At 38.2% G+C, this 61470-nt stretch overlaps 2 protein-coding genes across 2 annotated transcripts in view; both read right to left on the bottom strand.

The window, feature by feature from the left end:
* The window catches only part of LOC135213652 (uncharacterized), an 81837-nt gene extending 74036 nt beyond the window's left edge, over nt 1-7801 (bottom strand). The window contains exon 1 of the mRNA XM_064247693.1: nt 5604-7801. Within this exon, the coding sequence (XP_064103763.1) occupies nt 5604-6728 (1125 nt within the window). The 5' untranslated portion in view covers nt 6729-7801. The remainder of the gene's footprint in view (nt 1-5603) is intronic.
* A 9590-nt stretch (nt 7802-17391) lies between these two features.
* LOC135213653 (aquaporin AQPAe.a-like) lies at nt 17392-55978 on the bottom strand. Its single transcript, XM_064247695.1, has 7 exons — nt 55920-55978; nt 55292-55614; nt 30046-30189; nt 26155-26364; nt 25475-25555; nt 21327-21462; nt 17392-19474 (listed from the first exon to the last, which is right to left on the bottom strand). The coding sequence occupies exons 2-6, from the start codon at nt 55505-55507 to the stop codon at nt 21328-21330; spliced, it is 786 nt and encodes a 261-aa protein (XP_064103765.1). The 5' UTR covers nt 55508-55614; nt 55920-55978; the 3' UTR covers nt 17392-19474; nt 21327.
* Nucleotides 55979-61470: the final 5492 nt, after the last annotated feature.

Raw genomic sequence — 61470 nt, forward strand, 5'->3', positions numbered from 1 at the left:
TCGGGAAAACAGGACCGGTTCAGGAGGAGAATTCCAAAGCTTTCAATAGAGAAAAAGTCACTGACCTGTCTAATCAGTTGATTCAGAAATATGAGAGGGATTCGTTCGCATAAAAGCATAAGAAATAACCACAGATACTGAAATGTTTAAGATCAAATTAAACAAAGAATAAGTATAGAGAAATATCTACAACAGCATTGACTCTCACTGTGCAAAATTTCATGCGCGTATTTTCCTGCCGTCCAACGTCAAAGCAACTATTTAAATTTGCCTAAAAAATGATCGAAATAATGCTGGTAAAATTCCAGCTTTCAAGGCAAACAAGATGAAGGGGGAGCTATAAACACCACCCATTGAAAAGCCTTTCAAATAATTTCATTACAAATTATTTCATATACTTTAAAGAAACAATTGCTCAAACGAAATTTTGTCCCCAGAGAGGGACGAGTGCTACGCGATAACATACAAAAAGTAACAATACTCTCGGTTATCGCCTCCCACATGCAGATATATCTTGAAACAATGAATACAGATACCACCTTTCCACTTGCAGTGATGTACAAAGCTTTACTTTAAACTTAGGTTACGTCATAATATTTCCACACACATACGAACACAAGTATACACACAGAAACACACACCCGCAACGCACTCACACACATTATATATTATTAATTAAGTATATATATATATATATATATATATACCTATATATATATATATATATTATACTATTATAATATATATGTATATATATTATATTATATTGATACTATATATATAACTATATTAATATATATATATAATAGATACTATACATAAGAGATAAGAAGGTATTAACTGCAGTACAGTAATGTTCCCCTTATTTCTGATTTAGCAGACCACACCTACAATTGGTATACCATCTTCCCACTGATACAGACCTCGGTGTTTTCCACTCCTCTACTTGAACTCTTTTCATAAGAATAGGGTTTGGTTTTCCTGATTCTCTTCTTCTATATCCCTTTTTTTAATGTAAGAGAAATCAGCTGTCCTTCCCGTAAAAAGTATCAAATGTTCGTCTCGCGCTCTTTTCTAAGAAACTGTCAGCAGGAAATATATTTCTCTTCGGTCCATTGGACCTTACGACAGACTGCAACCATTCATTACACTTCTCGATCGAATTATCACGTCCCGTAATTCGGAATGGCTCTATCAATCGCAATGAGTTTAAGACTCCAGGCAATTATCATTTCAGCAAAGAATTAATGCAGAGATAGAAAGGAACGGAATAAGAAAAAGACAGACGGGCAACCGAACTGAGAATATGTGCAAAACGGGTTCGAATTGTTCCTGGAAAAACGGAGTCAAGCATAACTTGACGAACACCCGGTCGGTGTTCCTGGCCCAGGCTCTGAATTCGGCCCAAAAGGCGACAGGCTTTTCTGACTTGAGAAATAGTGATTTGGCAGCCTTATTCGCTCAAACGATTTGCCTAGCAAATAGAGCGCGCAACACATATTCTGGGTGTGAAAGGAAATAAACGCGTTCTCAATTTTAACAATAGACGGCGTTTTCTGACGTCAAGCACAGTGGATGGTGATCAGTTGGGGGAGGAACGTTTGACAAAATGTGTCAGAGTTCTTATGAGTAGTTGTATACATTTAGCGAACATATATATATACATACATATATATATATATATATATATATATATATATATATACATATATAAATATATATATATATATATATATATATATATATATATATATATATATATATATATATCTATATATATATATATATATATATAACGAGAGAGAGAGAGAGCTAACCCACTAATATATATTTACCATACCTTTGGAAAACTTGCGCCTAAAGGTTATTACATTTGATATTTGGTGGGAGCACTTATCCCATGTAGTAATTCCTCTTTGGTGTAAGTTATTCCAAAGTTACAGCGAATTCCATTTAAATGCGGTTATACTTATGACTATATTATGAAGATATATATATATATATATATATATATATATATATATATTATATATATATATATATATGTGTGTGTGTGTGTGTGTGTGTGTGTGTGTGTGTGTGTATGAATAGACATATATTTATATATATATATATATATATATATATATATATATATATATATATATATATATATATATATATATATATATATATATATATATATATATTTATATATATATCCCTATAAGTATGCAAGTATTTCTGTGTATGCATTTAACTTTAAAAGAAAAATATACTACACGGCCAGAGGTAATATCTATACATATATCAGTGCTAATAAAATCCGAGTGAATAGTGTTTGTCTTCCCAGGGTGACTGTGGGGGAAGACGTGACACAGCCACCCACCCCTGCAAACCGGTTTGTCCACCCCATGTTTGTCCGGCCCGGGTGGGGCAAGAACCTCCGCACGAGCCACTTGACCCCGTAGCTAAACTTTTATGAAGAAAGGTGGAATAATCCCTCTTCAGTGATGCTTCTCTTTTTTTCACATACTATGTGAAACGTGAGGATATACATCTTCCTCTCTCTCTTTTTGTCTTAGACGACTTCCAAGGATGACTATTTTTTTGCGCGGGAAACCTTAAGCACAATAATTATGCTTCGGCAAGTCATCTTTAGCTAAACCTGTTACAAAATGAGCCCTATATCAGGAACTGTATTTACTAAAAACCTTGACATTTTATGGTTTTATCAAAGAGATTAATATATATATATATATATATATATATATATATATATATATATATATATGTATATATATATATATATATATATATATATATATATACATATACATATTATATATATATATATTATATATATATACATACACATATATATATGTATATAATATATATATTATAATATAGGATATAATTATATATACATATATTATATATATATATATATTAATTATATATATATATATATATATATATAGATATATATTACATACATATTATATATATATAATATATATATAATATATCTATTATATATATATATATATTTATACATGCATATATATACATATATGTTTACACATACATATATATATATACATATATATATAAACGTATGCATTAAGTTACAAAATGTCCATTAATATCCAATTCACTCTACCTTGGAGTTAATATATTTTCATATATGTTAACCGAAGAGGAATTTTTAGTTGATAATAATTTCGTCCTCTCGTGGATTCGAACCAGCGCACGGAGAAGAAATGAGGACTACAGCGACCTTGTCACTGAAGTCCTGATTTCTCCTCTGTGCGCTGGTTCGAATCCACGAGAGGACGAAATTATTATCAACTAAAAAATCCTCCTCAGTTAACATATGTGAAAATATATTAATTCCGAGGTAGCGAACTGGATATTAAAGGACATTTGTTGCTTGATGCATGTATTATGAATCACGGTGATGTGATCAAAACTCAAAGGTATATACGTATATATATATATATAGATATATATAATATATATATATTATATATATATATATATATATATATATATATATATATAGTACATATACATTAAATATCTACGTAACCAAAATCCTTTCTTTGGATTTTTCTCACTTAAACTGTGGGTACACTCTGTCCCAAGCGAAGCCAAGCAGGGATTTCCCCTGGGATTTCCATGGCAATATTCGACAACGTGTGGATGATACAGAGATAACCTCACATGTAATTATTGAGGAGTGGTATTTTATAAAACGATATAAAAGTCGCACAAACGCTCAGATATAGGAAGATCCGTTCAGCCGCCCAACCTGTTCTTAAGCAACCCTTCATCAGATGACCCTAAATAAACCGTTAACCGTCAGCCAACGTTACTCGCACCTAGTACTAGGATCTTGAACAAGTATCAGAGGATCTAGTGCCCGGCCTCTTCTCTTGAGCCTTCTGTCCTCTGAGACCTCTTGATGACTTCTTTTCCTGAATACGAACCCGAGGAGCAAAGCCTGCCCTTGCCTATAGAACTTCAGCACCCACCAGGAGGTGAATAAATGTTCGGTTTTCACGGGCTGATGGTCAGTCACACTTCCTTCCTGCGCTCTGAAGGGAGCTAGAAAGTCAGCCCACCCCCCCATCCCTCTCTCTCTCTCTCTTTTCTAAAAATGCTGGTGCTTAAGTCTCTTCTGAAAATGCTGGTACTTAAGTTAGCAAATGGTTTTACTCTATTACAGTCTTGGAAGGGATTAAAATCTGTCTCGTTTTGGGAAATCCAGCATTCACGCGAGCAGGATTTTGGATCTTTCTTTTAAACTAAACTACGAGATTCTGCACTTCCAGGAAGAACTGCTTCCAGATGATCGTGAGATTATGAAAACGGTCTGTTTAATCTTATCAGGATATAAGTAAACAGAAATTGCCTGCTGGCGACAATTAAATGGAGATCATGTAACTCCCCAGTCTCCTTTTCTATATTATTATGTATATAGAAATATAAAAACATTTTGTGTCGCCGTGTATGGTCAGAAATCATCGTCAACTTTCAACTAGCAGTTTCATCAGTGGGTGTTTTGTATTTCGAAGAGCGAACAACAAGGTCTCATTTAAAGTTTGTAAAACCTCACCTTCTTTGCAGTTCCCTGCTCATGATGTGATGTGTGTGAGAAGGAAAGCATCGAGTATGCTCTCTCGACAGCACTATTTGTACAGGATGCCTGCGCTCATGAGTCGTGACATTATTTTGTTCAAGGATATCTGAACTTGGTCACGTCAGACAATACAGAGATCATTAGCTAATGTCACTAGTTAATGTTGTTATAACTCAAAATTATTAAACCTTTTCCAACAGCCAATTCTTTTATATGTCGCCCAGCAAAAACGAAAGAAAGAAGTGCTTGGTTTAATTCAGGCGAGCGTAATCGTATCTGGAAGGGGCGTGGGTGGGAGATCTGACAGAAATTCCTTGAGACATTCCTCAGAAATACTACCTTTAATGACGATGTCTAATGTTTTCCAAAGGTGGTGACAAATCACTTGAATAACCTCGAAATATAAGTTTTTACCACACACAACACACACACACACACACACACACAGAGAGAGAGAGAGAGAGAGAAGAGAGAGAGAGAGAGAGAGAGAGAGAGAGAGAGAGTTCTTTCAATGACCAACTGAGGCTCGTGTTATGAAAATTTTCTGAGTATGCACTATATTTATACACTCGTATGCCTTAGTTTATTATTATTATTGTATGGGTGACAGGCCTGACTGAAGTGTCCAAAGAATAGAATACCCATAGCAAAAAAGAAAAAAGAATGGTTAAAATGAATGCAAATAAAAACATTTTGCTCAACTCTATGCCTAAGACAAAATCAATAAACAGCAGATCGATCAGTTGCAGTTCCCCAAACACTTGAAAGAAGCTTTATACCCTTCACTTGTCATTAAAATCTCAGACAGCCTACATATACATATACTATGTATATGTACTATATACTATGTGCGAGCCGTTGCGTATTGTGGGTATGTAGGTGAACGATTTTTGTGAAAACAAGGTGTATCATTTATGCAAGACTTCACGAACTACTGCACAACTGAAGTGTCTTCTACAGTCTTGAAACAACTTACTTTCAAGATGCGCTGGTCTGATGTGAAAGTGGCAATGCCCGCGCGCACGCGGTTCTTGACTCCTCTGACAGTTCCTTTGTAGCTCTTGATCGTCGACTCCTGCTGGGGAGAAAAGATGTCCCGAAGGCCTGCGAAACCATGTCCGGCTTCGTCGTCGCGACACTCAAAGAGCGACCGAGCATCGTCCATGCGCACTGGAGCCATTTGGGGAGGGGGGGGTTGCTGCTGTCGCCAGCTCTCAAAGGACACGGGCGAGGATCGAGCGGCGGAATCGACTTCCTCCTCGAATAGTGAGAGAGAAGAGGGGAAGTTGGTGGAGGAGGAGCGCGACAAGGTGGGACTCGCAGGACACGACCGACGGTGGGGATGGCGGCTGGATGACCACTGAGCTTGGCTGCCCGCCCTGCCTAACACAGCATCCCCCGGACGACCTTGCTGGGCCCTTCTCTGTTGCAGTTCCGTCCATTTCTCTCGAATCTCGCTCAGCAGAGCTTCGGGCAAGTTTCCTTTGCCGCCGGAGGAAGGGCGCGAGGACGATGACCTCAGAGCGCTCCGCGACAATAAGTGGTTGCTGGGTTTCTTCGGGTGGAAGGCGTCTGGTAAGGAGTCGTTGGACAGATTGCTCTCGCTGTCTGAATCGGATGAATTACGATGGCGCAAAGGTTGGCATCGAACTGCATTTTTGGAAATGGGAGGGGGCGTGTCGTGCTCAGAACTCACGCCGGAATCGCCAACCTCTGAAGGTGAAGAATGCCTGCTGTGCTGACGAAGGTGTTCGGGAGAGGAGCTTCGTTGCCACGGGTTCTCAGCCTCCCTACTACGGGGGGGAGTCGCTGCCGACATCGACGATCGCGAGCGATGCCTCATCAAGTGGCGGTTAGAGGACTCGGTCCCCTCCTCCAGTAGAGTTTGATGCCCCCCACTGGGCATACGATTCAGCTGCTCTCTGACGACCGCCCCCTCTGCTAAAGTGCCCATGGCTGCGTCAAGAACTCTCGTATGATTTCGTTCCTGGGGAAACTTGCCCTTCGATTCGTGAAAGGGGGCGGGAACAGAGAGGGTCCTCGCTGTCAATCCAACCAAAGGTCCACCTGCTTGGTACTGTTGTACTCGACGGGAAGGCATGACTGAGGAGCTATGCCCCACTTTGCTGTAGCCAAGAGACTTGAATTGTTCCACTCATTAACTTGACGATTGAAAGGTTTATGACAAACAAAAAATGACTTTCGCGTTACGGTTCTGACAAGAATTTTTCCCTGCAACGGGAGAGTAAAAGACCCTATTCACGGTTGTCAACATTCACTTAGACAAATATTTTTTTTCTAATGAAATTCTCCACGCACGTTTCGACTTTCACACAGTGCCAATATCTTTTGATTTCCCGAAACAGCAATCAGAATCACATTGATTGTTTCAAAGAGCACTGGAAATACGTAATTCCCCAAGCTATATGGTCACACGATTGAATATGTAAGGCACACAGGGAAACATCGTTAAAACTTGATGAAGTCTTTCACATTTCCGAACGGCATCAGATCCCGACGAGCTCTCGGAGACTCCCTTAGCACTTAACTAACAGTAACTTGGCCGAGGCACTTTCCAAGTTTCCACAGTCATCCATCCACCCGACAGCCATAAAGTAACGTCTACGTCACTCCCTTTCCAGTTCATTGTCGCCACATCCACAACCAATCTATATTTCCAGTTACCTGTCGTATGCCATTAATATGTATGCTTCTATACATAGGCTTATGATAACATTGTGGTGTAAGAGTCGATGTGGCCGCAGTAGAAAAGCAAGAAATGAAATTTAGTCAACTGTCATCGAGCGTCTGGCAACTCCGTCTAGCGCAACAGGTGCTCACAACTCAAGCAAGGCAGAGGTGAATTAGCGGTACTAAACTCTTGCGGGCTAACGATGTTCCACTCACGTTGAATTCTTTCATATAAACGTCTGAAAATTCCCATTCGATAGAATTCATTTGCCGGAACAGTCCAGTCGCTAGAAACGGCCTATTTTAGCAATTGGCAATTGCTACCTTTACTACGAAACCCTTTCAATCTCAGCGAGAGAGAAAATAACCGAGTATGTAGCCGCTTATTGCCATAACCTGAAAATCTCCTTGACTGAATTTGCAAAGCAAAGAGAGGACCTAATACTGATCTCTCGCGACGTCGGGGCTTCGTGCGTGTTAGATACCGATCAGTCGAATGAATAGTTGTCAATAATCACACATAAAGAGCCCGTTATCAGCTCAAAACCGCATCTCTTCCCAATGGGTCTGACTCATCCACATTATCGTCCTTCCGTTATGCATACATCTGTCACATTTTGTATTCCTTGAGCGCGTCATAACTCTATGGCTGCTCTTAAGGGATGACTGATTATTAACGACGAATCTCACTGAGTTGCGTCTGCGATTTTCAAAGATAATGGAGTCTCTCATCAACCGTTAGACCTAACACGACTACTCTCCTAAATATACATGTACTAGAGCTGTGCTCAGTCAGCGTGAATTACATTTTGCCACATTCTCTCTCTCTCTCTCTCTCTCTCTCTCTCTCTCTCTCTCCATAGTTTTGATTTAGTTCCATTTTTTGTCTTGTCGGCAGACGCCATTTCTTCCTCGCCGACGTTGAGTGCCGGAGGGTGATAGCGGGAAGTAATTGGTCTTCCTACAAACAGATACAACCTCGCATTTTATTATCTTTTTAATCTGGCCATCGCGCACGAGCCCCGTAACTTAAAACAAGTTTCCCACAACCGCCACGTGATCTAATTCTCATTTACGGCAATCAGAAATACATTTCTAAAAACAGTAAAGAATTCATCTCTCTCTCTCTCTCTCTCTCTCTCTCTCTCTCTCTCTCTCTCTTTAACCTGGGTAAATAGGAGTTAAACAACTTCTATATACAGGAACATTTCCTTATTATTATTATTATTATTATTATTATTATTATTATTATTATTATTATTATTATTATTATTATTATTATATTTCAGAGAACTTTCCCACTGAGAAAAACACGGCCTAAATAATCCAAATTTTGTCGAGGAACTCTCTATATACATTACTATAAGCTATCTCTTCATTCGGAGTAGCTCTCTCTCTCTCTCTCTCTCTTTTAACCTGAGTAAATAAGAAATAAAAAGAGCTTTTATATACAGGAACATTTCCTTATTATTATTATTTTATTATTATTATTATTATTATTATTATTATTATTATTATTATTATTATTATTAATGTGAACTTTCCCTCTGACTTTACCAACGAGAAAAAACACGTCTTAAATAAGCCAAATTATGTTGAGGAACTCAATGCCTTATATACATACATTATTATAAGCTATCTCTTCATTCGGAGTAGGTCTCTCTCTCTCTCTCTCTCTCTCTCTCTCTCTCTCTCTCTCTCACTGGCAAAAGAAGAGCACCTGACCACCTGTCCCAGCGCCTCTGCATGACAAACCTTCACTTCGACTCCCAAGTAGCTACTCGTCAAACGGTTTCATTATCTCCTAGCTTGATGGCGAACGAAATCCGACGAGTAACGTTAACAGATACTATATCATTCTGTCTTCTTTACGCTTGACGCCAAAGACCGCTCAGTCTCGCCGCCATTCTTGTGTGGGGCAATATTTCCCTCGATGTCGAGAAGCGCCGCTGCAGCAGATGGACGTTTGCGAGCCAGGATTTGGGTGTTGTGCCCCCCCCCCCACATGATTCGCTTTCAACAAGAAGCAGTAAAATGGCGAGCACTGTCCCACTTCATTTCACACTTTCTTATTCCCTTTTTTTCTGAAAAGAAAACCATTGAGACGGCTTGGTCTGTCCGTCCATATTTATTTTTTGTCCGGCCTCAAATCTTCAAAACTACTGAGGCTAGAGGGCTGCAAATCACAATGCTGATCATCCACCCTCCAATCATGAAAACTACCAAATTGCAGCCCTCTAGCCTCAGTAATATTCATTTTGTTTAAAGTTAAAGTTAACCATTATCGTGATTCTGGCGACGCAACGACACAGGCCACCACTTCCGAAGGAAAGATCTATTTTCGGTGGTCTTGATTAAAAGCTGTACAGAAAACTCACTTGCGCCGAAGTTTACATGTTCTGACTCTCTGGAAAGTGAGACGGGATAGTCATTATCCTGTCCAGTCTATTAAATTGTCAAGCATATAGGACCACAGAAAGGAAAGGTCGTGACGTAATGATAATGATATGAGTTCGCTTCTGTCAACCGTAGAAACAGGCTGTGTTGTCTATCGTCTTAATATTTATTAGTCGTTGGATTATTTTTGTTCTACTCGCATCACCTCTTATCATTATGCTTGCGTGTCGGCGGTCGGTTCTCTGAAAGGTTTCTAGTCAAGTGAGTGGCCTTTGATAACAATAAGATGACGATAATTCCACGTAAATTCATGTAGCCTTGATCCTTGGAGTTGTGCCGGTGTCTGAGAATTGGGTTGTTTTGACCCATCTCGAAATGAGGCCTCAAGACGTGACCTTCGGTCCATCAGACCTCCATTCGGTGGCTAAAACGACCTCCGGACTCTGGTTCGAGGTTGTGCAAAATGCTGTACAGAAGGAGGACTGTCTGCCACCCGAGTCTCCTGATCGTTGCTCTTGCTTTGTGAAAGCAGTGACACTTGTTCGATATACACGTCACCATCAGGATTTTAGTTTCTAAAGATGGAATCTGACATTTACAACAGTACAGTTTCTCTGAATCCTTATTTTTTAAGAACCCTTTCAAACGAACATTTCTGAATAATGTGATAATACGAATATATTATTAGACATTTCACAATGTTTAAAAAGTATTAGAAAAGGTGATTTCATAAGCTTATTTCGTTCTCCATACTGAAGTTTAAACAAAGCATTAAAGAACTCTTTTCATGACCAACACAAAGCCAAGGTTGAGCAGAGCCAATTTCGAGCTGTCGTCGAAGCGTTTCTTGAGGTCTCTCACTTTACACATAGCGGAGTCCCAGTTCATGAAGCAGGGTCCAGAGGTCCACACGAGGCGTCTTCTTCCTTGTCACGCCTTACATCATTTCCAGTCCGGCTCTGGAAAAGACCTAGCATAAGGTCAGCTTGATTTCAAGGAGCCATCCAAACTCGCTGAGAGAAGCAGCAGCGGTAGCCTCTCTTTATTGTTATTATTATTTTTATTATTATTATTTGCTGGAAGACCTTCATTAATACAGGTTTTATTGAAAACAATGGCTATTTCAGCAGCGTTTATTTTGTATAGAAGTTCCTCTGTTCTTATTACTGACTTTTCTTCTGTACTCAAGTTGGCATTAAAACGCCGAATGGGGGATTCGTATAAAAAACGTGGTATTTGTCAAATTGAATACCACGTTTTTGACACGAATCCCCCATTTGGCGTTTTAATAGCCAACTTCAGTATTGAGGAAAGTCAGTAATAAGAAAAATAGAGAAACTTCTATACAAAATAAACGCAGCTGAAATAGCCATTATTTTCAATAAAACCTGTATTATTATTATTATTATTATTATTATTATTATTATTATTATTATTATTATTATTATTATTATTATTATTCAGAAGATAAACCCTATTTATATGGAACAACCACACAGGGGCATTGATTTGAAATGCAAGCTTCTAAAGAATATGGTGTTCGTTAGGAAGAAGCAAAACGAGGTAAAGGGAAATACAGAAACAAGAGACCCCATTTATTAAAAATGAAAAAAAAAATTAACAAAAATCGAGGAAGCCACTTTCATTTCACTTTGTGCCTGGCTCTGCAACGCTTGAGTTTATTGCATACATTCACGCAGGAAGTACACAATCGATCTCCCTTCATTTAAGAGGCGGATCTGCGGCAGCTCTGAGAAGTTAGAACTATAGTTAGACGTGATTCTCCTTTCACCCTCACCCCAGAACCCAGACAACCCCTACCCCAACCCCGCCGGATGTATCAAGAAAAAAAAAATTCATTAGTAGTGAGACTTAAACGTGAAGACTTACAACTTGTCCCTTCGAAATTCTATTTGAAAGAAATATGGCTCTTGTATAATAGGGGCTGAGAGTTCGTCATAAAAACTGCTACAGCTTTCCAAGCGGCATTTTTTCTCTCTCTCTTTTCTTCTTCTTATGAGCAATTTCCAGATAAAAATGCCAACGTCACTCACTGTCTTTTGATCACATTTGACAATTGGAGAACTGCTACGTCATCCTCAATTGTGGCGAAGACAATTATGCTTTTAGCAGCTGGACTTGGTCCACGTGTATGTGTATATATGTGTGTGTGTTTGTATATACGTATGTATGGATTTTATTACATAACCGTCATTCACATATGTGCATTAAACTACAAATGTCCTTTTATATCAAATTCGCTCTACTTCGGAATTGATATATTTTCATATATATTTAATTACCATGCAGTTAACATATATGAAGACATTAATTCCGAGGTAGAGTGAATTGGATACTAAAGGACATTTGTAGCTTAATGCATGTATATATATATATATATATATATATATATATATATATATATATATAAATATACCATATATATATATATATATATATATATTATATATATATATATATGTATAGTACACACATATGTATAGGTATATACATATATACAAACACACACACACATATATATATATATATATATATATATATATGTGTGTGTGTGTGTGTGTGTGTGTGTGTGTGTGTGTGTGTGCGCGCGCGAGTGTTACTTCTTTTGAAATTGAGATATTTCCTTTCGGAAAACTGGAAAGTTGTCAGCTGATACGATTGAATGAGTCGTAAGTATTTTTTTTTTCTTAGCTGTGTAGCTTTCAGTAAACAAATACTAGAAGCAAAGACGCAAAGCTGATGTATACTTATGTAAGTACAGGACCATATGCCAGGATTTTAAAAAGATTAGGGTTGGGGGGTGGGAGAGCAGTTTTTCAGAAAAGTGCCATTTTTTTGTGTCGAGCCAAATTTTTCACTGAAACGAAGCGGTTTTTTTAAGAATGACTGAAAAGACCTCGGAATCACAATCGGCCAGAGCGTTTCCTCTCTCTCGACGACGAGGCTACAACGGAAAAGCAAACTTGACCAAGATCTGTCTCCATTCGTGTCTCCATGAGCGAATCGTTAATTTAGAAGCGAAGTGTTTACTAGGGAAAGTCGATCTCTATGGATCAGTGTCTTTTAACGGGAATATTTTGTTCCTTTACTGAACAGTGACGTCAAAAGTTCAAGCGTGTAGGAAAAGATTGAATCTTATGCCATTTGAGCGAGAAGAATCGTGGGGAAAATGTCTCCCTGCTAACTTTTTGATAGACTGTATTTTGAGGACATTAAAAAACTCTCTGAAATCAAGGATTTTAGCTTTCTCGATGCTACATATATGTTCTCACTTTTTACCAAAAGAACATGTTCATATTTCGTTCCTTTCATCTGTCCTAACGTTTCATGTTCAGTTGTCGTCAAACGGGTTTGGAAACATGAGGGATTAATGGCAGTTATTGCACGAATCGGTATCGGCTCTTTTCGAAAAGATTTCCCTCTATTTTCTTCCTTGACATTTAAATCTATTGATATCTAGTACTGTTCATTCTAAAAGATTGACCAATATCAAAATAAGGAGACATCGAAAGCATAGCTATACCGGACTCACGGTGGGGGGGGGGGGGGGGGCGGCATGGGGGGCGGGGGTGATGCACAGACGGATCGTTTTCATCCTCTCCTCATCCCAGCCGCCAGTCATCTGTTACCTATCAGTCATCAACTGAAAGAATAAGACCAGTTATTAACGTTTAAAGTTATTAACGTCTAAAGACTCACACATTTATACCAAGGCTTTATATCTTCAGCCTTTTCTCAAGTAGCTTAGGAAATCATCTTTCCAGCCGTTTGAAAATCACTTTAAACTTTATAGCTGTTTTCTCTTGATAAAGAGCAACGAAGCGAGAAGTGCAGAATTAGGTAGACTACGGTAAAAGATTAAAAAAAAAAAATTAAGTGGCTCTCAAATTTCACATGAGCAAAGCTCCTTTGTCAGTCGTTAACGAATTTATGATGGGGCGACACAATTTCAGTTCATTTCTCTCGTTTCTTCCCTCTGGAAGTGTCTCAGTTTGCCTTTGTTTCTCTGCTACTGTTTCATCGACTAGTCTGTTGGTCAGGAATGTGAAACGCCTGGTACTGTGGAGGTTTTCTACAGCTGAGGTCCTCTTTGATTCAGTAGTCAAAGGTTGAATGTGGTAGTGATTGTCGTCTCTTCTCTCTCTCTCTCTCTCTCTCTCTCTCTCTCTCTCTCTGGAGCTCCAGCTATTAAAGGAAAAGGCTTCTTGTTGAAAACACAGGAATAATCACCATTATTCAAGAAGGGCTTTGTGCTTTAATTGCCACTGAAATTTAATTAAAAGAAAAAACTTTCCACATCAGCAGATTACTTTCAAATCTACAGGATTAGCACTTGAACAGCGTTAATAGTCCTCCACCCAGATTGCGATTTCCTAGTATCATCAGTTTATCTTGCTACGACTTTTACTATGTCTCTTACAGCCCTTGATATATATATATATATTATATATATATATATATATATATATATATATATATATATATATATATATAATTTGAGAATCCAGGGCGTTAACAATTCGTCCGCACAAGACATAAAAGAAGTGGGAACCTTAGTGCTCCGTACCTATGGTTCCTTCCGGGCAAGCATCTTTGGCCTAATATACCGGCGAATTTTACCCAACTTCCTGACCCATCAGCGAACGGAATGCCAACATTTCAAACGACTTACCCCTTCACAGTGAGACACGATGGAAATAAACGAGAGAGTGTTTCATTGAAATGAATCTCTGGCCCATAATTTTACAGTCTGACCACTCTTCTCAGCTCCCTTCCCTTTCTTGTCTTGTGCAGGAACTGTTGGTGTCTCCCAACACTCCGGAAATGTTTTGTAGGTTGTCTACAGCATTCTGCTTTTTATCCCTTGCATCCCAAAGCGCAAAATGAATTAGCTGTCTTTCCAAAGCGCAGTCCGAACGAGGATACTGAACTTCACACCATGTGAAGAAGGCACCTGAGGCTCTCCGGCGGGACTCCAGGCTTTTTCGTGTGAGGGCCGCGTTGTATATTTTTGCACTTCTCTGAGGGCCACAGGGGAGAAACCACTGGCATCAGTTTCTTGTGTGCAATTGTTCTAAACTGAAGTTTTAGAAACTTGGAAATTTAAATAAGAAAATGATCATTGCACGGACAATACCACCACCAAGGGGATGGTGGACGACTTACTCTAACGTACTTGAGCTTTAAGTGACTGGCTGCCACTTGTAAAACTGGGAGTGATATATATATATATATATATATATATATATATATATATATATATATATATATATATATATATATATATATATATATATGGCTTTTGGATATCAGCTGTGGGCCGGATGAACTTATGTGGAGTACCGGGGGAGCCGGAGATCCTTGTCTGGCTTCAAAGCTCGACACACTCGCGTGTCAGCAAAGAAATCCTCACTTCGACCAGTCCTTCTTCTGAATAAAATCCACGTCCTTCTTTGGTCTATGCGTTAAGTAACCATTTTGAGAGCTTCAGATATAAAAAAAAAAAATTTTAATGGCGCCGATGTTCCTTTGGCATAATCGAGTATTCTGTACAGCATATAATGCTGTATGAAAATCTCCACCACGGCCCATGAAACTTTCAGCCACAGCCAGGTGGTTGCCTGTGTACAGGTGCCAGAATGAGGCTAGAATGCTGCAATTTGCTATGTCCGATGATTGGAGGGTGGATGATCAACATACCAATTTGCAGCCCTGTAGCCTCTGTGGTTTTCAAGATCTGAGGGCGGAGAGGAAAAGTGCGGACGGACAGACAAATAGTTTTCTTTAACAGAAAACTGGAAAAGGAAGAATAGACGGATATTGAGGTTCCAGCTGTTCTCCAGCGGAAATGTTGGCTGCGGCGCTCTTTCGGAAAAGAGCGCGCGTCGGCAGGAGGCCAATTGAATCTGAAAACAACCGCATCAGCAGCAGTGACTTGTGCTGAAGAGGCGAAGGAGAGAGAGACTCGTGGGTCTCCTCCAAATTGGAAAGTTAAATGTTCTTTCAATTAAGATGAGAAATCCCACAACAGGTAAACTGTCACGCCTCACAAAGGCGCTGCAGACAGAAGTGCAGTCACTCATTCATAATGGCCGTTCGATATTGTCTTCTTTTCTCGTTCATTCCGGTTTCCCTCCAACTGGAAGGTTTCCTTCACGCTTTGGGTGCCTGGCTGACGGGGAAATTAAAAACGTGTGAAAAAGTCGCAGTCTGTAGCAATCAACGGATCATTTTTGGGGCAGGTGGGTCGACAAACCATACATTCGAATCGTTGCACAAGATTGATTCAAAAGTAACAATCTAGTTGCACGTTCAGGTAACATTTGGAAATGGCTACACACTTACTGTTTCCTTATTACAGTATATTGCTTGAGATATAACTTTACCTGTTCTTAATCCTCTCACTAGTTTACCAGACAAACTTTTTCCACCCCTTAAATAAATACAAATATGCAATGAAACGTATTTTTCTATAAACTACGCTAGATAATTTACATTGCGTTCGTCGTTGTGGAATTGTCCTGTTCAGAAGTTTACTTCGACGAATTTTTATATTCATAATGTTCACTTGACTGAAGATGAACCTAGTACAAAGTTCGAAAGCTTTTATTATCCATTAAAGACCTTATACTCACATGCGATATTATTGTGGACCTGCAGAAGAGCAGTGTTGTGCAGCATCGCAAAAAATTCACCACTGATCCCACAGAACAGAGGTGAGATTCCGAAGTTCATGATATTAAAACATTTATTACAATTGAACTGTTTATTTTTACATGATACATTTCATTAGCAGGTGACATGACTGACGTAACTTAATCTAGACAGATGCAGTTTTAAAGTCTTTGCATTTTGCGTTGAAAGACTCGATGATTTTACCCTGTCTAGTGATGCCCAGGTCAGAAAATGAGACCCAAACTCTCAGAGTCGATCTGGTCACATTGACTGCCGAAGTCACAGTAGACAGGTTTCCTTAACATTTAACATCAACGTTTCTCCAATCGCGTTAACCAAGACAGCGTCCACACTCGTTCGGGACATGAAATTATTGGTGAGAATCACTAGCTGATCCAGGGGTAAGGGGCGCCACCTGGGCACGTGCCTCGCCCACGTGAAAAACAATGACAAAATCGTAATATTGAAGATTTAGATAATAATAACATTAATGAGAGCTATAAAAAAGGGATAGATTTGTATATCTCTTATAGAGATACTAAAATTTTTAGGAAAACATAATATTGATAACAATGATAATAACAATAATCTTAATGATAATTATAATGGATTCGGTATTTCCTGATAGAATAGCGATTGCTGTCCATTCCATAATTTCTACTTGAATACTATATATATATATAATATATATATATAAATTATATATATATATATATATTATAAATAATATATATATATATATAATATATAATAATAAGAAAATGAAAATTGGAAATTGGTGAACGCCGGCCATGAAATTTTTCAGGATCCGCTAGTGGTAAAAATTATAGTCTACTTGTCTGAACTGACAATTAATAACCGCAGCCATGATTGGTGGAAACTTAAATACCAAACGCCGTTGGTCACAACTGATGTCGGCTGTAGATATTCTCCGTCGGCACAAAATAAAGAAGACTACAACTGGACAGTAGATGATATGATTTTCTTTTTTTTTTTCTCTCGTCTCAAAAGTTGTTCAGAAAATCGACCAAGTCTGAGGGGGAGCGAAAAGGACTGAGAAACGTCAATCTGTTATTTACAAGATTATTCTAAAGAGAGCAACCACATCTCTCTGCTCCTTCAAAATGAAGGACAATCACACAGACATTCATACATTCAGACTAACTTATCTTTAAAACCTACTCTAATTAAATAACGATCATTAAATTAATCCTGACTATCTTCTGAGCGACTTTCTTTGCCTTTATAAGGAATCTCTTATTCTCTCTCTTTAGAGGGCAGCTTTGAGCGAGAGAGCAATACGAGAGCTGTTTTTCAGTGGCAATCCAACGTTTGGGTGCGATCTCTTCTTTCCTCCGACTCTCAACAGATGGCACTCGCAATTCTGACGCAAACGAAAGGCAGCTTTATGTGGCAGAAAGGAATTTCAGTCAAAATGGCCCGGAAAGAAATTTTCCCTTCTGCGTCGTAACCGTTCATGGAAGGATCTATCACTCGGCACAAGTGTCAGATTTATTGAAATACAGCGTTCGTGGTGCCTTAGTACCATTTTCTATAAACATTCAAAGAAAACTCTGACACAAAGGATTTTAGTTTTCTTGGTCTTACACACACACACAACACACACACACACACACACACACACATATATATATATATATATATATATATATATATATATATATATATATATATATATATATATATATACTGTGTGTATGAGTGCGCATGTTAGTGTGCGCGGATGTGTATGTGTGTGCTAGTAACTGTGTGTTTAAAACATATTCTTAAGGAATGGCAAACATTTTCCCCAGATATCGGTAATTTGAGTTTTTTCGTTTCAAACGTTTCAAAAGTAGTTTCTTGGAATACACCGAAAATATAAAAATTTCTCATGTTACAGTTTAATTCGTGCTAAACTCTCTCAGTCTAGTAATAATGAGTAAAACATAAGGTGAATCATCTGTTAATCAAAATTCTTCAGATAATTATACGTCCCTACATCTTTGCATATTCCATAAATGCCTCGTATTCCCCGCAACACTTGCCAAGCCAAGACTAATATTGTCTTACTTTACTAAAAATGAATGTGAGCGTGATATGAAGGGTGCCATTTTACTTGTTTTAAATCTCCCAGACTCTTCGGATGGTATTATTTCTTGTGTACAAGAATTAAAGCAACAGAGGGAAAACATTTCATGGAAAATGACTGTGATCTAAACGAGCTGGTTCAAGATGGGAATTCCGGACTCATTTCATAAGTGTTTTGTCTGATGAGACTAGATTTCTACCACTAAAATTTATCTACCGTTCAGGGAAGAATGAAGCGTTGACATTTCACAACATACCATCAGATTTTTCCTTGTCGATAATGACTGGTATTTCTTATGATCGTGCTTAGCCTAAATTCATATCCAATAAGAGTCGATTTTCCCAAGAACGTCATTGAGAGTCGCACCTGAATTTTGGAGCATCAGCTGGGAAATGAGGCATTGCGTCTTAGAATGTTCTGGCAGTTATGCAATATTTCCACTACTCACTTACAGTATTTTTTCCTTCTTATTAAAAAAGAATGACACTTCAGCGTTAGTTTCAGGACGAGCAAGTGACCATCTCGTAATACTATATGAAGGACACTTATAATTCTATGTTCTTATCCTAACAGAAACCTAATGATGCAAGAAAATACTACGTAATATAAGAAGAGATACATGGTTTTTTTGTACTGGTACCGTTAGTAATGACGAACATCTTGTTATAACCTTAACCTTATTTTTTACCTTTTTTTTCAACAATTGGCGTTGATATGGAACAAAACTAGATTACTACCTTGAAGGGCACAGCGTTCACAGAACACTCAATTAGGCTCAGTTATTCTTGACGTATTAACCCAACATCACATCCTTAGCAGGAGAACTCCAGCAGACTGCTGTTGGTTCGTGATTGAGAAGCCAATCGAGAAGTCCTCGTGGGATGCGCCCTTTGCTGTCCAAGGACGCCTGATCATGACGGGCTCTCCTACTACAGTCAGCAACTGGCCTAGGACTAGCCCAGGGAAAGAACCTGTCGGTTTAGAAATCAGTTTTTATTAACGGCGTGTTCATGATATTTACAGTAATGCTATTTGACATTTTTGTCGATATCCAGGATTGTGGTGAAGATTATAATGATTAGAATTATGCTTACTATTATTACAAACTTCGTCTATATCCCACATTATAGGTTCGGGTTTCAAACAGTGTTATTAGGTATAATAAGATTTTCTCAACATTCAGTTCCAAAGATTCTTGTTTTATTACTCTTATTATTGTTTTTATTACCATAATTTTTTACTCGTCATTCGTGTATACAAATTATCGCTGAATTTCATAGGTTAAAGGCCCTAATCTATAATCTTATTAATGCAAAGCTTTTCGCTGAAAGTCAGGGTAACACAATATAAGAGAGTCAAGACAGTAAATCCAGACAGTGAGAACGTCAAGTACCGTCCCAAAGCTTGACCCGAGGTGCCTTTTGTCCTAGAAAGTCCCAAAGAGAGGATCTAACACTAGTTTGATAGGAAACATAAGTTCCCAGTAGTTCTTCCACAAGGTAGCCATGTTGGTGATCGTAAGGATTCAGCTCCAGTGTGTTGAACCGAATGAAACTGTTGGTCAGTTTCTCTGGACATTGATAATCTGCCTACTCCCCTAACAAGAACTTAAAAAGGTTAGGTATTTCATGCTGAAATACTTGTTGGATTTTAATGACGTAAGCACCAGGTGAGCCTTGTGAACAGGAATTATGGAAAGGACTAAACTATGAAGGTTCATGCGGATAACAGTTTTTCTAGAGCATTAGATTTGCACCTAATATCAAGAACCTTTGAAACGAGAAATTCTCCTTTGAAGACCCGTTGCTGATCTTGAGGAGAGAGCCAAAGGGTAACACGAATAGTTAGCAGAGAAGTGAAGAAAAACGTGGTACAAAGGAGAGTCAGCCACATGATACAAAGGAAGAATAGCTTTAGGAATAGATAAAAGGATTGTTGGTTGATAAAACTCAGTGGCATTACATACAAAGTTTAGGTTATAGGAAACACGCTTCAGGTAGTGATTTTTTTGCTCAACAGCGTTGCCAAACAAAACTTGAGCGTTTCTTTTATTTTCAAGCCATTGTGGATGGAAAAGAACCCACGCACTTTTATAAACATTGAAGACTAAAATTCATTACCTTTCAAATTCTTGGCAAGAAATAAAGGAGTTGGGGATAAAATAAAGTCAATGGAATTAGAGGTAAAAAAAAAGTACAGAGACTAGAAATCCAGAGGAAGGGATTGTAACAAATAGTACCATATCTGCTGTAATCGACGCCCATTGGTCTAGCAATGAGCATATTGATGCTGCAAGCTTAATCTTGAACCCAAAGCGAGAACTGCAACCGTTCTTACGACAAACTCTTAACTTCAAAATTTCCTTCTATTTTTCACTGCAATAAGGAAACAAGTAAATATTGCGCCGAAGTTTCTTTCGCGCAATCGAGTTTTCTGTACAGCATATATTGCTGTATGAAACTTTCAGCTACGACCGGTTACGGTCAAGTGAAGGTGTGTCCTCGACGCCTACGAAATCGGACTCAAGTGGTGCAAGACGCAAAATTCATGGCTAACTTTAACCTTAAATAGAATAGAAACTACTGAGGCTAGAAGGCTGCAATTTGGTATGTTTGATGATTGGAGGGTGGATGATCAACTTATTGATTTGCAGTCCTCCAGCCTTAGCAGTTTTTAAGATCTGAGGGCGGGTAAAGAGCGGCCATCAAGGCATTCCTCTTACTCTTGCCTCGCTTCGAACTCGAGTCGAGAGCAGAAGGATTGACGCGCTTACGATGCCAGATTTAGAAATAGTTAATATGACCAGCTAAGGACGTCTCCTACCTTAAGGGTTGTTTCCTCTCTTGTTGTAGTTGTCCAACTGAACGTCGTCGTAAGGCTGAGTCTTGGGAGCTCTGAAGATGTAGGAATAGACGACGGCTGCCAGGATTCCTCCAAGGATAGGTCCAGCCCAGTACACCTGGCGGGAAAAGTTGAAAGTAAAATCACTGAAGGAAGACATCTTCAACGAACTTATTTTATCCTCTAAGTGTTCCTGATCCATGACTAGGCTAACACAGCTGTCCAAACACGTTGTTGACAAGCATTAAAACTCCGGCGTAATGAATCTACAGGTCATCATCATTAAATGTATGTAAATATGATGACCAGCTTGCAAGTTGCTCTTTACTTGTCCATCTCATAACGTGTCCAAAAGTATTAGGGAATAGAGGAATGAAGACCCTGTGCATATTGGCCACTGTATTTACTTCTGGCGGTTGGTGGTATAGTAGATAAGCAGCTTAATTTATAATTTCATTCGTTGGCATAAGCTTTAAATCACCTATTTACTAAATAAACTAGATATACACAGATATATGACAGCGGGCATGGTCAGTGGATTTATTTATGCTGACGAAGAGTTACAAAAAAAAAAAAAAAAAAAAAAAAAAAAAAAACTACGAGAGAAAGGTTAGTTCGTCCTGTCGCCATTAAGACGCTAGCTTTTGAACACGGAAGGAAAGGGTTTATTTTGGTCAAACAGATGGATGGACGGAGATCTAGTTTACTCACGTAAAAGGATGGGAAACTGAACGATGACTTACGAAAGTCAGAGGAGCATAAAAGATTCTATTTTTCGGGTTATGTAAGATACAAAAACACTTCCGAATTCTGATCATTCTTCCGCATTTAAGTCACAGTCTTTTACCTCATGTTTGACGCCAGTTTTAGTGAATAAATCAATCAATCCTTCAGGTAAGAACTACAAAATCTTCAACTTTGGTTATGGCAGTACTCGAACACTCTTCGCTTCAGAAAGAGGTGCGCGAGATAAAAAGAATAGAAATCAACAAATATACTTTGCAACGATCATAAATGCACTTTCCATATTATTGTTTCAACATAAAGGGAATGTATAAGAATTATGGTTTCTCCTAGTATACTCTCTCTCTCTCTCTCTCTCTCTCTCTCTCTCTCGTATTTACTGTGTCTCTATTTCCCACGCAACTTAGAAAGTAAAAATGTGTTCAGAAATCAATTTTTAAAGAAAATATGCGAAACCATTATACACGTGCACAATTTATATATACATAGCCTACCTATATATATACATATATATATATATATATATATATATATATATATATATATATATATATATATATGTGTGTGTGTGTGTGTGTGTGTGTGTGTGTGTGTGTGTGTGTGTGTGCAGTGTTGTGTGTCCGTGAGTGCGTGCGAGTAGTATGTGTGCAAAAGAACATTTATTGGAATGATCACTAGAACAAACGTGTACAATTACCCCGTGGAATTCATAACTTCCTGCTTCCTTCAACCATTACGTCGTTAGGCGAAGGTGCGTTCATTTCGACTCCAGTGCAGTATATGCTCTCGATAGTTGCAAGTATGCATAAAAGGAAATTAATATTTACATGTTTATGTGGCCAGATGATGATGAGGAAGTTCGATTATCGTTGGTGTGTGGTCCAAACCACCTCAAAATTATATAATTTCCAAACTCGGAAGGTTAGGCTCACATACAAAGGGAACGTATCCAAACAACTGAAGAGAGATTTAAGTTAAGAATTGCAGATGGCGAATTCAGCTACCACTGATTTATCATGAAAACAAAACAACAAAATATATTTTCTACGAAACGAATATATTACCCTTATTTTGTTCATTCCTGCACTCACGGATATTTCTCTTTGAAATATACTTTCGTTGCCAGATAATGTTCAGCTCCGTTGATCTCTACGGTGTGATTTGTATCAAGAGGAAAATATAGAACTTACTGCTTTCTCTGATTCCACGTACGTCGTCGCTTGAGGCATTCTACCCTCTTAGCGAAGTTTTCACACAACAGTTTCATAACAAACATTTGATTCAGACGTAGTCTTCTTTGTCCAAACTGAAATGCTCTTTCCTTTCTCCTTTCCTTTCTCTCTCTCTCTCGCTCTTCTTCTAATCTCTCTCTCTCGTCTCTCTCTCTCTCTCTCTCTCTCTCTCTCTTTATACACACACACACACACACACACACACACACACACACATATATATATATATATATATATATATATATATATATATATATATATGTGTGTGTGTTGGGTCCTGTGTGTGTGTGTGTATACATGAGTGTATACATATATATATATATATATATATATATATATATATATATATACATATATATATATATATATATATATATATATATATATATAATATATATATATATATGAATAACTTGATCACGAAGTATATAAAACGTGATGCTATGTATAAATAAAGGTTTTTTTTGCCACGAAGGAAAAAAATGTGTGTGTGTGTGTGTGTGTGTGAGTGTGTGTTTGAACTGTGTAACGACTCATCAAGCTACCAAGACTAAGTCCAAATTATTATAAAGACTTGCTGTGTATAATACTCCCAACACACTATTAGCTATAAATTGTTTCATGTTATATGACTTAGAATGCGACCATGCAGAATACTGGTTTCAGAACCTTTAGATCTGCAGCTCCACGACAGTACCGTAACCGTAAAAGCTCGTTTTGAAATCAGGAGGACCGAATTTTTATTCTCTTCTGTTTAAAAGCTTCTTCCACTCCATCTTAGCAGTACCTGTGCAGTCTCTCTCCTCTCCCTCCTACCTAAAGTTTTGAACTGTAGGCCTATACCTTTTTACTTATCTTGAATCCTTGTATCCTCTATTCTTTACATGTTCCCAACCAATTAATAACTCTGGTTCACCTTAGCTATCTTATTTGTTTCGTCTTAGAACCTCTGTACTTCTTACCTTTTCAACCATTTTAATTTACATATATCAAGCAGAAATATCATCATAATAGCCTGTATATCTTTATTTTCTATCATTCACATCCGCCATCGTCGTTTCACTTCAGAGCAGGCGAGCTGGCTCAGCATTCCCTTTATAAGTCTATATCTTACTCACATATCACTTTTCTTTGCTTCTCATTTTTTCTTGTTTCATTTCATTATCCGGTGTTCTTCCACCATGCATACTAACTTGCAATGCTCTACCTACCTTTCTAGTTTTTATGCACTCTCATAATCCTATTTATTCATATGGTCAACCTTCTCCTCTCATAAACAATTCAAATTCACCTATGTCTGTATTTCTACATTGCGATCACCAATCACCAACCTGTATTCACTGCAGAACACGAGTCATTCCGTACTACTTTCACATTTTATTGCCATATACTACAACTTTGCACCAACATCCCCAATTCCTCTTATTCTTTTATCGAAAAAGCCACAAAAAGGCTCACTTGATCGCCCCGCTTTGCACTTAAAAAACTATTTGCGGTAGACCTATCTATTAAAACAATCACTTGTTGTGGCAAATTATATGTCTTCAGAGGACAAAGCTAATATCTTTACAAAGTATTCATGACCATGATCACATAGTTCTGTTACAGTTAGTAAATAGCAGAGGACACTTATCAGTGTAAAATATGGCAGGAAAAAAAATGATCTAAAAACGGAGAATAACTCATTTTTATCCCCATTCCCTAACAATCAAGGAAACCAGTTTTGGCAATTCAATGTTAACATTGATAGCTCGGCGCAAGCATTTTGGACATATTTTGAAATATAAGCTATTTTTTACTTCCTCAATAAAATATGGATCAGGATAGTGAGAACAAACTAAAATTTTCTCAGCTTGTCTTTCAATACAAAGTTATTTTCTTGGATAAATTAGTGTATTGCTGCATTGAATTGATCAAACCTCATAAATACTTTAGTATACGCCACAAGAATATTTTCGTTTTTTGTAGTTCCGATGACTAATATAGGGTAGACTATTATTTTTATCCCTATTTTAGAACTTGTTTTGACGGGTCAGTTGGTGCTTTGGTAGTTATATATAGTTCATTTTATGACTATAAATAAATTAACCAATATAAATATAGGGCAGTGTGCATCTACATACAAAAAATTTACGGTGAACAGTCTTTACATACCCAGTGGTCAGCCCAGACGCCTGAAATCACAGCGGGACCAAATGTCCGAGCAGGATTCATTGAAGAACCAGTGATGGGAATCTGAAAAGACATGAAATAGTTAGGCAAACGCGAAGTCTAAAAGCTTCCTTGAACTCTGTCAAACAGACGTGCGCATTGTTATAATTCAAAATGATGATGATCAGGGCAAAATGCTCGTTGGGAGTCATATTCGGACTTTTCTGCAGTCACCTCTTTGAAATAGAGTTATTTTAATAATCAAGCTGTCTGTTAACCTTAATGGCATTATAAACATTAGTAGTTGCTGTAAAAACTACCTTTACTTACTATAATAACTTTTGGTGTGAAAACGCAAATGCTATAAACCATAACTTGGAATTGTAAACGCCTTCCTAGTGGACAGTGGCTGATACTTGAACTAAATTAGTCATTGCAGCACATTCATTTTCATGTATCTATCTACATTGGTCATGGTAACTTATGGACTCTATAGCTGAAGGCTAGCGATACAATTTGTGACCCAGTTGATTTTTGTCAAATCAGTGGTCATTCTGATTTTTTCAAAGCTGACTGAGTATTTGCCTCAAATGAATGATATCTCTAGTCAGATGTGAAAGAATAGGCAGCCATTAAGAATGGTGTTACAATGAGAGTGAATAGTCTGGGACGAAGGAACTTACAGCCATGAGATGGCAGGTTGTGATGGAAAGTCCAATGGCGAGAGGAGCTGATCCCTTAACATCATTTCGCCTCTCGTCGCAGACGCCGAAGACGGTTAAAACCAGCACGAAGGTGATGATGAGCTCTACTCCAAGGGCCTGACCAGCGCTGATCTGTGGATTCACCGTTGTCATACCGAGATTGCCTTGGATTTTTGCTGCCGTCACGCCCTGTCGGGAAGAATGCTCGTCAGTAGAAGATAAAGATTACAGAAATTAGTCATTCCAATTATTTTCACTTATGGTTTGTGTAGGACGGCTACACGCAGCTGTTGGCAGCCCCATGGCCAGTAGACTCATGTTACGAATAGGAAAAAGCAAGTGCGAGTTTGTTGGATAAGCAAGAGGACAGTGAATGAGTAGGATTAGCTGCTATTTGAAGGTTGTTCAGTGTTGATGAGTGATTGTAAAGAGAAGCTAAAAAGTGAATGCCTTACTACAATGAGGCTCATATAAAAAAGATCAAAATTAGTATCAAATACCTTTGGAAGAAGTCTGCTTCCCCAACAGACCCAGGTATATTATAACATTCAATATATATACAGGATTATCCCTGAGAAATCAGAAGAAAGTGTAACTGCCTTCCTCATTTGACCACACAGTCAAAACCAAAGAGTTTCGGTTCCTCAATCATTTCTTACCTATGGGTAAAGCGCGTATGGCCAGGACTAACACATCAAAAGACAGAATTTCACTCCCAGGCGTAACAGTGTATTTCTTTAGAAAGCTGGAAATTGTAATTTTCCACTGTTATCCTTTTTGGAAAGGAAATCCTCAGTGTCAAAGAACCTGCCCTTTCGTTTTCTTGCACACCAATAAAAAAGTAATATATATTCATTGAAGGAATGGGGAAACATGGCGAAGTCTCTTTCTGAAGAGTTAAGATTTCTTTCTGCTAATAAAATGTCATAGAGGTCAGCCCTGAATGTAGAAGACATGTTATTTAAAGAACTCAGCACCAGAAACAAGCTCAAATCCATCAGTGTTTGGAAGCACAGCGTCCACAGGGTTAGACGCATAGACTAAGAAATAATGAGAGTGTCAACACAGGTGACAAGATGGACCAGTGTTTCAAGTTGGTTCAAAGAGGACAGCAATGTCGGACGATAAGTTTGTATACAGATTGTAGAAATCAGAAACATGGAGATGTTGACGACCTGATTGAAAAGTAATTTTTAAATGATGGGGGAAAACTGTCAACTTAAGATATAGACGAGGAGTAGTTCATTTAGGTCTAGGATGACGGCGCTGTGCTGATGGCCGCTGTCAGTAGTGTTGCGGAATTATTCTGCATCCGAAGGTTATCCTTGATTCACGAGTTAAAGGATGGCTTTAGCTGTGAGTGTTGTCTCGCTTCTGGAGCTATTATGTATTAGAGGAAACGGTTCACACACATATTATATATATATATATATATATATATATATATATATATATATATATATATATATATGTATATATATATATATATATATATATGTATTATATATATATATATATATATATATATATATATATATATATATATATATATAATATATATATATATATATATATATATATATATATATATAGATATATATATATATATATATATATATATATATATATATATGTATATGTATGTATTATATATGTATATTTTATATAATATATATATATATACATATATATTACTATATATATATATATATAATATATATATATATTATATATATATATATATATATATATATATAATTATATTTAGCGTGTGTATGGTACTGATTATTTGATGCGACCCAGCTAACCCATCATAAGTTAATCTTAGGAATTTAAAAAAATCGATAAATAAATAAATAAAGGTGTCTAGCATTGTCTCCAGCTCTTATTTAAAGATCGTGTGTGAGAGGAGCCCAGGCCATAAGAGAAATATTTGGCACTGATATACATAACACTGAAGCAGCAAAATATACTTTAAGGGTTTTCTGCACACTACTAAGCTCGGTCTCTTTATCATTGTACCAAGTTTTCCTGACCTCGAGTTATTAATAGTTCCTGGCATATGATCTTCTGTGCAAGATCAACGTGAGCACCTTAGTGGCGTGATCGGTATGGTCTTGGCCTGCCACCTCGGTGGCCGCAGGTTCGATTCTCGGGCATTCCACTGAGGGGTTAGAGATGTGTATTTCTGGGGATAGAAGTTCATTCTCGACGTGGTTCGGAAGTCACGTCAAGCCGTTGGTCCCGTTGCTGAATAACTACTGGTTACATGCAACGTAAAAACACCATTCAAACAAACAAACAAAGCAAGAACAACGTGAAACCATTTATTTCGTAAGGTCCCTGTTGGGTAAACTTGGTGACTGAAGCCCTCAGACACTGACGGGTGGAAGGGAAGAGACAACAATCGAAAACACCGAAATTCAAGCGGTGGACTTTCCCGAAATTCAACTCCTTTCTTTTCCTCGGTTTCATCGTCGAGAGACAAAGCAGATTTGATCACGTACTCTTGAAAGGAGTTCACGGCTCACACCAATATTGCCAAGAATTCTCGATTTTTTTTTATTTTGTAAACATTGAACAAAGATCTAGATTTATTTATCTCTGCACCTGTTATTGGGAGGCCCTTGTTGTTCTTGTTAGACGGCACATCTTCAGAAAGTGTGTACATTGTAGTCACTGTTTTCGAACAAATCTAATTGGATTCAATTCTCAGACTGAAGTGACTTCAAATACTCAGTGTTGAGTATGCATACATACATCGATACATACATACATACAAAAAGCTTAATCGGTTCACTGAATGCTTGTATACTTTATCCGATTCAATAAAAAGATTGTATATAGAAAAACAAAAATGCTTCATGAAACCTGAATTACAAAGCTTGAAAAAGGAAATGTTCCCTCACTTGCTAAGGATAACAGATAACACCTACACCTTAAGGATTGTTGATAGGTGAGGTGTATTTGTGTGTGTGTGTGTGTGTGTGTGTGTGTGTGTGTGTGTGTGTGTGTGTGTGTGTGGAAGGCCTCATTCAGGCACAGGGGAGCTCCGTCTGGTTGCACCTGAATCTTTGACTCGCCTGGGCGGCAACATTGCCGACTCAGAAATGCAGGTTAGGTTGGGATGCCTCTCTTCTTCCCCGAATTTTAAATTTTTATCAAGTTTTGATGAATAAGGAAGAGTCAGAGAGAATGAAGGAGACTTCGCCATGGCTCTCTAAGTGGCACTTCCTCTCTCTTCTATGTTTCTCCCATGACAGACTTACAGCAAATCTGTCTCTCATTAAGTTCCCATAAATGTTGGAAAGAAGACCGAAATGGTTTGGTCATGTCATGAGGAGAGAAGGTGAGCACGTATGTAAAAGGGTTATGAACAAGGAGGTGGAGGGCAGAAGAGGGAGGCGAAGGCCAAAGTTCGGGTGGAAAGATAAATTATTGAATGACATAAAGGAAAAGGGTCTAAGAGACCAAAATGTACAGGACAGAGGAAGATGGAGAAGTCTGGCTAGAAACAGCGATCTCATATAGAAATGGAAAAAGCTGAAGGCAAAGAAGAAGAAGTTCCCATAAATGTTAATGGGATATAGACAAAGAAAAAGAGGAACGATAACTAATGAGAAATATAGCTACTTCATTTCTTTGAAGGGAAATGATTTTGTCAGAGAAGAGAGATAAGTTGTTTTAGCCTAAATATCTAACTTTTGAACCCTTTATTAGCAAATTATGGAAGAATATTAATACTGTCAAAAATCATATGAAATGAGGATTATAGTATTATTCAGAGCAAAATAGAATATTCAAGAATACAGAGACAGGTCTTGAATTCCTGTTCAGTCTCAACCTACGAGTGCAATCAATCGGCCTCACCTTAAGGATGGCCGCCCCGACCAGGGCTCCCAGGCACTGAGCGATGATGTAGAGGAGGGAGCGCAGAACGGACACATAGCGAGCCACCAGCAGGCCGCAAGTGACAGCTGGGTTGATGTGACATCCGGAGATGTGTCCAATCGCCTGTCGAAAGAGTAAAGCAGAAACTGAGTAAAATCAAACAAATTACATAAAAACAGGGTTCATTATTCCAGGTTATGCATCAATATGGTCAATTTCCGTTTCATAAGTTTCTCAATCTGGGACAAAGTTAGGCTTTGTTGTCATACGAGGGAGGTTAGGTAGGCCAGTGGCCAAAAATTTAGGATAAAGAAATAAGTGGAGTGGGTGTCCCCTAAAAAAATGTATTAAAAGAAATCCAGGTTATTGTCTCAACACATAAAACGAGAAAAAAAATAAGCCTAACGGGAAACTGAATAAGACAAGAATTTAAAATTTCGAGAATTTACCTACGGATTTTAATCTGTAAAGCTGATCTGAAATAAATAAGTTTCCTCCAGTAGTGTTCATTTCCTTTTTTTTGTTTTACATAATGCTGCTTCTTTTATTTATAGTGGCCGAAAGCTCTCAATCTAAGTTTCTTTATACTGTAAAAGTAATAACTGATTTTCATAAACAGAAGAACAATTGTTTGTTTTTCCAAGTGCCGAAAACATATATTCAAGCGCAGAATACAGCATTATCTTATCCTTATTTCCTCTTCTCTGAATGAAGGATAAAAGACGTGCATCCGCTAGTCCGTTAAAACAACGAAATAAAGACAGCGGTTCGGTTGTAGTACTAGAGAAACAGGGGGGGAGCAGGGAGGAGGGAGGGGGGTTCTCGTGCAAACAGTGTCCAGGAATCGGAGCCAAGACACAATAAGAGCTTTGAGGCAAGACGCCAAACGTTTAGCTGTAGACGATGCGCTGTGTGACACCGACGACGTTGTGATTTGTTGATCGCTCTTTCTTCACCTGTGAATGATGTGAAGGTATCGAGATGTTCTACCTATTCCAGCTGCATCTTTCTTTAGGGGGAAGCTCTGAATCAACTAACGGACATACCATAACCTCTCAATAAAAACTCCATACATTCAGTAGTGGTTGTTTGATGCAGTACTCGACTTTTATCTATCATGAGTCACCTGATTCGGCTGCTCTCGTCTTCGCTTCACTGAAAACTGATGAAAATACGAGATCTCATGACGTTCATCGCATCGCGCTCTGCGGTTCGATTATGAGCAAAATCAATTGGCGCCATATTACACATTTCACTTCTCGCTGTACCAAAAATGGTCATCATTATTCGTTAAAAGGAAAGTGTCCTTATTTTAATCGCGATGCCTCGTCATCTCGTTATACAATCTCCAAACTATTCTTAAAAGCAGCTGACGGTGGATCGTTGACCAGCACGATTTGTCATTGTCATGCTGAAATTATAATTGCACGGTTTCCTCATATCTGTATAGGAAGTTCAGCATGTATTTCCTACACAAACATTGAGTAATATTAGATTTGAATACTCCTATTCCCTAAAATAATTAGTACCCTGTCTGGTGAGTGGTAATGGGCTATTATTCCTGCGGCGACATTTTTGGTGTCAAGTCAGGTTTGAAATGACTGATAGTTTTCAGTGACTAATCTGGAATGGGTCATTCGATGTTAATCCAGATCACCAACTAATCATATAAGTGCGCGTAATGAGCTTGTATTGCTGTACATTCATCGTTGACTGCGCACGTTTTCCATTTTTGCGTAAGTAAACGTAAAAACATTGCATGTAAAACGGTGATAAAAGCAGCAGTCGTGCGTAATCTTTTTTATTCACTGAAACGTTAGTTACATGAAGAAAAGATGTTCATTTGTGGTCTATGGAATACAGTAGCTTCGCTGTAACTGATGCAAAAGTTAAGTATATCTTAGTTTTACCAGACCACTGAGCTGATTAACAGCTCTCCAAGGGCTGGCCCGAAGGATTAGATGTTTTTACGTGGCTAGGTCACCTAGCAACGGGACCTACAGTTTATTGTGGGATCCGAACCACACTATATCGAGAAATGAATTTCTATCACCAGAAATAAATTCCTCTTCGGACCACCGGATTGGCAGCCGAGTGTAACTGATGCAGATGACACTACTACAATATAACTCATTCCTAAAGATGATTGTAAACAATTCTGTCGAAGAAATGTATTTCAATGGCGCTGTCTTTCATTGGCGTTCATGAATCCAACCAGCGAAGTCGCGTGACGTAATGTAGTATTTGTTATGCAGTATTTCTTTGCACCAAGAGGCAAGTGGACAGGTAACCGAAGGGTAGAGTCCAAAGAATGAAAGTAGAAGGATAAGAAATCAAGGTAAATAAAAAACGAGAGTTTTTCACCATTTTTAAGTGGCGAGAAACTTTAAAAGAACTTTCGTCCTTGATCTGCAAAAAAAAAAAAAAAAAAAAAAAATCTTGCTGGTATGGCAATGCTGCTCAGTTCAGTACAGCTCCAAATCAAAGCTAAATATAATCAAAACATCACATGTGTGTTTGCCTTAACCTTCAGCCAGCTTTGCTACCTTTATTTACTCGTCACCTTCGCATTTTGCCTTGCATCCAGTGAAAATAGTCGGTCTGCAGCCAATATTTTCTAGTTAGTCCGCTGATGTCTCGTTAGCGGATATACCAAATCCCACCTACCTAATCACGCTTGTGTCGAACCAAGCTGTTCCCGACTGTGTCCCTTTTGTTGCATAATGAAAGACTTGAGGTGTAACCTAGATTCATTTTGACTTTTCGAGATCTGCAATACATTCCTTTATGACATTTTACCGTTGCAAAAGTGGCAGCATGACAGTCTTGGCTCGACCTATCTTCTAAATCCAACATCGCCTAGTGACAATCATCCTAAGATTAAAATGACAATGGTCTGTTGGCGTTATCAGTGCGTGAAGGGAACACGCACTTGCTGACAGATATATATGTATCATAAAGAAATTGATATCTGTGATTTGCAGAGCACCATAGCAAATATTTTCTTACGTGCGAGTGAGGATGACTGCCTCGTTTCACAAGTGTTAGGTGTGAGTCACTGGAGGGTTACGAGCAGTCTCAGCTATTTTGACACCAACAGAAAGTACTAGATCGAGTATTGAAGTTGTCTTCCTTGCCACATTAAACTCCCTTAGAATCTGAAGAGAGGAGATGCCATAATATTGCAAGAGGAATGACTTCTCATCCTTAGTTCAGACAGTTGAATGTTTTAAGTTATATGAGTGCAGTATAGGGGGGTTTGGCATACAAAGCACCTACTAGGTGAACCCTGACAAAACAGCCTACTCTTTTTCAAAGAAAACTCCGTGGACGATATCACATTTCCATTGTGATGATGCAAAGATGTCTCCAGAACCCTTAATATAGTACTGCGTAGGATTACTAAAATCATGAAAAAGTATCTTCCTGTCTTACGTAAATCTGCGCAATGAAAACATTCATGAAGAATCATTAGCCTCTATTCCCATGTCCAGTTTTCACAATATTTGACTACTAACTCGTCTCACCCCGTTGTTCGTTGTTTCCTGCATCTCTGACATTGTCTTTCATAAAGAACTTAATGCCTCTGATCTTCAATATCATTTGCAGAGGGAGAGACCTGTGGTCAGCTCTCTCCTTAGTATAAGTTTTCAGAACAGAGTAAATTTCGATGTCTGATATTACGACAAGTGGAATATAACCACATGGAAAATGAACTACGATCCGGGTAACCTCTAAAAATTTGACATACAAGGGACGTTGTTGTCTTGAGAGCAGTGGATATGAAAAATATTAACATAGACAACAAGAATGTATTACGATGAAATTGCATGATATGCAATTCCATTATTTTTCACAATAAGTTGAACAAGCGGCATAATCCTAAACTTCTCTCTCTCTCTCTTCTCTCTCTCTCTCTCTCTCTCTCTCTCTTGTTTTCAAAATGAGAATATCTTTTTTGTCAGAAACACTCCCTGACAAACTCACTTCTCTTACCAGTATCTATGAAATTTTCCTTTTTATCTTCGCCACCGAATCCGAATGAAGTCTCCGGTTTCTTTCCCCCAAGTCCCCTAAAGAAATCAGATAGAAAGGAAGAAGAAGAAGAGAAGAAGGACAGAAGAAAATAAATTGTATCAACACGGTTCGCGTCACCTCTGAAGGGATCGCATGATCTGGCACTGGGCTATTTTCCAGGCTCGCACATATTCCTTCTCTCTAAAGAAACGAAGGAACTGATGAGGATTACAGACAAAAATCAATCAATATGAGCTTCCCATGCACACTACACCTCTCGTGGAACGCCTAGGCTAAGCGCCTTCCTCGGAGCCGAGATCACCCATGGGTCTACAGTTACAGGCGAACCCAGCGCGCCTTCGGTATCTTGGATATGGAATTATATACTCCTTCCCTAGAGGAGTGCTCGTGCGATATGTTACGGGGTCGACTTACAAACCAAGGAACCTTCGGAAAAACTGGTTGTCAGTGAAGACTCTAGATTCCGGGCGATCTAGAGTATAGGATGTCTCAATAGACGCCAGACCCTGCGTCATTCGAGCGCACCCCCAGAATCAGCGAAGGGGTGAACACAAACCGCGAGATCGCGGATAAAGGGAACAAAAAACAGAAAAAAAGTGGGAGACGAACATGCGCTGAGTATCAGTGTTGATTCAGCACGTGTCCTGTGCAATTGTAAAGCACATGTAATAGGGACACCGCATGAGGACTTGATACAAAATCTTCCTGAGCAGGTCTGCTCATAATCAACTTCCGAAGAATTTTCATTTTCGACTTCATATATCTGGAGATATATGAAGTTCAGAAGATTTGAAAAGAAGTTCCATTCTGGTGGTGTGACGTTAGAGAAGGGAGCTTTTGCTATTAATCTACCTTGTCAGCATTTCAAGCCTCACGCTGAGCCCATTTCAGTATATAAAAGTCAAGATTGTCGTCTCCATAATTTTATTTACTGTTGACATGATAAGTTCAATAGTACTAGTAGTCATTTACGTAGAAATAGCTGGTACTTAAAGATTGCACGTAGTAAACGAAATACATTGACACTGAGATTTGGCAACAAGATTTCCATTGGAGTGATGTAAACGTACGCAACTTAACTCTGAACTTTACCGATTAAAAACAGCTGTGGTATTCTTGAGTCATAAATAACGATAAATTCCTTATTGCTTGTAATAAAATACTAGTGATTTCTTTTAGGAGCATGTGTGATTTTCATTTCACCCATTTATTTATTTATTCATTTATTAATCGATTTATATAGTTATATCTTGTTCCTAGATTCCTTATTCTGTGTCGGCTTTTCTTGCAAGGAGACATTAAGAATAAAATAATGATATGGCGATGATGAAGTTTGTTTTATATCAGGCTGCGCGAAGTGAAAAATATGTTAAACCCATCTTCCCCTGAAGTTAAGCCAACTAAAGGTACAGACTGACATAATCATTAGCATACTCTATGAATATCAATTGCTTCCCGACCGTTTTCCTAAATTCGTATGTTTATTTTTTCACTGAGGCAGCGTAGTCATTGCTGTCAGTCAGATTTCAAGACCTGATTAAGGTTGCTTTGAGCATACGTGACTCATTTGTTACTGTGTTTTGACCGCTAATTAATTTTCATACATTTTCAAAAGCAATACCATAAATCTGTCAAGTTCTGAGATGCCCCAACATGACCTGTCTTTCGCAGTCTATGCGCACAAGGAGCCAAAATATTGCGAAAGTTGTTCTGCAGTCTTTAATGTCCCGCCGGAAATTGACAGCAGTTTGCCTGAGACAGAAGGATACTAACTTCATGTCCAGCTGAATCGTAGGTCCGACGCTTGCCTTTAGAAGCAAGTTGAACCGCTGCTTCCAAATCCTGGCAAATTCTGATTGCCATCACTGAGAAAAATGAAGGTGAAACAATCACTCTGCTCCTTTGTCAAAACGAACTTCATGAAATCCCGTTCGCTCTTGGCTCTTATCCGTCATTTTTATTCAGCGTAATGAAGACCCTCGTCCTCTTGAGAATTCCCTCTCAATTAAAAAACATTCAATGTCGGCATTATCTGGTTATCATATCAAAACAAATATTTGAAGGAAGCTGTCGGCACGAGAGAGAGAGAGAGATGAGAGAGAGAGAGAGAGAGAGAGAGAGAGAGAGAGAGAGAGTAGGAGATAACTTGGTACGTTATCAGTCTAGCTAGATATTCGGCAACTGTTGACTGTCGATATGACGACAAAAATATGCTGATGGTGTTCAGAATGTTACAACATTGAACTTTGAAAATCTCCGAGTGTCCATGACTCTTATCAGAAGCCTCTTGTATGAGGGAAGTATTTAGATTTCATGCCGATGACTTTTCGTTTCCATAACCTACGTCTCATTTTCATTGTTGCTGACGTTTGTCATTCCATTTGAAAGTATATGGTGTTCGTTTTGATAATGGTATTGCTTTCTTCTTTGCCATTCTATCTACCTTCATTTTTGTTTTTTTTTACCTTTTTATGTTGTTTTCTTTATATCTTTACCTTCATTTTTGTTTTTACTTTATGTTGTTTCTTTAATAGTTTTTTCTTTACTTCGCTATTTCTTTTCCTGTATTGGGTTGCCTTTCCTCTTGGCCTGTAGCAATTCTCTCTCGAGAGCACAATGCATCCAGGTTTCTTGGTGTTTAAAATCGCCTCGATAATTCACCCCATCAGAGAAACACAGACAGCTATTTCCTTCCTTTTCACGTAACCCCTTCAATGAAGGACACCAATTTTCTTGCATATCGTGGCATTTTTATGGTTAATATAAAGGCGCTGTTTATGACTGCAGACGTCATCATTCTGCACGCGTTGACGCACCCGTATCATAATTCTATGGAGCCGAGTCATCGGTATGTGAAACCAACAGATAAACGGGAAAGGAAATTCATTTGCTTTTCGACTCGACGTCTATGCTGCACAAGAATCTCTTTACGCAAACCCAGATGCTGTAAATGGTGTCCTGGGACTAATATAGTATATGCTTTTAGCGCCGTTTTAAGGTCATATCAGTTCCACTATTTGACACTTCGTCTGTCGGTGCACGAATATGTCCAGGGCGAAGCCATCTACAGTCTCTTGTTTCTAGGAAGCTGATCTTCACTGCAGTTTTCAGTCCTTCTTCGGTCTGAACGTCGAGAACGTTTTTGACAGGAAGCTCAATAGTTGTCAAGTTGCGTCAGTCGGCAAAGGAGCGACAGAAAACGTCTTGTGCATCCACTCAGTCGTAAACCGCCCTGATAAGATACTCGTGCGTTTCCGGTCACAAATTTGCGGCCACCGTAGAAAGAAAAAATAAATCTTTCCCCAAAGGCTTCTCAGGAGTGACGTCTTTCTTCCATTGTATTTTATGCTGAAAAACTTTAAACCCATAAATGAAAATGAGCGAGGGAATAAACCTTTCAAGCTTTTTTTTTCCACTCTAGTACCGAGAGAGGTGAGATTTTGTTTCATGTCATACGGACATACTCACAAAGATGTGCGTATATGTGCGCGTACGAGAGTGTATACTTCTATCTCTCCTTGTGAGTATTCAGTAAATGTATATGTTCTCCTTTGGATTCCCAAAGGACCATATCTATGGCACAGAGGTCTGCAGACTCATTTCTCTTTCTTCTGAAAAAAAGCCTACACACATATACATGTATATATCGAGCTACAATGTCCTTTAATATCTAATTCGCTCTACCTCGGAATTAATATATTTTTTCATATATGCTTAACCGAAGGGGAATTCTTTCTCGATAATAGACTTGCCTGGACCGGGGCGCGAACCCAAGGAGCCTTTCAAATCCAGGAACGTCAGTGAAAGCTTTTACCTACTACACCTTAAAGCTTCACTGACGTTCCTGGATTTGAAAGGCTCCGTGGGTTCGCGCCCCGGTCCAGGCAAGTCTATTATCGAGAAAAAATTCCCCTTCGGTTAAGCATATATGAAAATATATTAATTCCGAGGTAGAGCGAATTAGATATTAAAGGACATTGTAGCTCGATATATGTATATGAATCGCGGAAATGTGATATGACTTATATATATATATATAACTAATTATATATATATATATATCATATTAGATATATATATATACATATATATATATAATAATATATATATTATATATATATATATATATATATATAGATATATATATATATCCTTGCAAAGCATTCAGGATGGTATTAGACAGACAGGGCGTATTTCATAATATGAGTTTTTTTTACAAATAGCCCAACTGTTGATCAATATTGGTTTTCATATTGTGGTATGTTCTACGCATCATTTCAACGTTAGCTGTTATTTGGAAATAGTTTTGATGAGACAGTTGTACTTTGTGCAGAGTGCCTTGGCGAACAGTTGGATTCTCCAGGCTTCCAAACGACGGACAAAGTTACGAAATGACAGCCCCTCCCCCCAACTCTCTCTCTCTCTCTCTCTCTCTCTCTCTCTCTCTCTCTCTCTCTCTATCTCTCTCTCTCTCTCTCTCTCTCTCTCTATCGTTATATGACCACGTGATGTAGGAATAACTCTGGTTACAGACTGGAGAAAAACGGCGCCATGGCTTCAATGAAAACTTAAAGTTAGAATTCACTTGATGACGGAATATTCTGAAGAAGGCGGATGTCCATCATCCCACTCCAGCGAAAATCAATTACGGAGCTGAAATTCTATAGCCGTGATGACCACCTCAGTATCAATAAGGCTTTCCAGAATGTGCCTGAGGCCAGTCGACTCAAGATTGCCGATTTGCTGTCACTGTCAGTCCCAGAGATCCAACAAACAGAAAAGGAGGAATTATCTTAGCGATCATAAGGGATTCATAATCATTTTATCGTATTTTCGATTTAGAAAGAAGCGCAAATTACACTGACACACTTCTGGAAAAAGTGTTAGGGCTGAGGGATTGTGTGAGGTGTCCACAACAAAACATCTTTCAAAGATGTCTCGCAGTAGCTTACAAATCTTTAGGTTTTCATGTTAGCGTCATTGTAAAGGAAAGCGGAAAGGGAAGTTGCACCGAAACAAATGAGGAACAAGATGTATAGAATTAAAAGGAAGATGACAGGCATTTTTTCTGATTTTTTTTTTTAACAGAAAGTAGAAGCAGTTAATGGATGACTGAAAGAACGGCTTGAATCTCGAGCGCTTTCAAAATGTTTTTGCGATATTTGTAGAAGCGTCAAATCTGAGCCACGCCATACCAGTTAATAATAATAATTATAATAATAATAATAATGATGGTTCCACAGAGTGATGAAAGGAATATCTATAAATCTCTTGACTCGTTCCATATAAGGAGGACGAGGAGAGACAGGGATCTCTGTGCTATGCAGACCTATCAGTTGAAATAAGTATGCCCCGAAGAGGTCTAAAATGGGCACTGAAATGTTGGGCCGCTTCCCTGAACTCTCCTTTGCTTCCAGATCATTGAAGGTAATAATATCCTTCCAGGAAATGGTACAATCGAACTCTCATTCCACAACACTGCTAAGTTCGTTTAGCCAGTTATCCGAAGTCTCCTCTGACATCCAAACAGCAGCAATAAGAAGAACTTGTAAAAAATAATCAATAAAACCAGGCAGGGAGGTCTTCTCGTCTTGAAACAAATAAGACAAATCTATTCGTTGAAACTTTTAACGGTTGCTAAGAGACTTACTGGATTAACAAAACAACCAAATAATACTAATGATAATAAGTAGCGAAAATTTCAATCAGTCGGTGCCTGGCAACCAGTGTCGCCAAATTGCCGAGCAGTGAGACGAAATTTTGGCGTCATTTATGAGAGCGATATTGAACGCATATTTTTCAGGGATGGCCGCGATTCACTTTAATCTGAGGTCATTAATGAACAGCCGGGTAAAGCTCATAATGGACTGTAGTAATAGCTTCAGGTTTGTAATTACACTCCCTAATATACGATTAGATATTATGCATAATCTTTCAGGCATATCTTTTAGTTCAATCATGGGGCATAGGGTTTTGCGCAGTTAATATCATTTGCATAGCTATTAGTTATATTCCTATATCCTAGCTGCTGAATTTTTAATTACACACTCACAAACCTGTATATATATATATATATATATATATATATATATATATATATATATATATAGATTTATATATATATATAATATATATATAATATATGTATATATATATATGATATACATATATATTGTTACAAATGAATGTATTCGAGATTTAGTAAATGGAAACAAGAATATAAACAGATGATTCATTTATACATTTGGAAGCTTATGTAACCGACAGCTGTAGGATGAAAGAAGGGTCGAATTATAGAACAGGGGGTGACTCGGGGGTGAAGCCAGAGTGTGAACGATGAAAGGGTTGTTGAGCCAACTCTCCTTTATGGAATAGAACAAAAGCTGAAGCTGCTGAGCTGAACCAGATGAGGAGCCTTCTCTGTCGTCATTGAATCGGATAATGTCATGGAAGTTTCTTGCAGAGGTTTGTCATTCTTGAGTCAACAGTTGAAAGACGAACGTTGCGAGAACCGACATCTCTGAATTCCAGCCTCATTGAGGCCATTGGTTTGTTAGGGAATACCAATTTCACTCGTGTTATATTGCTGAGTATCGTAGAAGACCATTAGATGAAGTTTTTACTCTGTCCTCTAGGATGCTTTGAGCCTGGGAATTAAAGTGACACCAGGATTTTCAGTCACTAAGCAACTTCCATGTAAATGAATAGCTTTAAAAGCCCTCAACCTTACCTAATTACATATTAGACTATCTGATGTGTAGAATGATCTGAATATGCTTTTGAAGAAAAATGATGTGAAAAGTGCTCCGTGGTGCCCCGCGGGCAATGAGGCTGAATGGTTTGCCTTCAGTGTGGAAGATGTCTCTATTAATAAGACGTGACGTCATCGGTGGGATCTCCTATCACATTTCATTTCAGTGACGCCAAACTAGACGATACTCGGAAAAGGTAGTGGCCGTGTTTATGGCTTCGTGGCACGTCATCCGGGAGCGGAATCTTTGCCCAGTCCATTTCAATATTGTGAGATCATTTAAGATTCTCTCTCTCTCTCTCTCTCTCTCTCTCTCTCTCTCTCTCTCTCTCATCTTGGATAATCTAAGTCATAACATTTGAACGGTATTTTGATAAAGAGAAACGTGTTGATGGAGGACGGAAAGAAGGCGTGCGTGTTTATCGGCATTTTCTGACGAAAATTGGAATCCCGAAACCTGATGCCCACTAATCATCGTATCCTGTGGCCAGTGAAGGAAGACGAGCCAATTACCTATCAACGACGTAAGACAGAAAAGATTTATCCCTCGTGTAATGAAGTCACAACTTGACCACAGAATTTGATTAGCGACTGCCTCGAACTGACCGATAATTACCTGTTATTGCCTCCAAGGCCAAAAGTGGTTCCTGGCAAAAGGTAAGATATTTTAGGCTTTTCTTAGAAGTAAACTGCTCGCGTGCATTCATGCAGAGCAGGAATTTCACGACGAACGGAAGAGGAATGGGAAATTCACATGGAAACAGCCTTTGGGGCGGTTTGTTCCGTCCGTCCTTCAGATGACTGCAATCTCAGCCTCTTATGATATTTGCTTGTATGGTGTGAGATCAATATTTTTGACAAAATAGTTCGAATGCTCGTCCCACAGTGATGGGCGATTACCAAACATCAATCCACACCTCTCAATGTTTTTACCTGACACGACCGCGCATTTCTATTTAATTTGTTTTTCGTGAGGCTTTTGCAAGAAGTGTTTTTTTGTGATTAATTATCTTTTGTGATTACTTTCCCGTTACATTTCCCACAACGCGTATCTATTTTCATTAGGTAATTGCACCGTACTAACAAAATGCATAGGTTCTTTGGCCCAACGTTTGAAAGAGTTGAGAGAGAGAGAGAGAGAGAGAGAGAGAGAGAGAGAGAGAGAGAGATGTATCGCAACTTGTGGATTGTACTGTCTGTCAAACCTATCCATGCATCCATGTTTTTGTTCTTGTCATCGGACAATGAATTCAACTGCAGTTCTTTTTTTCTTTCCGGTCATGAAGTTGAAGAACAATGGGGCCGCCTTTTTCCTCTGCCGAAATGAACGAGGGAAGAGCATGACAATCCTGACCCACTCACTCGCTATGCAGTAGCTCTATCGAAGGCTCCTAGTAACATCTCTTTCCGCTTCACTTAGCCATATTCTTCGGGTTCATCAAGTATCGAAGTAAATTAGTTCGTGCATGATGGTCATTCGATCGCTACAAATTAGACGCAACAGGTCCTCCGATATCCATATATATATATATATATATATATATATATATATATATATATATATATATATATATATATATATATGAGAAAGAGAGAGTAACAAGGACAACAACTATAGTTTAAATGAGTAAGTTGACTGAAACCCATTCAGGATGCAGCCAGCTCCTGAAGAATGCCAGACCTCAAACCAGCAACCTTGAAGACGTTTATCGCTGATAAGAGTTTCAAGATGAGAAATTATCTGTTTGCGCTAAAGATAATACGGACATATGAAGCTAATTATGCTTCTAAGACCTCTTGAAACCAGAAAGGCTTTGATTAGATATGCTTTCTTTTTTCCCTCAGATTTGCAATTAGAACATTGTTAGAAAAGGTAAAGGGCCTGTTTTTACATTTTCCTTTCTGCGGGTGGTGGGTTGTTAACTGACTCTTTATCCAGAATAAAGAGTCAGTTAACAACTTAAGTATAGAACTAATTGTCGATGCTAGGGTCAGAGGAAACAGGAAAATTCTCGGTAGCAGCGTCGTGACCGTGTACTGTGATTGACCTGGATCATATCTAGTAATGTTCACTGATGGTCTCTTTGTCTGCTCATAGCGCAATCCTGAGTAAGGTTCAGGTAGAGCCAACACAATTGCTTGAATAGGAGAAAGGGGAATAGCATTTTCCTGTTCAGGAGCTGATTGACACAACAAGGTTCCGTGTAAAAAAAAACATGTGATGCCCCATTTTTTCCTCTTTTTTTTTTCTTTATTGACAGACGAAAGGAGGATTATTTTGCAAGCCTGCAGGCCTCCAAATGAACCTTAAATCTAAACATCAAACATGGAGATTAATGCCGATTCCCGTGAAGTTTTAATGATCTTTTGATAGATATAACTATATAGTATTGAAGTTGAATAACGTCCTAGTGCCGATAAAGTTCACTACGATGAATAAGATAAAGTGATCTTGCACTTTTCACAAAGCTAAGTAAATATGAACAGTTCATCAGATCTTCAAGATTAGAAAAACAATCTGTAATCGGTGTCAACACCAGCACTCTCCCTCTTCATTAAGCTCTTCATTCAAACTCCTCTGAGGTGGGATCAGTCTTTCCTCTCTCGCTTCTATAAGCATCGATGTATTCAAATTGACTAAGTCGGGATCAAGGACCAAAATTTGGGATTTTTGATGCTCAAAATGTCCTCATTAGTGAGCGAATAGTGCAATCATAATACTATAAAGCAAAAGAAAAAAAATTATCAAAGACGAAGCGCCTATGTGCGTGATCGATATCCAATGTTCAGGTCTCGTTTTCTCCAACACTACTTGCACTACCTCTTGTGCGTACACTATCAAACGGTGTTATATTTGCTCGAGAGCCAACGCCAGCTAACCTCGTATGTGGGATGGTAGTGACAATTTTCACCTAAAATCAGTTCTCATAAATTGAACTCAGAAAGCAATGCTTCTAAAGTGTGCTGAAGTACCCAGTTGTGTCAACTAATAGCTCCCTCCCAGATTAATTCCCGCCCACATTTCTCTCTTTTCCGTTTTCTTTCTATACACCGGTTTGAGAGGAAAAAAATGAGGGGCGGGAGGCGCCGCATAAAACCGCCGTTCCATTTTCTCTAGAAAGAAAATCTGCCGCAAAAACTAAACGTCGCCTGAAAATACGTATTCTGCTCATGTGTCTGCGCGTGTGGAGGACCCCAGGACAAGTTTATAGATTAAAAAATATATAAATCACCGTATTCCTTAGAATACCACATTGCATTATAGATCACATCAGCCAAGAAAATGATTCTATTAAGGACTGTTCTTCTGTCAATGTTGCATAATATGGCATTAACATATTAATAGAGCAACTGCATGCACACAAACACATACATATGTATGTGTGTTTGTGTCTCTGTGTTTATGTGTGTGATCATTGTTATATTTGAGCCATAAATAATTTCCAGTCTGTCTAATCAAAGGTTGCATGCTGAATAACCAAACGGTTTTCCTCCCCGCACCGTTGGAGTCCCGTGCTACACTCCTGGCGCAAAGTCATCCTGGTCATCCGCGCTAGATAATAATTAGTGTAATTGGCCCTACGACGTAGACACACACAGTCTTCCTTCAAAGGAGAGGGCTAAGGGCTGCCTCAAGCAGCAACCCAAGTTTAATTGACGACTGGAGAGTAGTCACTGTCCCGGCTATACATAATAGTGGCTCCTCCCGTTTTCAAGTGGCTTCATTAGTGGCTGAAACGACTTGCTTGAGGAGCCATCTCCGCTCCTAGTCTCAGTGAGTCGTATTTCGTCTTAACACTAATATGAAGCATAAACATACACGCCATAAACGCCATCTTGTAGATAGTGTATCAAATACATAGATATTTACGTCCATGAATAATATCCTTGGCAGCACACAGACAACCCTCTATAGGCTTACTTTACCATTTAATGTATTATTATTATTATTACATTATTATTATTATTATTATTATTATTATTATTATTATTATTATTATTATTATTATTATTATTCACATTCACTTTCAAGAGTATGTCCATAACTCGAAAAATAACAGAAGACTAACCAATAATCTAAAGAAAAGAATATATATGTACATATATATATATATATATATATATATATATATATATATATATATATATAAACATGGTTAATTTACATGGTATATTTTGTATATATAGTGTGTGTTGGTATATTATATATATATATTATATATATATATATATATATATATATATATATATATATATATATATATATGACTGGTAAAAATTTTCTGTTACAAAAGATTCCCATCTAATGAAAGGAGCCCATAAAAACACCAAATATAGAAAGTAAGTACTATATTTCAGAGACTGCTGTCTCTCGCTTCAGTAGTCTCTGAAATATAGTATTTACTTTCTATCTATATTTTTGCCGTTTTTTTGGGCTCATATATGTATATATATATATATGGTGTGTGTGTGTGTGTGTGTGTGTGTGTTGTGTGTGTGTATAGAGCTTGTCATAATTCTTGAGGTTCAAAATCTATAGGCGATAGTACAGGAAATTTGACCAAAAAAATATAGAGGCCCATAATTGAGATTGCTCAGTTTAGTTATGGTAACTTTCCCTTCACCGCTAAACGTTGGAATTGCACTGATTTCTCCATGGAAGTCTAACTGTCTTTTATGAGTCCTTTCTCAGACTTATCAGTTTCAGTGTAGATCGGTGCGCTCCCTCCCTTCTCTCATTGACCCCAGACCTTCTGTCATCGATCAGGCTTTATAATCAGCAGCCTCAGGTTCAGAGATATATTGATAAGGCATTCTTTTGATAACTCTTTTAGTTAATGTCATCATAATCACCCATACATCCAACCGCAATCCTATTTATGACTGTTATATTTCTTTCTTATCCTAATTCACCATTTTGCTGCTGATTCAGGGCCAAAAAGGTTCTTTCAGCCCACAGATGTTATAGCTTCGCCTTGATTCATTCCATACGAGGGCTTTTATATCACTGATTTGTTTTTTCCTCCGTAAATGGTCCACATGGTGACTTACTATTTGTTCAGACATTGAAGGACGTAATCAAACTAAATGCCTTCTTCGATTGTTCTTCTTGCTGTGGCTAATCAGACTGGATAAGAACTTTAAGACATAATGACTATCAAGAAGGTCATCTGAACGTATGCCTATTGCAACTAACTACTTTGTGAGAAAAAAATCATAGCAAATTCTATGGGAGTGGAATGTTATCCTCTATTGCAAAAATACGTAATCGTCATCCTCACTACTTCAGCACACACACACAGCCGCTGTTTTGTCGTTACCAGAAACAACATAAAAAGGCAGACGTGTGCTCAGCGCTTCCAAGTAGACTTACAACCTTTTTCAGACGACCATCATTATCAGAAAGACTGCAAATGAGAGCGTTTAACAGTTTGACAGTAAGCCTTGGTAGGAATCTCTCTCTCTCTCTCTCTCTCTCTCTCTCTCTCTCTCTCTCTCTCTCTCTCTGTATCAATTTATCGTCCCACTATTTCTTGATTGGCGATCAGTGAATGAATCTAAAAATACTGAAGCTCCTTGTAATTAGAAGCGTCATCAGGATGCCTCATTTAAACTACCGTAATTATGGGTTCTTGTGACTCAGTGAATCAAGACGTTCCTCTCGCCAGCAAAAGGTCCCGGCTTCGATCCCAGTGCGAACCGCATCGCTTTGGGCTCGACCCATTCTATTTCACCCTATTGTACCTTTGATCACCTTTGCTGTGATTTAGGTACACTGTCGACTTTGTTCGGTCGCATCCAGTATGGGGAAGGGAAGGCGGCTGATAACCTCTTCCCAAAGCAAAGCACTTTCTGAGAACTAGGGGTCTAAAATCTTCTGCATATATAATAATTTTAATTATATATATATATATATATATAATATATATATATATATATATATATATATATATATATATCTATATATATATATACACATAGTCCTATACACACACATATATATTATGTATGTATGTTTGTATGCATGTATGTATATGTGTGCGTTTATGTATGTATGTATATAATGACATTCGAAATGAAGGCTGAAATTCACGTAACGAATTAACCTAAAGTAAACATAAAAAAGACATCAGCATAAAAAAGACACACTCCTTAAGAAGTATTAATCATAAGGGTATTTGCGTTAATTGCCAACACGTCATGCCCTTAGCACATAATCAGGGAAGTTCTGTCAAACAGAACTTTTTTTTTTTTTAAATTGATGGAAGATGCGAACTACAAGAGGAGAGAGAGAGAGAGAGAGAGAGAGAGATAATGAAATAAGTCAGTTATCAAAGGTAAAGCTGTACTTCAGAAGAGAGTTGATTGTGCACTTATGAAAAGTTAATTAATGAGACTATGAAAAATGAGTTTTTTTTTTTTTGCTATCAATAATCTCCGTAAAGTGGTCAATGGAGCCTTATTGAAAAGGCTCTTCATATATGGTCAATATATTTCATTTAGCACATCCTTCCATACCTGTTAAGTCATTATTCTTTGAGAAGGTTAAAAGGAACAGAATCAAGCAACAGGGTTGCTCATCTTTACGTTATTGTGTGATACATTGCCTTGCGTCTACCAAATGGTTAATCTTGTCCTGTTACTCTGGAATTCTTTCCACTTCGGATACCGCGCAGGAGAATTCATTTGGCGGCAAAAAATTGAGCGCTCTGTTGCAAAGTTTGCCTCGAGATATGATTTTCTCTTGTCGCCTGATTTGTTATAAAGGATTGTTGTGAGAAGTGGGAGCGGGAGAGAAGAAAAGGTCGTCATCAGCACCTATCAAAACTCGATTATGACCCGCATACTACAGGCTCCATTTTCCATCGTCTCCAGCGTCTTCCGTTCTCCCCATCCTACGCCTACTACTCCGCTTCCTCTCCCTCCTCCTACTGCTAATACTGATTTTCCTATCCATTTCTTCCATCGCCTCCACCTCCTCCTCCTTCTCCTTCTTCCTTCCCCTCCTCCTCCTCCTCGCGCAAGAAACCTCCTCCTCCATCCCCGCCCTCCAACATCCTCCTCCTTCTCATTTTCTCCTTTCTCTCCTCCTCCTCCTCCTCCTCCTCCTCCCCCGCCATCCGCCCTTCCTCCCTCTGTCGAGTCGTCATAACCTGGTTCAATTGGTTGACGGAACTGTTTGCATATTGGTTTTAATGGAATAAAAGGGTTTGGCTCCATTTGCTTTGTACGACAAGTCACGGCAGACAATACCCGAAATGTTATGATTAAATAAACTCTCTCTCTCTCTCTCTCTCTCTCTCTCTCTCTCTTCTCTCTCTCTCTTCTCTCCTTTTATCATTATCATCAGCATTAAGGAAACGTTATGTAGTATCTAACAACGTCGTTTGGCTATGGAAGATTTAATAGCAAAGCGTGATTTCATACATGAAAAGAAAATGAAACATTTCTGAGCAATGCGCCATGAATAAAAACGCTACACTTTTCACTTTTAACGTCTCTGAATAGACGTAAGAGATTACTTTAGAAAAACAAAACGTTACAAAGGCGCGCGCTCGTGTACACACACATACAAACATAGAACACACACACATACACACACACACACACACACACACACACACATATATATTATATATATATATATATATATACATATATTATATATATATATATATATATATATATATATATATATGTATATATATATATATATATATTATTATATATATATATTATATATATATTATATATTAATGTATGCGTGTGTGTGTCCTTGACTCCTTTTGAAAACCGAGGCTCAAGATGGGGCGTTGTGCTGGGCGACTTGGATGCAAAGGAAAATGCCAAAGAATGGAAACGTTGATTTGGTCGATTTGTGTTCGTGTCGCTTAGTGTAAGAAATGAAGTTTTAGAAATGTCTTTCGAGTAATGGCTTATATGAGGTGTTCGTACAGAGTTCATGAATGACGAAGCTGATGACTGAAATGTTGACGGCAGATAAGGCAGTCATAATTGATCATAACAAGACAGAAAAGAAAGAGAAAATAAAAGGTAATTTTAACCTAGAGGAAAGGGACAAAATATGAATACATGTGTAACAAATACGAGTAGAACTAATAGAAAGAAGTGAGAGGGTCTTAAAGAGAACTGAATAGGTAAAAATGTATCAGAATTTGGGTTAGATCGCCAGATTTACATTTCCAGAACGAGAGGAAAACCGTCCAGAGGTATTCAAAATGAATTATAAAGATCTCAAGGACAGCGTGACATAACAAAGTGAAATTATGAAGGTGGAAATTGTGTTAAAAGTAGGGGAAAGTTTAAAGAAGTCATTGGCATAAAGGACACAGTGAAGAATAGTAGTGTTGTATCAATAAAATGGTTATCACTTTTGTGAGGTCTCATGGCTACTGACAGACCGTCCCGCCGTCCTTTGATGACGGGAAAACTTGACATCTGCAGCACCTGTGAACTTCCACTCATCGTTATGAACCCTGCAACCCCCGAGAGCATTCTGCTTTCGGATTCTTGGCATAACACCGCTTGCACTGAGCCAGCAAATCATTGGAAAGCCTCAAGAATTCAGGTACCACCAATCAAGTGAGAACAGACGTTTCCGAAAAATATTTTGACGCCGTGTCCTGTTCGACAAAACAATCGCCACTGATGTGACATCGAGACGTGACCAGCAATCCGCCTTCACGGCATAATTGACCAGAAAATTAACATGACCTATAACTTCATACATGCGAGAGGAAGGTCTGTTTCACGAGCAGTGTATACAGTGACTGCTCGAGAATTGAGCGCTCTGGTTAACAAACAAAATTCTGCTCTTATTCTGTGAAACAATGTTTGGAGTTTTGTCCATTGTAAAACCTACAACTAAAAAAATTGAATCCGTAACAACTTTTGGTATATCTCTGATGAAATTTTGTATTTTGCGTTTTGCATTCGACGACTGGATAGGAGATCATTCCAGTAACATTTTTCGATAACTATGCAAGAATGTTTTAATATTCATCTTTTAAAAAAGACGATGCGTTCTGAAAATCGATTCTTAGTTTCTGGTTTGGTTTTCTTTGTTCTTCTCCTACAAATATGTCGACTTTGTTTTGCTGAAAGAATCAACGAGGACCAATCGCTGGAAACAGCTGAAATCCCATTCCGCTTGATCTGTCTGGCATCATTTGTGATCAAAATAAATCGGCGTCTCCGCAGCTCCGTCTTTCCCCCAAGGAATCATCCCTTAGGGAGGGCGTTCATAAATCTGAGGATGAAGCCTAACAACTGGCACATCCTGTGGGTTATTTAAGTGTCGTAGAGACGTAGAACACGAGGGTTAAAAAGCGCAGGGAATACTTCCAGTCATCTGCAGGGAGGATGTTGCCTTTTAGACTTACATTTCAGTATTTAGGAGGATCTTTCTTTTCCTTCATCGTTATGTTCATTCGTTATTTATAAAGTTGTTCATCTACGTCCAAAATTTTTATCCAAATTAGTGTGGGTGGAGTCGTTAAACTGTAATCAGCCCCTATTGAACTGAATGAGCGTAAAATAATCCAGTGTAATCATTCACGGCCATTTACAGGCGCCAGATGCCTCTTAATCAAAGTTGTAAACATCATCCACAAACAAATTTTAAGTTATTAATGACGGTACTATTTAAGCCAACAACACGCTTCACATACCACGCAATCGAGGAAAATAAACAGTATGAAACATTAGTGACAAAGTGTTCGCTTATTTTGAATATGTTTTAATTTTCTTCTTTTAAATCTTTCAGAACCATAAAAGAGTTCTATAGATCTTTAGACATCATGGAAGATCCTCAGTAAACGTAGAAGTAGCCTGTAAAAAAACAAATCGTTTTTGAAGGAAGACTTGCGACTTGAAGTTCTTCATTTCGAAATGAAGCTGCGACCGAGATCAGACCCCGAAAGCATCAGTTCCAAGCAAAGAAAAAGGAAGGAAAAGGGTGATGCCAGGAGGCAGGATGCAGCGTTCACGCGAGGTCTTGTATCGAGGGACTGCCAAAAAGGATGTAATCAACAGGCGCGTTCAAGTGGCTCTTTATGTTAGTTTTGTGTCCTCCCTTCTGGTGCTCCGTTCAACGGTTTGGAGTGGGTCCGAACATCGGTCTGACCTCCCACTTCTCAAGTTAAACGACTTCTAAAGGGTTCTCCCGTTCGCTTTCCTTATTGTCTTTCAAGATGGCAGGTTTACGGCGCTTGTAAGTGCTCGCCTATGAACCGCATCTCGTGGCTTTTGGCGTGATAGTTGGTGAGAGCACGATAACGAGAGAGAGAGAGAGAGAGAGAGACTCGTGATAAGTATATGCGCCTATATAAGCGTGCGTTGCGAATGCTTGTAAACTACTGAGCCCCGAACTACCACTCAAAAAGCGCTTCAATTCAGCAAGAGCCCCACCCTGGAAACGCTACGCGTCGTTCCGACCCTTGAACCAAATGACCTTCGTTTCATAAGGACCAATTGTGAGAGATGTTGACCCCGGACTTGATGACAGCAGTTCTTGAAGTGTTACACACTTTAAATAATCAAAACATGGGTACACATTGTATTTTATGTATACGTGTTTAATAATTTGTCACTAACATCAGACATGAAATTTTAATACTTTTACGGATGAATTCCCTTTTAATTCTTTATGCTGGATACAGGATATCATAGGAATAGCATATCACCAAATGGAATTATTATTACCATATGATAAATGCACCCACCCTGACCAGGGTTCGACTCTACATTTCTTTGAGTTGGTTCGTGCGTGATATCAAACATATTGTACTTAGCTAACAGGAACAATAATAATTTATTTCCGTTATACACAGTCCTGACGAAATCAGGATCGCAGTCAACCCTTCTCCCCATGCAAGATAAAATGTTGACTTCTGATGTAATGAACCACATTCACTTTGTCAGTTTTTCTCTTCTGGTTTTGACATTCTGTCCCTCGAAATTTTTTACTATTATCTTTCCAGACGAAAGGGAACACCTACGTAATACCCTGTCTGGTCCAAATGCCAGGAGAAGCAATGGTTGAAACGGCGGACTTTTTCACTGACGGCAGTTAGGTCCTATGTGAAATTCAGCCATGTTACTTTTGACATACTGCTTTACCTATCAGATTTGCTTTGGTGTAACTCTCTCTCTCTCTCTCTCTTCTCTCTCTCTCTCTCTCTCTCTCTCTCTGTGTGTGTGTGTGTGTGTGTGTGCGTTCGAATGTAAATCTCTAGACGATCATATGGTAGAGGGTCGTTTTGAAGACTGACTGACAGCACTTATCATCATTACACGAAATAAAACTGAACACAGGAGAAAAATCGAACGACATCGTGGATTTCTGTAACATCGTTTCCCATCAAAGGCCACTTAAGAGGCCGGACAGTTTGAGATGTTATCAATTAAACCCTGATACTTGTGCTTCATCTGAGATATTCATTACCTAATTAACTCTAAGTTCTGTGTTTGCATCTGCCTCTTTTTTTTTCCTTTTTCTTTTTTCCCGACAATCAATCGTTTAGGGATACTGAAGCGTCGTACCGCACGCGACTAAACCTTGATTACCTTTGAATGAAATTTTAAAGCTGCAGTAAAGGACGGACTATTTAGATTTCAATCGTAAATATTAGATATAAAATCTCATATTAAATTAGATTGAAAAAGATTTTGAGAAAGGCCAGAATGGCACCTACTGTATGGCAATGCAATGACAACTGTCCATCAGAATTAAAGATAAAAGATAAAAGATGGCCAAAAGGGTCCCTATGAAGCTTTGGACCTCTTCCTCGGATCGCTTCTATTTTCTTTCAATCTATATTGTAAACACTTGTTTTGGCGGATGTGTCTCTGAATAAAAATAAAGTGCTATTTTGGGCACTCAAGCAATCGAAACAAATAGGTTTGGAGCCTAAAAACCAGACTTAATATAACCACAGAAGGGAAATGGATCTGCCCCGATCTTTTCACCCATATTGTATGAGATTTCCTCCCTTACCCATCAATGGCTTTCATCCATCACCCCCACCTGGCAACGCGCAAGCGCACAAAGTCTAGCATTTCGGATCCGAAGTCAAAGAAGAAAGACCAAGTCTTGTTCTTCTCGTGCTTGCGAGCAATCAGGCGGTGAGGAACAACTAAATATTGCCTTTCAACCTAACTTATGACAAAAAAAAGATAGCAAAGGAGCGAGCGCTTTGCCTTGTATTTCACGAAGACAACCACGCGTTAGAAAGCACAAACAAACCCCTGGCGACAAAATCAAATAGGCGTCATTGAAACCACGTATTAAGTTTTTGCACTGAGATGATTAAAAAAATAAATTAAAAAAAGCAGCACTCGGTGTCATCGCGTCATCACTGATCGTACGTGGTAGCAAGAATTTATGCGGTGTATCATAACAAGTTAATTTATGAAAGAGAATGTGTACAATTTTTCGCCCACCTCAGGAATGTAGGTCATCAGCCGATTCTTATTCACGATTAAAATTCAATCTTGGCTTTTGTGAATTCATTTCTAAACCAAACAGATGACGTTGCATTTTGGGGTACTAAAGACACGTGTGCGTTCTGATAAAGCCGTCAGCCTTGAACATATCTATTTGAAATGCTAGAAAGAGAAGGCTGTTGATTGCAGCGTGATTGGCCTTGCTTCGGTACATCTGCATTTATGAATATCGACAAGTGTGTGCCGCTTCGAAAGTCCGCGACAAGTGTTGGCACACCTGTTTCATTGCACCTGATACCAACGCACGCGAGTATAAGGTCTCTCTTCGCTGAGACCTGAGAAGCTGAAGTAAAGAAACTACGAATGACGAGACAAAAGGTCTCTGAATAACAATTAAATGGGGAGATCAATGCAGATTCGAAGATAGGTCACGCGTCGACCTCACTTGGCGACATCTTTGTCTCATTGGTTTGGGGGTTTTCAATGTTGGCTGATCCCTGATCAGTGACATCCATACACAGTTTTCATTTGGACATTGTTCCAGTTCTGTTTCTTCACATTCTAAAAGCTGAATAATCAGAAGGAAGTCGTTCGATCTTGCCTTATGGGAATGTTGGATCATTGCGTATGATTATAATAGCTACAGAAGCGCAGGTGGAGTCATTTTTAATATCCGAGAAAATAATAACAGAAATCATATTAGTAATTAGATTATTTTTGCCGGGATTTAGAGAAATGTAGCGTATGCAGAAAGTTATTCTTGATTTCTCAAAAGGAAGTACTAATAATAATAATAATAATAATAATAACAAGCCATTTTCTCTACTTTGGACTGTTTTTCAGGGGGCATCCCCTCATCTCCACGACCATGTTTCAACTAAGCGAAAAACACATTGCTATTCCTTCTTCTTCCGAAACTTTACATTCGCTGAGAACTAGTATAGATGTGATCAGCTGCTAAAGTGGACAGGTGCCCGTTTCTTCAGTTAAGCATTGGTTAAAGCTTTTACAAATGAAATAGTATCACGACAGTGCTAAAATGACCACTAACGGCCCCTGGGGCTGGGGTGAGATTAGCCTTTATTATTCTAATAATCCGTTTTTCTCAATGGCGATTGCGTAACATTCAAGGTGAGTAGTTTAATCTTTAAGATGATCCATTAAAGGCTTAAAAGAAGCTTGGCGTTTTACAGGCGCCTCTGTGTGGACTTCGTTCACTGATGATAATAATGATAATGATAATATGTGCGTTATTCAAGATGGCCTTTCAGCAACGACTCTATGAGTGAAAACAGCGCTCAACATCACGATTACAGTCACTATCAGTTCTCTGATAACGACGATATAATCTGCTCTGAGCTGCCTTTCGACCTCGTAAAGTACCCCGAAATTGCCAATGATGAAAGGAAGAATGAGTCTTCTCTTGGATGTTTTCCCTCTGAGGGTTTTGTCGACATTTCGACAAATGAGAGACCGGAGCCAGATTTAGATTTTTCTTTTCCTGCATCCGAAGAATGCATATATATATGTGTGTGTGTGTGTGTGTGTGTGTGTGAAACTGTAACAGCCACAATGCCCTCTTAACTTCTCAAATTCTTTGCTCTTTTTTTTGGGTACGCTTGTCACTACAAAGCCTCGAGATCCAGCTTCAAAGAAATTTGAAGAAATCATGATGTCCGGTAGCGAGAAACGAACCCGCGATACCATCATCACGACGAGGTCACCTTGCCGACCTGACCACGAATATATATATATATGTGTGTGTGTGTGTGTGTGTGTGTGTGTGTGTGTGTGTGTTTGTTTGCTTGTGTGCTTATACCGGATGTTGTACCTACAATAATCGTTAGATTTTTATTCTCATGGCATAAAGCAGCCACTAGCATCTTCCCTGTCTTTCTTTCGAGATGGAGGAAATGAGGAGGGAAAGAGGAAGGCCTGAACTGGGCAGGAGAAACTGAGGCGTCTTACCTGAGCCACTGTGGCGACGGTGACGCCGAAGGCGAAGGCGATCTGCACCTTCGAGGGGGCGTAGTCGTCTGTCCATCCTCCGATGCAGCTTCCGCAGCCGACGAAGACGAGGATCATGGTGCCCAGGAATTCTGCCACGAGGGCCTTTCCGAGGGAGCCGTACTCCTTGAGCTCGCTGGTGCCGATGTAGTCGCGCATGTCCTTTATCTTGCCCATCTTGCTCTTTGGTGTTGCTACTTGTGCAGACTGCTGCTGCTGCTAAGCTTCCCCGTCTAGTACTACTACTACTACTACAGTATGGAGGCGCCTCGGGCGGTGGGGAGCTGTTCAAAGCAGAAAGGGAAAAGGCGATAGATAGTCTACAGGTGTGCAGTGACTTAGTTAGTCCACGGGGACGCTCACGAACATTTAACTACTCGACTAAAAAAGTAATAATTCAAGCTGTTATGACCTCAAAATCGAAATGGAAAATTGAAATTATATAAAAAATAAGGAGTTAAGGAACGTCTTTCGGTGAATGGGAATAATTTATAAAGTGATTCAAAAGACTATCCAATAGAGGAGGTTATTTTTGAAAAGATCTGTAAGTGGGTCAGGACAGAGATACGACAGCACGTCTGCTACTAACGAGATTTGGCGGGGCACTACGACCAGCTTAGCAAGAGAGGCAACTCAGCAACTGGGCAACTCTCTGTATGGCTCTCGGTATATATAGGCAGGAGGACGTCTCGAAAACACACACACACAAACGTACGCACTCCGTCCTCCCCGACCCCCTGGGACATTGCCCAACCCCCCTCTCCTCAGTAATCCTTCTGTAATCGTAGTCGATGAAAAATCTTAGAACTGAACATTATATCAACAAGGGACATTTTTACTCATACATACATACATACATACATTACATTACATACATAAAATACATATTAATATATATATATATATATATATATATATAAATATATAAATATATATATATATATATATATATATATGTGTGTGTGTGTGTGTGTGTGTGTGTGTTTGTGTGTGTGTGTATTTTTGTGTGTGTGCATGTGTGCGTATGTGAGATAATAATGTCCTCTGCTGATATAGCGTTCACTAATATGATATTTTTCAATTATATTATATAATGTTTCAATTATATTATATAATGTATATGAAAGTTTTTATAATATATATATATATTAATTTTTTCAAATATGTGATATATAAAAATTATATAATATATATATAAACAAATATATGTGTAGATATATATGCATAAAAATATATATCAATAAATATATATACTTGTATATAAATATATATATGCATACATATTATGTATGTATATATTGTATATCTATCTACCAATTTATATATATATAATTGATATTATATGATATATACATATACATATATATATCTATAGATATATATATATATATATATCACATATATTTACAATAATATTTATAGGTATATATATACAGATATATATATATATATATATATATATATATATATATATATATATATATTATATACAGATAAATATCCTCGATATAAATGTATATATATATATATATATTTATATATATATATATATATATATATATCATATATATATATATATATATATATGTGTATATATATAAATATATATATGTATAAATATATGTATATTTTATATATATATATATATATATATATATATATATATATATATATACATGTGTGTGTGTGTGTGTAGATTATGTGTATAAAAAATCTTAGAAGTGAAGACTATATCAGCAGAAGATATTTTCGTCACACACACACACACACACACACACACACACACACACACACACATACATATATATATATATATATATATATATATATATATATATATATACATATATATATATATAATATACATATAATACATATATATATATATATACGTATATATAAAAATCTATGTACACATATATACGTACACACACATATATACATATATGTGTGTGTGTACGTATATATGTGTGCATAGATTTTTATATTTACATGTATATTTGTATATATATATATATATATATATATATATATATATATATATATATATATATATTTACATATATATATACATATATATATTTTATATAATACATATTAAACATATAATTACAAATATGGAATATATACATATATATATATATATATATATATATATATATATATATATATATATATATATATATATACAACACACTACACCAAAGGGACATAACTCCTATCAGATATCTCTCTCTCTCTCCCTTCCCTGCCGTCGCTTTCTTTATCAAACTAATCCCACCAACGCGTGAGTTAGTTAACGTTATGCAGCCATTGTAATTCTCCTACTATCACTTTCAGTCTGTTGACATGAACAATCCCTCTCATCTGTATGCTGCTACGCAGATAGTTAATGGTGTTATATATATATATTATATATATATATATAATATATATGATATATATATATATATATATATATATATATGTAAAATACTATGTATATATATATATATATATATATATATATATATATATATATATATATATACATATATATATATGTATGTATATTCCATTTTTTTTACCTCACTATGACCCATGCCCTCCCACCCTGCTATTTGGAGGCAAGCATTAAATATTTGGAGGATACTTTTTCCAAAGTATTTATATACATTGATACTTAAGTATTTAGTATATGTAGCTAGATATTTTAAATTACACTTTTAAACAGTTACAAAAATCATTTCTGCAACATACTGGCGACGGCTTACTTTTAGAATTGGTAAGGAAAACTTACAAAGAAAAGATGTCTTCAGACTAAGGTCAAGATGGATGACGATTTTTAGCCTTTTAAATATTTCGTCTCCTGTTACCGCGAGCAACGAAGGATATGAAACTTATGTTAATTCGACTTTTGCACTGTTAGGAACAGTCATCTGTTCGTATCGGGTCTGTTGCTTCTGCATGCTCGATGAATGTCCCGTGCGGCGAGAGTAAGAATGTAACAGAAATAATAAATAAAACCTATTTCACGAGTAGATAGACTGTATTTAAGATATGTGTTTATTATCTAATGACATTCAAATTTTCAGTAATGCATTTGGACTTCCAATGTACATCAGCCCCGAATCCATCAGCTAAATAGATTTCAGAGTTCAAGTTCCCGTCACTGCCACTAGTCTCCTAAAGTGTTGCAAGATCTGGTGGAGGTCCCGAGAGCAGAAGCGCCAATAACGTTGAGGTCATATCCGATGACCGACCGCACCTAAGCAGCCCAGCTTTCATTGCTGTTGTTGCATTAAAAATAGTTGATGGGTCCATCATAAAACTGATAAGGGTAGTACAGTGTGGAGGATTTTTTGATAGGTCATTGATGTAGACGTTTCTAGACTGAAAGAGAAGCTTGCGTTAGAATGAGCAGTTGCGAGAGTGAAAACGGCGATTAACGTTTTCGTTGCGTTGAGTGAGTCATGGGGGCAGTCTAGACTCTAGAGATCCCTCGCTTCCTTTGGAGATTCTTAGACTGCATTCAGCACATTGCATTTTCTGGGAAAGCCAGGAGCATTAAACGTGGACATCCTTCCGCTACTGAGAGCGTCAAATGGTTGACATACATTTTGAGCATTGGGGAAGGAATAGATGGAGTTAAGAATGATGCTTCGGTACACTACAGAAATCATTTGTCTTTTTTTTTTTTTTTTTTTTGTCAGGACTATGGCTACAGACGCGTCCACGAAGCCTTTTGCTAAACGGTCAGGCAAAACACCGAAACTAATCACGCGCGTTCTCGTTTTGCCGAAGTCTATCCTCAGACTTGGTGGACAAAGACTTCTACTTTAAATGTGAGATCAAGATTTCTCCATTAATCTTTCTGCTTCAACTGTCGTTACATTTACAAGACTTATTAAAAAGGAATGATCTTCAGGTCTTAGTCATAACCACAAGGAACTACCAAAGACTGACTTTCAGGTCAGTACCCAGAGTTTTTTTTTTTATGGCGGTGTGGGTCGCTTTTCCCAAAACTGGACCTTTTCTTCTACTAAATGTCATTGCATATATAGGTATATATCATATTCCTATTATCACTCTTGTATTTCCTACTACTAAAGAATGATGTTAATGTTTAATGACAATAAAAAGGATAGTCACAGAAAATATGGACTTCCAGAAATTTGGAGGGTGGGGGAGACGGCCCCTTCGGTACTAGGCCGACATCAAAACATGAGACGATCTCGTTCAATGGCGCTGCTTTTACGGGGTCACCAAATACTCAATAGCTTTCTGAAGTTTCGGATGGTCCTCGTATTGTACAGGAACTTATTCAAGTGACGTTAAAATTATATGGTTGCTGCTGTTGCTGCTGAATTTGCTGTTGTCCTGTGCCAAGTTGGAAGGTTATCGCGGAACAGACTGCCTATATCTCCTGAAAATGAGCGACCATAGCAAATAAGAAGATAAGAGTAGAAAATGATTGCAGAATTATAGCTGCTGAAGACAGAAAATATAACAATCAAGAAATATGTTAGTTAAGTGCATCCACGAGCCATTTTTAATGATGCAGCTCTCTCAACTAAAATGTTCCCCCTTTGGACACACACCCCCGCATAAGGTCCCACAATATCCTGGCAGCAGCGCTGGAAACCCAACTGCGTTTGCTAAACATAAGTGAGATCATCTGGGCGCCGAAGAATATGACGAAAAATGGGTCTCGCGAGCAGGATCCTAACTTTATAGAATGACACACAAATGCTCCTCTTTAAAAACAAAAAGCTTTCGTCAAGGTTCATTATGTTGCAGTCGGTGCGATGGACGACAATCCCGATTGGTGTTACTATGCTCTGTTTTTTTCCATCTGTCCACCGGCCTGTGGTGTTTGCGTATGGTAACACTGCGTCCCGGGCTTTAGATAGTTGCATTCAGTTTACATTCAACAACAATAATAATATCCTATTTCGAATATTAACGGTGTAATTCGCATACAGTAAATTATTAAAACACTTTTCAGTTGCAAATGTACACCAAGATAAACTTTTATTTACCTAAAACTTACACATAGCGTAACTATCTAAAGCCTGGGACGCAGTGTTACCATACGCAAACACCACAGGTGGGTGGACAGATGGAAAAAAACAGAATAAGAAGGCTTCAAGTGGGCATTTCTTTCCCACAAAAATATATCACGTTATGACGTCATTGCGTGGCCGCGAAAATTATTTGAAAGTAGAATCAATCACAAACAAATATTTTTTTCTGCTACGGTCTGGTGGTGGCCTATGTTGGTGGTACCTAAAGCGCTGCTAGACGTACGATTATGGCTAAGTTTAACCTTCACTAAGATAAAAACTATTGAGGTTACAGGGCTGCAATTTGTTCGTTTGATGATTGGCGGGTGGATGATGATCATCATACAATTTGCAGCGCTCTAGCCTCACTGGTTTTTGAGATCTGAGGGCGGACGGACAGACAAAGCTGGCACAATAGTTTTTATTTATTTATTTTTTTTCTTACAGAAAATTGAGACTGAGATCCAGCGCCAATCCTTTAGGAAATTATTTCATGAGTTATAGTGAAAGCTCCCGATTTAGACCGATCAAGGGAATCATAAGGAACAGTGAGAGTGCTTCGCCACCCTCGGCAGTTCTCCAGACTGTGAGAGCAAATTCATCCTTTGCTTCGAAATCGAGCTCTGCCTCTGAGGCGACGTCGAGAGAGGCAGCGCATCGGACGTCGGGAGAATTTGCCTGAATTGCGGCCGGTGGAATTCGACCCTCAAGTCACTCGCTAAATGAAGCGTTCAAGTGCATCGAAGGCCTAGAACTGACAGGAGGATTCCGAGAAGGATCTGCCCATCCATCAACATATGGGAGGGGGTGTGGTTGGTTGGTTGGTTGGGGGGAGGGGATCTCTCAAGGGGGGAGCAATTTGAGAAAGCTCAAGCGAGCTCTTTATCTTGACCAGGGGACTACTCGCTTAAAGGTCTGCCTTCATTGACCTTCTTGGCCTTTCTCCTTATTCCGCGGAATCTTATCTTGAAGGAATTTCTTTTATGGTTTTTGCTGCGATCTTGTTTTTGTTTACGAATGTTATTTACATTCTTTGACGAAGGCCCGTCAAGTATGACTTTTTGCGCAAATCTTACTTTTTTTCTCTGGACGAAG

This window comes from Macrobrachium nipponense, chromosome 43 (genome assembly GCF_015104395.2).
Source record: "Macrobrachium nipponense isolate FS-2020 chromosome 43, ASM1510439v2, whole genome shotgun sequence".
Classification (NCBI taxonomy): Eukaryota; Metazoa; Arthropoda; class Malacostraca; order Decapoda; family Palaemonidae; genus Macrobrachium; species Macrobrachium nipponense.

What these genes read in the sequence shown, in the direction of transcription:
- LOC135213653 (XM_064247695.1), bottom strand. Translation starts at nt 55,507, where the DNA reads ATGGGCAAGATAAAGGACATGCGCGACTACATCGGCACCAGCGAGCTC. An exon ending in TCGGGGCGGCCATCCTTAAG is followed by an intron (nt 26,365 to 30,045) that starts GTGAGGCCGATT and finishes TCTTCCCGACAG; the next exon opens with GGCGTGACGGCAGCAAAAAT. An exon ending in GCGTCTGGGCTGACCACTGG is followed by an intron (nt 21,463 to 25,474) that starts GTATGTAAAGAC and finishes TTTTCCCGCCAG; the next exon opens with GTGTACTGGGCTGGACCTAT.